Consider the following 72089-nt stretch of genomic DNA (forward strand, 5'->3'; position numbering starts at 1 on the left):
TCCTCAGAGTTTTACTGAGAGTTTGATTTCACTAAAATTCATGGAGTTGGGCCACAGAAGCATATTTTCTCCTGCATGGGAAGTTGGCCAGCAATTAGAGGTAATAAAATAACTACTTCAAGTGTGCAAGCACTAAAAAATTAAAAAACCACTAGACCTGTGGTTTATTTAATTGCATCGGAATATTGTCTGCAGCAAACAACTTCATTCTTTGGTTGAGGTGTATCACTGAAACACATAATCAGAATTTTGTTACAGCATGTTCACATGTTTTCTGGGAGAAAAGAAGGGGAATATTGTATTTCATTGGAGAATTTTCCCTCCTTCCCACCTGCAACTGCGTTACTGAGCAGAACAAAAATAAACCAGAACAATGTGCTCATGAGCAATGGATGATGGAAAAACTCAGCACAGCAGGAATCTGGAATGAGATCACCAATGTAAAGTTCAGAGGAGCATGGATGGCAGCCTAGTACTTGCTGCTTCCCAAAGAATAAAAAACTCAACTCTTGGTTTCTTTTGACCTTTTCATCTCCTGTTCTATTTGTAGCAACTCAAGCTTTATCTAACAACCAATAACATTCTTGATGAACTAAACTTACTGTATTTGTTTGGGTTTTTTTCTATTTTTAATTTCCACCAACCTCCTGGTAGAAATTGTGCAGTGTTAAGTGGGGCTCACATGAAACAGAAGGCATGATTTCCACCAACTTCCATGTAGCCAGATTTTTACCAAATTGGAATAACTTTCTGTGATAGCTTAACATGAGCATTGAAATTTTACCCTTATCCCTCAAAAATGCAGGTTCCCTTCCCATTAACATAATTCAGTTTAATGGATGTGGTATCAAGACCTAAAGAATCCTACCAGCAAAAGCCTAGAGACTTTTCAGTGTGAACCTATTCCCCACATAGAGGGAATGGGCATTAAATGGAAACAACAAATAATAATTTACCTCCAGTAAATTCAAGGAATTTGGATCATGTGATGTGATTTTTCTTTTTTTTTTTGGCAAAAATACCTGTGCAGAGATGGAATGGAGAAAAGGAAAGCAACAGATTGCTAATACCCTTGCTAACAATGTAGGATTACTCATGACCCCAACAGCATTGCCAGATCATAACAACCTCAGAGCAGTTTCTGTAAGGTGTAGGTTGAAGAACTTTTTCTTTTTCTTTGAGAGGCTTAGTGCAAAAGGAAGAATATGGCTCAAGGAAGCAGATGGAAAAACATTTCTGACAGCTTAAGTACAGTTAATTATTTGTAGGCGAAGCATTCTGCTATCAGCACTGATTTGCTGTGCTTGAAACTGAAACAGTCAGAGCAGCAACAATTTTATTCAGCATCACTGCAATTACCTGACTATAAATAGGAGACCTTGCCTTTCATCCCTTCCAGGAACAGCTAAAGGCCAGCACACTGTGTAGATGCCTCTTTGGTAAGCAGCTCATCCAAGTCTCATCCTCTCCCATTTTTTCCACCTCTTACCTTTTTCTTTTAAGCAGATTCAATAGTTACTGGAAAAAGAAAAAAAAGAGAGTACAACATGTATGGGAAGAGTTCACAAGGTAAGTATCACCTCTTTCACTTCACAGATAGTGGAGCTGAGGAAAATGAAAACTCACTTAAGAACATGTTCATTTCACACTTGCTCCAGAAGGAGCAAAGGGTGATGATGTGTTTTCTTCTGTCTTCTGGGATTTATCATCAAATAAACCCCAGAAGATTCTTCTCTCTGTGAGAGAAGAGAACTCTGCTCCTAAATAATGACATCCAGCCTTCTGGGGAAAGAGACAGGAAGAAAGTAGGCTTGCAGAGGAAATCTCCAGCCTCCACTAACCAACAAGGAGGAACTGGAGACAAAAAGGATAGCACAGATTATTTCTCCCTCAAAAGTGTGACATGGGGAGGACACTTCCTTGTGACCAAAGATAACAGTATTATTTTCTATTCTTCCCTGGCTTTGGTTAAAGCAGAATTACAGAATCTCCTGAGCTGGAAGGGACCCACAAGGATCATCAAGTCCAACTCCTGGCTCTGCAGACTAAATTCAATGAAAGGGAACATAATATTAATCAGTTTTTCCATCAGCTTTAAGATTTATATCAAAGAGACACAAAATGCTATTGAGAGCTGTGTGATTACTTTTTTGAATAAGTATTATTGGAAAGAACTGAGACTGTTAGCTTTTATTGTCCACTCACAGCAAGGACTAATTAGAGTAAGACACTCTCCAGAATACTCTGAACAATTGTGATTATTCACTCTTAAGAAAGATTAATTTAACTGGAAAGACAGCAGAGAAACCCTTTAAAGAAGACATGGAGAATAGAGTTTTCTATGGGAGGACAGGAGACAGCTCACTTTTAACAGAATGGAGGGTGAAAAGGACTTCTTTCTCTATATATTGAAATCTTAAGCAGCATGAGAGAAAGTGTACTTAGGCTAATGTTGGCTCAAAAGCAAGTGGAATAAATTATCTAAGAATAAATTTATTCTGGAAATGAAAAAAAAAAAAAAAAAAAAAATTCAAGTACCAGAGCAGTGAAATCCTGGAAACACTCACTCAAAGCAGTAGAAGGATCAAATGAAGTGTTCTGCTTTCCAGTGGAGCTTGGTAAGTGTATTGATGAAGTTGCCTGTAATAGAGAAGCTCTTTCAAATGACCAAGCACATCCACTGCAGACCTTGAAGTCCCCTGAGGTTACATTCAGAAGACCCACATAAACAACTGCTCTTTGTGCAAAGTCAAGAATTACAGCCCAAGGCCAGTTACAAAAACTCACAGAGCTTCTACTCAGCCCTGCATGCAAATAGTTGACCTCCTACCAGTCCAGCTCATCCCTGAACCTCAGGATTTGAAAACTGTGTGTTTTTAGGCAAGAAGCAATCATACTTTCACTCACCCAACCTCACAAAATCCCAAGCCTTTCAATGAAACTGACTTGAAAACATGTATTTGGACTATAGGGAACCTGAAGTAATTTCTTTTCATCTCCTGTGAAATCCTAGAAGATGCATGGAACGATTCAGCCACCTGCTCAGAGCTCAGAGATGAAAGTTTTATGAGGTAGCAAGACATCTACAAGTTATTCACTGAGACTTGTTCCTGTGAATCTGGTTCCTATACTGCTGTAGAACTAGATGATTTAGTCCAGATGCAGAGATGAAATTCAGTTACAAACAACCATCAGCTTTTCATGGGTTGTGCATTAATTATTCCTCTGCAGCAGGGCTCCATCAGTTAGCTCTGTAATGATGCAGTGAAATTCCTTAGCTCAGGCCCACTCCAAGAGAACATTTCTGTATTGCCAGCAGGGTCAGTGTGATTGCAAGAGCAGCTCAGCCACCTCCGTGGTGGGTGCAATCCAAACCCATGAACCATCAGAATCCAAATCAGCTTCCCAACATCTGATTTGGCAGCCTGATGCTTCTAGAACTGGATATACTACATTGTATGAAGATAAAATGCATCCAATAAAAACAAACTACTGTAAATTAAAGCATGTCAGCCCTTGGGACAACTTCATATAAATATTGTTAGAATGATCCCAGTATAATGCTTGCACAGGCCAGCTAGCCCCATTCCAAGCAATGCCCAGGCAGGATTTGGGAGCTGGCATTGTCCAGGAGCAGAGTTATCACGCAGCCACTGTGCTTTGCTGGTTAACAGGATTTAATTTTGTTACTGCACAGACCAAACCAGGGTGAGTCCTGGCACTGCAGGCACACAGTAACTCCAGCTCCACAGGGAACATGCCAGACATGGGATGACTCAGCAGCCATGGTGAGACTGCATCTCTCCAGCTGAGCTGCTGTGCCCAGCCTAGAAACACCTCAGAGCTTGGTTCAGGATCAGTCTGCTGGCTCTCAGTAGCCAGACCAAAGGTGGTGACCAGGGAGCTCTTGCTAACAGGACCAGCTGTGAACAAGACAGATGGGCCTCTCCACACTGTTCTCTGCCAATCTCTGGTAGAAACCCACCTTATGCAAGAGCTAAGCAGTGTCTGTGAAGGCTCTGGTGTTAGTCTCGAGTTTACAGCCTTGCTACTACCCACAGCACCAGTGACTTTGAGGGAATGAGTCTGGGTTCACCTGGATCAGCACTGAAATATATTTAGCAGCAGTTCTGGACACTTGATGCCTTTGACCTGGCAAACACATGGACCTAAAATGTAAATAGATTGTGAGTACTTATGTAGATATGGATTTGTATATACATATATATGTATAAAGATATGCAGCCCATATAAATGAATTCAAATGAGAATTCTATGACAAAATTTTAAAACCTTTAAATTATAAAAAAACTGAACATCTTTCAATAGGAACCTCATACAAGACAAAGATATTTTGTGTATTTGTTCCAGCTTAAATTTTACAGCAGAAGTAAAACTTCAAAACAGAATTAAAGACCACAATTAGCTGGTCCAGTATTTGCTATCCAGCATTGTGATAAATATAATAGCTATGTTACAATCCTCTTTAAATATATGCAGCTTTTACCTGGTTTGGGTTTGTTTTTCAGTCAGAGGAACACTATTCTGATAAGTGCTTGGCCTGATTAGGTTAAACCCAATGTATTTCTACATCTCACTGTATGGTGTTGGTACATCACAAATGAAGTACAGAAATATACTGGATGTTCACCTGCAGGAATAGCATACAGTTAGAATACAGAACACTGAAACTGCAAATTCTTTTGGTATTGTTGTTTTGGTTGGGGAAAAAAAAAACCCAACAAACCAAAACCACTGAAGCAGTTCCATGAGACTTGACATTCCTGTTTGACCAGTGTCATGAGAACAGCCCTGCAGTTCAGTCACATATCCATCCAAAGTCCACTCACTGCTTGTTTTCAGAATGCTGTACAGCTCTTCTTTCCGTGTAAGATCATCTTGTCCTGTGCTTCCTCAGTCCAGAATAGTCCTTAAGAAAAGGAATGCTGCTTCCTGGAAGACAGCAGGGACTACAGGCATTATAGTTTTAATGAATCCACTAAACCAAGCAGCATTATCCCTGGAAAGGTGAATAGTTGTATAATTTGGTCCATGTTGTTGCAATTTTTTTTTGTTTGCTTGGGTTTTGAAAATCATTTGCTGCAATACATTGAGAAACAGGAGACAAACAGAATTAACTCAGCCATTCTCCCATGGTATTCTGCTTCTCTTTGCTGGATCTCTCTTTCATGTACTGTATTTACTGCTGGGGTTCAAAGTTTTCCTCTTTGCTGTTTTTAATCATGCATCCCTTGGTTCACTCGTCCTTGCACCTCCAGCCTTTGTTGTTTTCAGTCCTCAGTGATGATCTTTCAGTTAAGAGCTCACCAGAGTGTAGATCATGCTGAATGTAAAAGAAAGACACAATATGAAAGTATCCCTTTGAAGCATGCAGAGCACTTTGATTTTTATAACCCTTTGCTGTCTGTTCCTCAGGTCTGGCTGTAATGGCCTCTGCTTTCCCTTGCATTCTTTCTATCTCTCTAAAGCATCTTAATTATGGTGTGTTCAAGATGGGTATCAAAAGGCACTCAAGAAATAACAAATTCATTATCCACATCCTACTGCACCACAAGCTGTGTTTGAGCTTTTTAAAGCTCAGTCTGATGTCTGGATTTGAACAGCAAAGAAACAAAACCATTTTGCTTTAGTGTGTTTGATCTTTCAAACTTCAACCAGCAACTCTCAGCAGGGCAGGCAAGGTTTTCCATGAAATTGCATTGTTTTGATTCCTTTGGAAAAAAACCTCTGTGCACTAGAAGAAACATAAAATGCAGCCACCAGCTGGACTGAATCCATACATATTAAATGCAACTCCGAAAAGCAGAGAAAACAGTATATATTGCCACAGCTCCATTTTGCTGCAATTCTAATTCTGTCAATACCCAGGAAAGCATTGAAAAAATGTCTGTAATTTATACTATTTTATCTAGCACCAGGCAGTGGATTTTGGATGGTGGCCATGTTTCAGATTGAAGGGCTCAGAGGAAGCTGCACAGCAGTAAAGTCTCAGGAGAAATGATACACCATGCTGCTGAGCTGACTTTGATCCCAACACAAAAACGTGGAGTTAAAAAATGCTTTTCCCCCAAAAACCTCAATAACATTTAAAAGGAATATTGAGAAACAACAACGTGCAGCAGTGACTCCTGAAGGTGTGGTAACAGCAGAACAGGTCAGACACCAATAATCAGAGGAGATAAACATATTTTTCTTCCACCAGCACAAAAACCTGCCTTGCAGAGGGATGACATGCAAGACCGGCTTGAAGAGGCAACTCTAAGCAAATACATCATGGAGGAAGGAGTAGAAGAAAACTACAGCATCACCTCCATTTAAAGTTTGTTAGAGTTTGTTGCCCAGTAGTTTTTATGATGTGATTACACTGGGATCCTGGCAAGGCCTTATCTTAAATGATCCTGATGTATTTTTGCACTGAGCATTTGTGCCTGTGCACTGAGGACATGTGACAGCTGAAAGGGGCAGGGGGACAATGCCCAAGTGGTGTGCATATCTCCATGAATATACTTTATTTAGGGGTTTGGATCATGCACAGGCTTTGCCCTATCATAAAAGGGAACCTGTAGGAATGACTAGGGGCATGGTGCATCCCATGTTCCAACCCAACATCTACCTATCCATTTATTTACCATCTTGTGTATTGCTATACCAAAGGTATAGTATTTTTCTTACGATCCTCTGGAATCATATTATTTGATGTAGTGCCATTAGCTCTATTTTACCATCCCAAAAGATCATACAGAGCAGCAAAATTTATTTCCTTTGGTTGGTGCTTGGGCCTGGCTCAGGCCTTAGGTAAACACTAAATATTGTGTACTGAAGTGCCAGCACTAAGCAGGAGTGCTTCCCTCAATCAACAGCAGAACCAAACTTTTAGGAGACTAAGGACATTGTCCAATTGGTTCCTAAATGCAATTCCACAGGTGAAATGAAAAGCAGCTTAGTAAAATGGCCAGACTTACCAATAGAGATAGTAGAAGAAGGAAAGGAGGTAGAAGGCCAGCTTACACCAGGCCTCTTTCTGGCAGTAACTCAAGGTGTCTGCGTTCATGACTGCAGGTGGATCATAGGCCAGCTCTGAGCTGTCTGCTGGGCAACGAAAATACCTGAAAGAGCAGGAGAAGACACCTGGAATGACTCTCTAGTAATCTGTGTTAAGTATGTGCAGATACACACCTGGCTACCATCTTCCATGATATAGCAGGAATTCCCCTTTACTTCCCAAGTCTCTATTTCCAGACATTGCAAAAATCAGGATGCTGTCTAAGCAATCCTTTCTTACAGAACCAAGCAATTAATGAATGTGGATTTTCTGTGGTCTATTAATTCTTCAGATCAAAACATTTCCCCTTCCTACAGAGTTATTTCTGGCTTATCCACTCATAGCTCACACATTGTGAGTGACAATATATGGTGGTTTGTGATCACAGAGAAGAGGAAGGATTACGGGGCTTTTACTGCACCTACACAACTGATTTCAGACATGATGAAAGGTGACAGTCCCAGCCAACTGCTGGCTAAGCTCCTCCAACTCTGAAAAGGAAAAAATCCAATATGGAGCAATGTAAGAAGTAGCTGACCAATGTTTTCTACATGTGGCATTGCTCAAAAATTTTCATCCAAATAATTTTCTTCAGAAAATATTTTTCTTCTTACACAGGACAAATTTCTAATTATTCTCAACAATGACTGAGTGTTTGAGAAAATCGTGACAGAAGAACTTTTTTGGCAAAGGAGCTTTTGTCTCAGGTAGTTTGCAGTAAAAAGCAAAAGCAAAACAAACAAAAAAAGAAGTCCTCAACAAAGTTAATGAACTGCTCTAAGATCAGCACGAATCAGAGGAAATATTGTTATTTCTGCTGCTTTGACAAAGTAAGCAGAAGATTGCTGATTGCTTACACATGGATAGACAGACAGGAAGATCTAAAAACATCAAGCAAGTGATCAGCAGCAAACTTTGACAGGAGATGTTCTCAAAATAACTTTGCCTTTCTCCCTTGCAATGTCAGTCACATCCACTTACAACCGCTAATAAGATTGCTAGCTCTTTTATGAAGAACCACAGGTGGAATCTTGCTTAATTCTCTTCATTTGGATGAAGATATTACACAGTGTCTTCCTATGGTTCTGTGCAGAACTTTACACAATGAATCCAAACCTGCCTTAATTAAAGCAGGAGTAGCTATGGAGCATCTATAGCAAAGCATATGAAGAATCATAGGAAAAAAAAAAGAATTAAAAGTTTTCTCCAAAGGTTGATATCGTTACTTAAAATCAGACAATTTTCCCCTTGGAAAGAAAAAAAATTGTTTTTAGAAATTTTTTTAATGGGTCTCGTTGTCACACTAAGGGTTGTTAACCCTTAGCAAAAGAGCAGCATAAGATATTGTCATTTTTATTGCAGCAGAACAATAGAGAGAAAAGCACTTGTAGCTCATTTTATTTGCTTTCTGAGAACTATACTGGCACTCTAATTTCTGAATAATACACTTTATCATATGACTCTGCATTACCACCAAGCTTTTGCAGAAAAGAAAAGTAAAAAAAACTACTGTTTTTCAGTTCCTGGTTGAGATGATGATTTTGACTTCTTTACAGAATTATTCTTCTGCTACCATATGTACCTTTGTAACACAAAGAGACCCTGACAGACAAAAATCATCTGTGCTTTTACAAACATTGTGAAAATGCAGAACTAGGGAAGTCTCCAGACCGACTACCACAAAACCTGATATCTTTTGGTGATTTTCAGAAGCAACAGAAGGTTCCTCCACTAGAATGCAGAGGGAGATGCAGCAGCAGCAGCTGCAGCCCTGTCTGGAAAACAACAGCCGTCTTGTGTGATCAACTCTGGAAGCCCCTTGGTGAATATAAACACAATTTAGAGGTCCAGAGTGGGAACACTCCCCACTTCTTCATATGGGTAGTGTGAAGAAACAGCTCTTCATCTACTCCAATCCCTACTCCACAATTCTCTGAAAGAGGATTCCCTTGCAGAACAGAAATTCCCTACTGTACAGAAAGAAAAAACTTACTTTACACTGAAAAAAATATCTAAAAGCTGCCAAAGAAGATGAGACACAAAAATCTGTCAACCTTCCCAGTCTGTTTCACAACTACAATGGAAAGGTTTCCTTGCTAGGGCTGAATGAAGAGGTCCAAGCTCTTTCAGATATGAATTGTCTTGCAATTCCCCATCTGTGAAGTATTTAGAGCCTCACCAAGCTCCACATTCCAGCATATTTCACTTCCATGTTTTCACTTGTGATGAGTGCATCCTGACACCCTTCATCATATTCATCCAAGTAACTGAAAGCCACATTGTATTATCATATGTTCTCCTTAGCCATTCTAAATCATGAAAAAATTTCCTTTTTCTCTGGAAATGTAGGTTTCAGTGGCTTATAGGCAAGAGCCTCTAGGCAAGAGATGCTCATCTCCACTCCTATCACTGTCCTTCATTGTTCACACAACCTGCATGTGTGATGAGCTGACAAGCAAGGCTAACAAGCAGCCAGCATATAAAAGAAGGGCTTACCTCCAGAAGTGATAAAAAAGCAAAGGAACATTTAACCCCAGCGTGAGCCACTCCTGAGCACATAAAAACATGATGCAGAAAAGACTGTGGATGGAGTACTCCGGCAGCACCAGCTAAAAGGAAAGGAACAGAAAGAACAGAAGTCAGTAACACAAACATCTCTTTGATTTTAGCCACCTAGGTAGTTTTTCAGAGAACAAATCAACTCTGCAAGTCTTGGAAGTCTCCTGTGTGTCTGTCCCTAGACACACCTCAGCTGGCAGAGAGCATGGCTTTGAGCAAGGAGCACAGCACCCAGGGCCAGGTTTGCTAAGGCTCTGTGCAAATTTGTACTCCAAGACATGGGACAAATCACTTACTGTCTCATCTGGTGTTCCAGATCTCTCTCTACAAAACATACATTATATTAATGCCTCCCTCACAAAAGCATTTTGAGATGAAATGAATGCCAGTAAAAGAGTTTTCAAAGAATGAAGTGTTATTACTGAAGCATTCAGAGAGGAAACAAAGCTACTCCTGAAGTTTTGCTTCTACATTGGAGGAATGTCTCTGGAAAAACAAAGCACTGCTTCTACCATTTAGACATCTTATATACAACTTAAAGAGATCAAATCCATTACCAAGTCAGTCTTGCAAGCACAAACCCACTAAGACAGGAAATTCACTTCCTAAGAAAATCCAAGGCTCCCTACACTCGTTGTTTCAGAACCATGACGATTCTTTCTATTAAAAGAGAAAATGAGTGGGCAGCTGGCAGAAGCAGAAATGTATGTGATGTTGATTCAGAGTAGTTATTTCAAAAGGCACTTTGCTTTCTTCACTGCTTTCTCATTTCTTAGCTGTCTTTCTTCTCTTGTTTTCTTCCCATGTCTTTTCTCAGAAATCTCTGTTTCTTTTCTTCAAGTCACAGAAAAGACTAATTTCCAGCAGTGCATATTTCTCAAAACTAGACAAACTCATACGCAACTCATCTGCATGCACTGCTTCATCTTGGAGATACATCAACCAAAACTAAACCACAAGAGGCATTTGGGGGCTTTTTTTGATGACAATTCATTATCATCTGTCAAATAATTAAAGTGAGCCCTATTTTTTTTTTAACAAGGTAAAATTTACTACACAGTTTTTCCAAATAACTACTCCCATAGAGCTGTGCTGCAAGGAATTCCATCATCTTGGCTCTAGGAGTCTTTCCACCTCACATGGGACATACTGTTTAAATGCATTTCACTTCAGCACTTGAAGAACTTAACAGATTTGGGCATCTCCGTGACTGTGCCTTCAACTTAAACATTCTCAAGGGCTTATTTTATGGGGATGAGAAATCATAATACAATTATATTCTTCAGATTCCAGATGGTACTTATTTATCACTGCTGGATCTTTTTTTTTTTTTCAGTTTGAGAATGTGATTTACAACATGACTATAACCTTTCCCCAAAGAATGATTCATCTTCATAACAAATTGTAGACCAGAAAGGTCTTCATGATGTACATCTGCCCACTGAACATCACAACACTCAAAAGCATAATATTACATTCATTTTCACATATTTGATTGCTGGTTCCAACGCAATACACAAACTTAGCTAGACTGCAGCCCTGGTGCCTGATCAGTGGGCTGGCTGGTAATAACAGGGAAGGAAACCCATGGTGAATATTTATGCAGAGCTAGAAAAACAAACCAAGAATCTGCAGTGAAATTAGAAAGGAAGCAAAGGAAGCTGAGGACTCTCAGAAGTAGGCTCACTTTCCAGTCACAATTTCTGGTGTAAATTAAATCTATCTATACTTGTGGTAGAATAGCAAAAGGGTCATTGATGTCTCTTCAACCTTTTCTTGGAGTGGTATTTTCCTGTAGACATAAATAAGAAGGGATCATTGCTAATCACTGTTTCTGGAGAGAATTCCTGCAAAGAAGGAAACAAAGCTCAGCCTGCAAAGCCAGTTACATTCAGCTGATGTACTTCACAGACCAAATCTAAAAGGAGGTGTGAGACTTGGAAGCATAAAGTATAGAAAGGCACTAACTAACAGCAAAGCTTATGAGGTCAAGTAAATAACTAAAATAAAACACTGCCTCAGTTCTTGGCTCTAAGAATCATCCTGCAATTTGACACTATATCCTCTGAAAACAATGAAAACTTCAAATCAACTTTAGCAAACATGGGATTCAGCTCCTGGAGAGAAGAAAGCTGGCTGAGAAACAAGCAGCAGTCAATCCTTGTAGTTCCTGCTGAGGTACTCAACTGCAAAGCAACTTCAGTGGTACAGATAACTGCAACAGGAACTAAACCAACGTCTTTAATTCATTCCTGTGACAGCATAGGAAGCTGTCAGATGGTAAACATGTTAGGATATAAATAGTACACTTCTATTTTCAACCAGGAACATCCTGATTCAAATAACGACCTCTGCTTTCTGACACAGCTCAGGATAAAGCTTGTGGTGGTTATGAAAAATGGAGGAGAAGGAGAAACTGCCACAGCAGCGCAACCCTTAAGGGAGGCAGCTTGGTCACTGAGTCCCAAGCTCAAATGGCACCACAAATTTATCACCAGAAATTCAGATGGCTGATATTTCACTGTGGAAAACCACAGGAAAACCTGAAAAGGAAGTCAGCTTCTAGAGAAAAAAAACCAAAATGCTGCCAATCAGAAATGCCTTCTGCTACAACATAAGCAAAGGAAAAAGAAACCACTGTAATTTTGTTAGTGTTGTTCTGATATAACTGTACAGTTAAGTAAATGTCCACATCAGTAAACCCTTATTCACAATTTAACATTCACATTTAAATGTAAAACCTTAGGTGGGTATCATGGTCATTACCATCTCACCACAAGAATTCATTCTCATATGAAGTAGTACACATACACTGCACATGGAGATTGATCCTTCTGTAATTCCATAGAAAATAAAGCAGGCTTTGCTATGGACAGACACCTAGAACTAAATAGCAGGAAAACAAGCACTGAATTCAAGCACTTATCAGCAGCTTCTTTCTGTTTATAGGAATAAAAGGACCTCTTTAGAGAAGCTCAGTCCTGAATAAAGTTATTCTGTTTCCCATTTCCTAAATCTGTTCTGTTGTTCTTATACCAAAGATAAACATGTCTTTTTCTGTCTGTATCTTTCTTCCTTGTTCTATTTATTACAGATGGATACTTCGTTCTCAAATGTAATTTTGATTTTACAGGACACTGTATCATTTTTACATGGAATGACTCTTACAGTTTGTCTCACCAGTGAACAGGGCCCATTAAATACGTCAGAGAAAACAGAACTGGGAAGATATTAGGAAGATATTATAGCAGGAATAATAATATCCCTTCATCAGTGCTATTAAATTCTCACAAATCTCAAACAGTTTTCCCACTCTTAAGCCACTGAAATGTCAAGATGCTTCTTTCCAGCACTTTGCTTAGACCTATGCTCCTGAGTGCTACACACTAATAATAATAATTCTCACAGAATTGCTGTTCCTTCCCCAAAACACCCAAGAGTCTCCATCTGCGCCTGTCAACCTCCACACTGCAACCACAGATTTTACACTGTTCCCAGAAATTGCCAGCCATTACACTCTCTACCCTACCAGAGCTTCTGAGAGTCTTCATTACACTGTTAGAGGCTGAAGCAACTTCCTCTCTTAATGCCTGCCTTCTCCTCCTACAGATGGCAGGAAAATCCTGCAGAGAAGTGGGGGTTGAATCTCCTTCTGGTGATTACCCCAGTGCAATCATGTTGTTCACCTTAAAATCACACCAGCCTCTTTCCATCCACCTGAAAGCAACAGAAAACCTCATCATGCATGTGTGGAATCACTGCCAGGCCCCAGATGAGGTCTGATCCAAGTGCACTCTGCTTTATTGCAGTGGTTATTGCTACTGCATCTGCCTGCACTAGAGGAGGGCTGCAGCTTGTCACTATGGGGCTCATTTGCTGCTTTTTCCACCACATCCCTCAGAAAAAGCTGACAGAATCAGTCCTCATCAATAGCAGGGGAAAGAGGGGGTGGAGGTGTACCCAAGGTTTTCAGGACACAGGAGTTATTTCAATAGCACTTTAAAGCCCATCCCTGCAGAGCCTGCCAGAGCTAACCTGGGTTACTGGGGAGTGTCAGCTGAGTTAAAGACACTCTGAGATCAAAGCGAGATTATTTAATGACTCCAAAATTCCCCTAACTGAACAGCACAGACTGGAAAAATCAGAAATGCAAGAAAGTAGAAAAAAGAAAGCAAAACCACACAAAAAATAGTAGCAGCATGTGCCTTAGCCCAGACTGTGTATGTGGAATGTACATACTCTGAAACAAATCATCTGTTTCCTCCTGCTGCTGCACAAACCAAAGAAGAAGGGTCAACTATGTGTGATTTAAATACACAGACCATACATCTTAATAATTCCAACAGTTTTAAACATACTGTTTGCTCTGATCAAACAGACGAAACACTAAATTTTACTCTTGAAATACAAGAAGTCTTCCCACTTTTCCAGTGTATCCTTCTAATCTACTTGAAATGATTTAGGTTACTTGACTTCCAAAACCTCTTCTGAAAGGCTGCCCTAGAGCCCAATACAATGCTGTCACAGTAAATATACTAAGGTTTTCTGTCCAAATATTCAGGTCCAATTTATTTCAATTCTCCTGTTAAAATCCACACTTGCTTGTGTCTCTACAGACTGTTTGCTAGTTGCTAATTCAGTAACATCAAATTGTTATAACACAAACACATAACAAAACCATTTTAAGTAATTCAAAACCATGTTATACAAACCTCTAAGAGTATTTAGCAGTTTGGTAGGTAGATTTGTGCATGCAGTTCAGAGGAAAATGCTTGGGAAATGGATTCCAGATCATCAAAACAACAATGTGCAGCTGAACGTACTAAATTAATATATGCAGCTTTACATTTTATCTGGGGGAGAGCAGCAGCACACATATTCAAGACTTAATGTTACAAACAAAATGCAGAGCACAAATTAAAAAAACAAAAAGATATAACATCTGTGTTTTCACCCCTCCACTCACTGCTCGGGATCACAACGAAACAAAGCAGCAAAAAGCCAGTTCTTTTTGAAGGTAATTTAATTATTCTAAAGAGCTATTGCAATTTCTTTAAACATTTCTCTTAAGTGGATGTGAACATAAGTCACTCCACAGCACAAACACCAGACAATGAAATGAGTAACACAAAGAGCCTAATTACTATTCTCACTCCATATCCATCTGTGACACAGTACAAGATCTAATATTAAAAGACAGGATTTCTGGATGCTCTTTCCATCTCAGCTACTAAACACATTTATATTTAGGCCTATCATTTCACTTCTCATTGTCTCTCTCTCTCTTCTGCAACATGGGGATAATTATATTCAATTCTATATATTCCACTGGAGCTAGTTTCTGACTAGAATATTTAAGTTTTTTCTTAAGACCAGTAATAACTTCAACAGGAGTGAGAGAAGAGAATCAGGTCTTTACAGGACACTCATCAGGAGTATCCATAAATATTCTGGTATTGCAGAGCCTGTAGAAGGTCACAGCAGCCAACAGGTAAAAAGGTTATGAAACGGATTTAAAAAAAGACTGAAAGGTCTGCAGGGCACCAGCACAATCCAAGAAGTGCCCCATCCTTGGCAGGCACGGCATTAGGGCAGATGTGCTGTGATCTTACAAGTGCATCTCCTCTGCACACTGTTCTTTTCCACTCAGCAGGGATCAGGAGACATCTTTATGACCTTCCTTTTTCTAACGCTAATTCCGAACCAGCGACAGAAGCTGGGTTAGCAACCCCGGAGCGCCAACTCCTCTAATTCCCACAGTGCTGGCAGAAAACAGGGTAATAAACCTCTCCTTGCCCTACCTCACTTTGGTATTTCAGGCACAAGCAGCCAGGACACCCCGCAGCTGGGCTGCTCCAAGAGCTCCTGCCGCCTTTGTGCGCTCCCCCAAAACCGGGAGAACGGCAATTAGCGCGGCAGCTGCTCATTAGGAGCTACAAAACCAACCCTTGGTTCACAGGCACGGCTGTGAATGCACAAACCTCAGGGATGATCAAAATGAAGTTCAGCCATCTGCAGGGCTCAGGAAGGGCCCTCAGGCCTTCTCCTGGGGGTCTGCCTAAGATTGACACTTCCATAAATGCTGGAAACGAAGTGTTTGCTAAAGGGCTGCTTCCACATCGGGTGTGTGAAGAGTGGCAGTCTGAGGAAGCAGATTTGGTGCAGTGCAGACGTGGCAAAGACATTTCCCTCCCTGGCACTACAACAGCTTTATGGAAAACACCAGCAATGAGATGCAAGGCAGGACATTTAACTCTCAGCAGAGAAAATACCTGCATCCATAAACAGGTATGGGGTGAAATCATCGTGGCAAAGATATTTCCCTCCCTGGCACTACAACAGCTTTATAGAAAACATCAGAAACGAGATGCAAGGCAGGACATTTAACTCTCAGCAGAGAAAATACCTGCATCTATAAACAGGTATGGGGTGAAATCATCGTGGCAAAGATATTTCCCTCCCTGGCACTACAACAGCTTTATAGAAAACATCAGAAACGAGATGCAAGGCAGGACATTTAACTCTCAGCATAAAAAAACCTGCATCCATAAACAGGTATGGGGTGGAATCATTGTGCTCTACATTCAGGAATTATACTGCTTTTTGTAATTGCTCAGTAGCTTTATAGGGTGTGATCCCAACTTAAAGCCACACTGAACATTCTGCCAAACATAACAGTGACCTCTGGTTTAACTTCCTTCATTTTATTAAAATGCAAATACTTACTTTATTGCATACTGGATAAGAGTAAATATAGGCCATTAGCAAGTCAAATTCTGCCAATATTTCAACACAGCTCTGAGGAACAGATGCATAAATTGCATCACCCCAAGTGGCTGAGAAGTACACTGCTCTCAGGAGCACAGTACAGACAACATTACTCATCTACAATTTGCTGTATCTTTAGCTTATTCCACTGTTACTTGTGATGTTCTTCCACTGCAAGGACTTATGTTTACAAATCCTCCAGAAGAGGACTGGGAGAAGCTGAATCGTAGAGCAAGAGGTCATCAGTTACACAGTGACACTTTGTTTGGCACTTTGATTATTGACTAAACACTTAGAGATGAGATTAGCAGCAAAATATAGTCAGTGAAGCTGAAATACTTCCATACAGAAATATTTTCATGAGCAATAACACTGTGAATATCTCCCTTTAAAGGATATTTCAGTTTTCATCAGGCATCACTCTGGCAAATCCTACTTCCCCCCTGGAGCAGAAGAGGAATAAGGACCAAACTGTGGCTGAGTCACAAGTTTGAACTCTTCACTCTTGCAATAGTTTTCCTAACTTCTCCCATTACAAGCTCCCCCTGCTATGAGCACCTGGCAGACACAGCAGGATCTATCTTCTCATTATCCCTAGGTAAGCACACAGACATCCTTAGGCAATTATTGCTAAAAATAACAATTGTTATGTTCTAACTTTTCAAAAGTGCTGAATTCAGGAACTTGTAAAATTGACTAAAAATAGTGTTGGCACAATTCACTTAATCAATGAGTGTCAGTAGTGAATGAATTGCCTGCCAGAAGTACTACACTTCCTCTCAGTCCTTTAGTCCTATTTTAAGGGCTTTCTTTCCAGATATGATACTGTATCCAAAGAAAGGACAAAAGGGATTATATTCAGTATTTTTACTGCAATAGTAATATTTTTTTAGTAGATACGAATGCAATCTCTACAATAAAACAGAAAGTGTGAAGAAGAGATGCACTATCTCTAGTCAAGAAAAATTTATGGGATAATTTGTGTACAAAATATAAATACTGCCCATTCTTTGATCCCAATTCTATTATCAGTTCTGCAGAATAGCTTCTGTGCCAAGTTCCATTCTTTCTGATGAAATTCAAACTATGTGAGTGCCCAAAAGACTAACTGAATAGGGAATGCCCGATTTTATCCCATTCCACACTTCATAGATAACAAATAAGGCAGAAAAGAGTTAAGAGAGGGAAAGAGGGAAGCTTTTAGATTATCTGTGCTGAATTTTCTGTCAGAGTGCAGCATTGAAAAAGGCAGCTTGGTAACAAAGGCACTGAAGGCCTGGAAATCTATTACAAGATTCAGGGAAAATCATTATGTCCTTCATCCTTCTGGTGCAAACAAAACCTCTTCCAAGTGTGAATCACTGTGAATATATTAACTCCCTCCTCATTTAGGCAAGCTGCAGAAAACAATTAAACCAACACAGAGCTAGTGAAAGTGTGTCATACTTCAGCTACAAATATTTTACTTGCTTTTCTTGTATCTCCTCTTCTCCTGTGGAGATACTTCTTTCTTTCTTTCCCTTGCACAACCTAAGGACAGCCTCACTGTTCATGAACAGAAGATTCAGAATTTATCTCCTGCTTCTTTTGACTAGTGAGAGATGCTGTGTGAAAGTTGTCTAAAAAGAACTCCACCATAAGTCATGATTTTCATAAACTCAAAACCGTGTACTAATACATTTTTAGCTAACTTCACTTTTTACCCTTGAAGTGTAAAAAATATTCTCTCCTAATGTAAAAATATCTTTTCAGAGCCACTCTGAAGGCCAGAATAAAGTTGGCTTTATCATGCAATAGAAGTTTAGCAGTACCTTTCAAGTAAGAATGGAGTACTGAAATACAGACCAGTTTTGGGCTTCTCATACATGTTTAGAGTGTAACGCACTTTAAAAAGTTTTGGGGCACTTCAAACAATGGAGAACTTCAATGAATTTAGTTTTATGAAGCATGATGCAATCACAGTCCAAATCCTAATGGAGAGAATATGCAGAGCGGGGCAAATTTACACATACAAAATCTGCAGGTACAATTAATGCCTCTAAACAACAATATCCTTTATTCCAGTGGCTACATGCAAACTCTGGAATATCTTCTGAGGCAGTTTGGAAGCTAATTTTGTGTGTGCATGTATAGCAGAGGGCTGTAGCTCATCCTCAGTGTGACATTGACAGAGATCTAGCTCATCTTATTGCCCCTCTTCATTAGTATTTCTGCAGAGCAAACATCCCAAGCATCTAAGCATACAACATCAGATAATTTCATTCCCAGCAATCTGACATCAATGTGACCACAGCAGTTTGGGTTTGACTCCAAACTGGGCTGGATTTGAACAGCTGCTGTAGAGATCCAAAACTCCATGCAATTATTGAACCCACAAATCATCAGATCCCTCAAAAATAGCAAGAAAATTTTTACCGTTGGTTAAAAATAAAAGATTCAAGCTCTGCCTGCAAGCAAGAAAACCAAGTAGATCTGCAAAAATAAGATTTCTATCATCAGAACAACTGTGCAACCCTTCCTTTCCTGTTGTGTACATGCCTGGTGAGTGTAAACAAATGTTCTTCATATTTATTACCATGTGGTTTTGGTAGCATCTGGCACAACCAGGCTTTACTCTTTACCTGAGAGCAAAAGCACTGCTGTAACACAAACATTATAGAAAAGGAGAGCCAAATCTTGCTGAAAATCATCTCTCAACACAACCTTTAAAAGATCAAAGTATCCAACTAAGATAACAGAATGCAAAATTCAAAAAGTGGCAAAACGTAAGACAACAGAACATCCACCTAAAAACACACAACAAAAGCAGAGTTGTATTATATTTTCTTCCAGAAAGGCAAATGTGTAACAGCCTAAAACTACCCTTTTGACTTAAGACAGTTTTAAAATGTGAAGTTTTCATCTGATAATGTTAACTTATAATATCACTGTAGTCCCAATAACAGATCATACGTTTAAACCTGTAAAAAAAGGATTAATGAACATCTGTTTCAGATTCACATTGCCTGTTAATAGCAAGTTCAGATCCTGACAAAACTATCTAATGGGATCCAATCAAAAGCATTCAACTCTGTTCTGAACCATTGAAATTGCAGTGCAAAGATTGAGGAGGAAAAAAAAAAAGGCTTTTGAGATTATAAAAACAATCTTAAAAATACATAGTATTTACTTAAATAGTTTTATACACTGCCTGGGTATAACCTTCTGTGTTGCCCTGAGTCACAGGGAGACACTGAATAACAACCTGGGTATCTGCAGTATTTTTTCTACCCACAGAATTTTATATTCACTCTTCTGAAGATATCCACATTGTCCCTTGATTGGGGTTTATGTTCCCAGTCACTCTGTGGAAAGGGTCTCCTGACAGTTTTCCTGCTGCCCAGAAGATTACTCAAAACTCAGCAGTTTCCTCACATTGATGAGGTGTGAAAAGAGGGAGCATTAGATACATCAAGAAACATGACATGTACAGAGAAGCCAGCAGCAATAATGAACTCTGTGGTCTCTAATGAGAGTGGACAAAGTTCATGTGCTCCATCATTGTAACAATCGCTGCTAACAGGAAAAATGTCACACGCTGCCATTTTTTGTTGCCTTTTGTGATCTTTGTTTGAGCAGCAGTTTATCAGAACTCTGGAAACATCATCCTCTTTCTCCTGTAAGGCAGAATATCGCTGCCATTTCCACAGCCCAAAAATGCCTAATGATTAGACTGAAAATTCTGTTTTCCTCTTAGATAACACAAGCACCTAAGCTTCAAACACAAGTCCACTACCAGGTAAGAGGAAACCTGGGATATATTAACCCTGCAGACTCATCCCTCTAAGTGTGGCTATGCTGCAACATTTTCTTTTTCTGTTAAGTCCAACTTAATGAGGAATTAAAACATATTTATTGAGGTTGTAAAAAATGGACAGCACCACCAAGGTAAAACCATTGCTGCTATTCCCAGTTTCACAACAAACTAATTGTCTTGCTGCTGGAGTTTCCACTCAGAGGAGATTTCTCAGCCCCAGGGAGAAAGTGTGACTCTTTCTTGCAGTATGGATGATTATACGCCATTTTCAAAATTCCTTGTGATTATGCATCACATTTGCTAAATTTGCTTATATAAGCTCACATTAAGCATTTTAATGAGCCATGCTACAGGCTTACAGAAGGGCTCTGCTAATGACCATCAGCCTGCAGACTGGGTAAAAGAATGCTACACACCCATAAATCCCTAAATGCATGATGAAGCAATCAACAGACAGACCCATACCCACACTCTTAAAATCCATCACATTATCTCAGGCTTCCCAGTGACCATGAGGCAGAACAACAGAGAGAGTGATCCTGGCAATAACTAGCAAATTTATCAAGAAGAAAAGAATGTGATCAGTAATTGAAATGAGCTACTGGGACACCTGACACTCCCCAAAGGAGAGTGGCCACTGGAGCTGCTGCAAGCAGGGAATGCTAGGAGCCACTGCAAGGTGAAGGTCTGGAGCCTATCAAGGTCCAAGTAAAAAAAAATTATTTTATATGGCAACTACTCCACTGCATATTGGTCAGTCTCCTCCAGCCAAAATATGGGACAAATAAAAAAGGCAGCTGGATAAGGGTAAAAAGGGAAAGATAGAGCTTTTTAACAAGGTTGATTTCACATAATATTTAGAGACCTATAAAGGAAAAGAACCTCTGTACTCAAATAATCCTCTTCTGCTATTAAGGAAAAGCCTAAAAGCTAACTTTCCCTATTAGCTGATCCAAGGAGCTCAGTAATGTTTCACTGAACATATTGTGGGGTTTTGTCCAAACTTTGGGAGTCTGCCTTCACTGCTGACAAACAGGCATGACACAGACACAGGACCAAGCCTTATCTCCATCCTCAGAATGCTCTGTCCACAGCTGAACCTGTGGTGTTAACCCAAAACCCTTCAAGCTCCTATTTGCTCTGGATGTCTCTGGATTGCTGTTACTTGCACACATGTGAGTAATGTTAACCTTTTATACAGAATATATAAATGTTGAAATGTACTGAAACAAAACTGTACAGACAGTGTGTGTCTGGAATTCTGTATTACACTCACTAGGTTTTACATTTTATTTACACTGTCTCAGTGTGAATAGAATGGCTATTACACAATAACTCTTTGAGGTCCTGTGGGTTTTGGTTATTTACCAAAGCCTGTAAATACAGTAAAACATAACTACCGCAGGTATTAGGACATATAAAATGAAATATAAATTTAAAATAGACATTTATTTTACTTTTGCAAAGTGGTAAAAACCAGAATTGAACCTTGTAAACACCAGAAATACTGAATACAGAATGAATTTCCACCATTACCACAGCAGATCCAGCTCCACTGGAAACCACAGTGACAGAGGCACAAGACCAGACCAAGCACTGGCACTGCCCAACCACCTAGCTAAAACATTTAAACTTGTTTCAAAAATGTTAGGGGAGTAGGTTTTTAGGTTTGTTTTGTTTTAAACACCCTGATTTAAACTCCTGATTCACTATCTACTATACTACTGCTGGTACTGGAGTGCTGAACTGGCTGAGTGGGTTTGAATAAACCTCAGTCCCTGCAGGGGTTTTTGTCTCTGTGTTTGTATTCTTCAAGACAGTTCAAGTTCATCTGGAACATCTTTGAGATTAATGTCACCTTGCCTGTGGTTAGAATTCTTGCTGAATTTACTCTCTTCCCGTCATCCCTTGAGGATTTGTAAAAGCCAAAAAACCAAATAAAATCAAGAAAAAGGACTGAGCTCTGTTACAGTATTTTCTTACTCAGAAAAATGAGTAAAAGTCTGATCAACCTCAACTCCCTCCCCACTAAGTTCCAGTTCTGATGTTCAAAAATCATTCTTACTTTAGCTTAATGGGCTTTAAAAACAAATACATGCTGATAATTGGAGAAAAGTTACTTAAATTGTTGAGCAGTGTCTGGCATAAGCAAACTGAAATCTGAAATGTGTTCACTGAGCAAGAAGTTCAATCAACTCTCCTCCTTAGTGAGGATTTATTGAATTAATTCCAAAATTATGATGCATAACCTAATCAAAATTTAATTTAAATTTCCTCCAAGGTAAAGTAATAATATTACAGTGCTTGATTAATGAATTTGACTGTATTTTAATCTAGGAAATTCCTAATTGTCCTTAATGTTAACGTAAGTATCAATTAGGAATTAAAAAATGAGGAATCAATCTGTTGGCTAGATTTCTTGAAATACAACTGCAATTACAATTAAATAATATTGCTGTCATCAGTAACTGAACATATTTTAACAGCCCCACCAAAATATCTTCAGTAACCATAAAATTTAGGTTTATTCCATCCTACAGCACTGTAGAAACAAGGAGCCATGTGTTCCTGCATGTCTACATGCCAGCACCATACATACCTGCTTCACACAAACCCTGCTTGTTTTAATCATAGAGAAACATTTTCCCCAAACCAAACATCAGAAAATGCCTGGCTGCAGAACAGTTGCATCCTCCATTCTATTTTGGAAAATGTAAATAAGTTACATAAGTATATATAATACCTGGTGAAATATCACACACCTGGTCACAGTTTCCCAATAAACTTCTCCAAGTGTTTTGGATATAAACCCAAAAACCATCCTTAAAAAAGTCTTTGCTCACTGGAATCAGAATTCTATGACATATTTAACAATTTAACAATTCCCAAGGACACCTTCTAAAACCAGTGAATAATGAAATTGAACATACTTTTATAGCCCACCTCTAACCTCTTTAAAACAACAAATTTACATCAGCTCTTAAGCATTAAGTTCTAATGTCAAAAATAGCAAGATGCCACTGTTTCCAATGCCCTATAAAAGAATTTCCTGACTTCAAAACAGGTATGCTGTTGTTTCATAAAAATAGAAACAGACCCTAAAGCCACACAATATTGAAGGATATATTTAGTACTTGCTGGAAGAATCCTAACAGCTATTTTCCTGTATCAATATAGCTGGCACTCAGTTCTTTACTGTTTTTCCTCAATTTTCCTCTCTGCTACATAAAACACAGCTATTTTTAGCGGTTGTCAGATTTGAGGGCTACAAATCTCTGTAGTTATTGCACCCTCCTCTTCTTGCATATAATCTCTCAATTAAAACAAATGTCTCCCCAAAGAACTTTGAAGAAGAGGCTGAATTAACAAACCATTTAAGTGAAACAGAAGCAAGCCAATCCCTTATGAATACAGAGTCTGCAATTAGCCAAAACGCTCCATTTTGCCGTTCACAACAAGGCCAATGTGCAATAAAAATTAAACATTGATGCAGGCAGGGCATTCCCATGGGGCTCACATATATTAAACCATTACCACTCAACAGTTGCTTTATGTCCAAGAAACTGGGGCACAGCTTGAGACTGGCTGCCTGCCTGTTTGATAAAGGGGAAAGCTATTGGTAATAAGTATTTTCCCTTATTTTTGTATCCCAAGTGGCATAACCAGGCTCAGGAAATATTCAGATGTGGCTCCCAGCAACCACATGCTCACAGGGGTGTCAGACTGACAGGATTCAGGTTCTGATTGAGCAGAGGAAGGCAGTCCATAGGTTCTGCATGGAGTCACAGTTGTGCCTTTGGATCAGCCCACAGTGATAATCCCCAGCACTGGCTTTCCCAAAACCTCTGAGGATGATATTTGTTAAAACCCTATCTGAATTTAGGTCTTAGCTTGATTAGGTTGTGTTCAGCAGTCCCCACTGCAGTGATGACCTTTTTAAGGAAAAATGTAGGATTTAGGTGGCCTTGTTATAACTCTGCAGAACAAAATGTATAGAAACTTGAACACAGAATAAAATAGTTTGGAACCGTAATTATTTTTACTTCAATGGGACACAGTCAGGAGAAACAAAGATTGCTTATTAAAATCATATTTGAAACCACAAATAAGTAATCCACAATCTATCAGCTCCTTCAAATGTCTCAGAAGCTGAGGCACTCAGCATCTTACCTGTGTCAAGCTGAAATACATACTGTTACCAACTTTTCCATCAACCAGAAACCTTGAACATTAGAGAGGTAACTAATAAAAATGTTCAGCATGTCGAATACTAAGCCAGTGCTCAAAAAGAAAGGGTATTTTTAAAGCCTGTACTACAACTGTAACAGCAGTTTAATAGGACTATAAAAGAACCTTCAACTGCAACTGTAAAAGGACTTGCCATCTTGGAAAAGCTCACTCCAAAATAAATGGGCTGATGTTCTGAAGTTCAGTTTTTATCCAGACACCCTCTATTATTTCAACCTTTTACAATTTGTCTTGCTCTGTCCTTACAAGGTCATCCTGACATTCACTTCTCAGTTGAATCCAGCTTTCCATCAACAGAGTGTGAGGATCAAAGAGAAAATAAATGCACATTGCCACAGGATGGCTTTAATTCTCATAAACTCCACAAATCCTTGGCTGGTTCATGCTCACCTTTCGCAGGAGGAAGCAAATCCGCTCAATGTTCCTCAGCCTCTCCCTCTGTCAAGAGAAGGAGATTAGCTGGTGTCACAAATGAAGACAATATATCACAATTACAAGGGGTCAATGTTTTAATTAATGGCTGCAGTGAAGCAGCACATGTTATTAATCTGGATTGACAGCACTCACTTCTTACCCACTCTTTGCAAACCCAATGATTTTCCCATTTCTAAGTCCCAGTAAGTTATTTCTCATTTGTTACTGTGTGTGACAATATCAGCTGAGGATTCAAGCCTGTGTTAGCCTTCAGCAACTCTTCTAAGTCATCATTTGTGACTCTATCCAATTGTGCCAGTTGATACCACAGAGACTTGGTCTTGCATTTTCAGGCACCCAACCTCTGGCTTCAAGATAAACCTGAGTGGGAAAAACAATGAAGTTTGCATGGCAGCTCTTGCTCTATCACTAAGATGGTGCCTGAACATGTGATACTAGAATTTAACACATTTGTTACTGCCATATTTTCTGCAAAATCCCTTCACCTGGGATTTTCCTCCTGGGAAGCTGAGAAGCTTCAGAGTAAAAGGAAAACAATTTTATCTGATTTGCTTCTCTTGTGTTTTGCTCCTTTGGAATGTGTTTGGAGATTGTTTACCCACAGGTGGTTTTTTCGTTGGTTTCATGTGAATTGTTTTGACTCAATGGCCAACCAGTGTCAAGCTGTGTCAGGACTCTGGAAGGAGTCACAAGTTTTCATTATTATCACTTTAGCATTCTGTAAGTATCCTTTCTGTATTCTTTAGTATAGTTTAGTATTCTTTAATATAACAGAGTATCATAAAATAATTAATTAGCCTTCTGAGCACATGGAGTTAGATTCATCATTCCTTCCTTCATTGGGGCACCTCACTCACAGTACAATACACATTAGTGAAAAATATTAAAATGGCCTAGAAATGCCACTTTAAACAACAGATGCATTCAGAAATACTGAGAATCACTGTAATTAAGCATTGTGATTCAAAAGATGTTCTAAAAACTCAACTCAGAGAAAGAAGACAAATCAAAGCCAGGCTTTCTTTTCAATGGCTCATAATGAGAAGCTCACCAGCAAAACCAAATTTCACTGCATAGCCCCTTGACTGGAGTTACTGTGAAAGATTCTACTTAATGTTAGTTACTCTGCAAAAGGCAGAGTGGGTTTGCTGTCCTCAGAAGACTACCTGGTATTTTCATTTAGATATGGCAAAATATTCCAAACAATGAATGTTTTTAAACAAGTAATGTATTATAACAATGTGAGAAGCCAACTCTCCTTAAGCTTTTTGCTTTTCAAATGTTTTATATCTCAAGGTTGTGGCAAATTTAATTCTAATCTCCAAATAAATAGATTTTTTCCTTTTCTGTCCCCAGGTTTAAGCCATTGAGAGCCATAGAGGCAGTGGCAACTTGATAGGCCCCAGAAAAATAATGTGCCCCTTTTTGGAGTCTTGTTAATTTTTTTTATCGTGGAGACCAATTCCATTACCATTTTAAAATAAAATGAGATTATCTCCATAGAGCATCTCAACTTTTAGGAAGTGAACAATTTACTAGAATTTGGTACATATAAATTCAGTGTGTAGTTCTCAGATAGGAAGTAAAAACAGATAAAGTGTATTGAAAATCAGATTACAAAACCAAATTATATCCACTGATGTCCTCTATAGGATTTCTTCATATAATTTCTTTCTTTTCTTCTCATTCTTTGCTTATATGTTCGTGAACAGTAAAAAAAATATTCTAGGATTATAAAGTTTATGCTTAAAATCATCAGTGGTTTAAGCAATTCATGTCCTGAGCTGAATTATGAAACAAGGTTAAATGGCAAAGTAGTGGCTACTGCATCTGGTTATCAGTTGTAGGCAATTCAACAACCTGATACTCTGTAGAGATCAAATTCAGCACCTGACAGAATCATTGTCATTCCCAGTGAGCTGATGGGGAGCCAAGCTCTGCTCTCAGCTCTGGTGGTACAAACTGGCACATGCAGCTGTAGTCAGCCACATCACCCTAGATTACAGCTTTAATTAGCAGAGGAATTTGGATATGCTTAAATCTAGGCTGCCTTTCTGGTTCATTAGTTAAAACTGAGTTTACAATCCAAGGCACTTAATGCTCTCCTATAGGAGATGCAGCAGAAAATGACATTTACTCCTAAAGCACAGGAGAGTCCAGAGGCCTGCCATGGGACAGAGAGGTCCAGGCACTCAGCTCTTAACAAATTCTTTCAAGTTTTTGGCTCATTGATACAGGCAGTAGGGGAGAAAGTGGCCATCCCATGCTCGAACACAGAGAAAGCAAAGTGTTTCAAAAAGGAAAACTTGTGCCACAAAATGAAAAGGTGAAAAACAAAGCATTAGCATCACATGACATTCTTCAGCTTTTGAATTTCCAAATTACTTTCCTGCCTCCTTCAGCAAAGAGGAAAGCCATTAACATAAAATTTGCCACCTGGCTTCCTCAGACTGGCCCAATAAATCAATTTTCCAAACCACAGCTGACTTCACAAGAGACTCCCAGTTCATTCCCACCCTCATCCTTCACCAAGAGCTCGGTGCCCCCTGTTTCTGGAGCAGCCCCAGCCCCTGGCTGTACTCACTGCATGGGCTGGGTTGCACTGGTCGATGGGGCTCTTGAAGTCTGTCCGAAGCTCATCGAAGGCAATTATCTGAAAAACAATTTTTTCAAGTCCTGTAATGAATGCTCCTTCAAACACTTGTTTTCCTTAAGGGACTAATCAGATGCATTGCCTGCCTTCCTCACTTTCCAGGGAAAATATGGGAAAATAGTTTCCGTGACACACTCCCTTTAGAAGTAAGTAGTTAAAACAAAACGGGGGATACTCCTACGTATGACACCTAGAACTAATTAATCTGTCACTCTGCAAAATCATATCTATAGCCTTTTCAGTGCTGCTACTTTCCATATTTCTTCCTTCAAATCAGCAAGATTTCTTTTTTCAGATTTCCACATGACAGAAAACTACTTCACAAACGAATACATCTCCATATTTGATGGAAAAAAGCCATTAGCTGCCTAAAACACAGAGATGCATCTGATATAATGTTCCAGGTTTAGTACATAAACAGCCTGTTTTATTAGTTGATAAATCTACCTCAGATATTAATTCTGAATTAGTATCAGCTTCACAATTAAGCTGCTATTCATTAACAAGCACACTCCTCAAAAGGCAAAGCACTCTAGAGCAAACATGCCCTTCCTAAATTCTGGCAGGTTTTAGAACTTTACTTCAGACCTCATTAATGGAGAGATGCCTTTTGCTCAGGTCCTTTGGTTTCCTCCATTAACAGATGGATTGAGACATCCTAGTAATCACTGGTGCTTTTAAAAGCAGACAATTTGTCTATAAAAATAATAGTGTTTGATAGTATTTTCTTGGAAGATCTTGAGTTAGACCTATTGAAGAGCTAGCATTTTCTTGGAAGAGTCTTTTCTTGGAAAGAAAACAGCTGTAATAATCCTCAGCACACTTCATTCAAAGATCTCAAAGCACATTCTTAACTTGGTGTTTGCATTCTAGTAATACCTTTTCTGCTGCTTTTATCTTGCTTCACCCAAGGAAGGAAAGCTCCCTGACAGGCACCACATAAACAGATGTTAAAAGAGTGACTCCTTTTCAGACACTTTACAGCCTAAAATGTCTGTTCTTAATAAAAGATGATGGAAGTACAAGGCAGCAGGTCTGGTAATTAGCAGATGAGTGCAACAGCCATTCCTTGATGTGTAACAGCGTGCCTGCAGCCTGGCTGCTCAGAAAGGAACAAACTGGGTGTCAGCACAGACCTGCTGCACAGCCAAAACACATTCATTTAACAGAGATGCAAGGCAGGAGAAGAAAACCTGAAAATGGCCTGTTCTTGAAGCACAATAATATGGTGAGAGGTTCGAGAATAAAACCCACAGCTACAATCCATGAATTTCAGCACCACTCCACATCCTGCCCTAATGCTGCATTCATCCCACTGAAACACATTTAAAAATCCAAAGTGTGGCATTTTACAAGAGCACTCCACAGAATCCAATTTATTCAACTATGACAAGTCAAAGTGGCAGAATAAACCACAGAGGGAACTATAAAATGTGATTACAAGTGAAGCATTTCTCCCTATGGATGCAGCATCTTTCCAAGTTAGGAATTATATCTGCAATGGTAAAGAACAACTGAGAGAAGCTGTGAGGGGTTTTGCAGTACATTTGTGAAGAATAAGGCTCATGACACCTCTGTATTTAATATTTCTTGGACAGGTCTTCATGTCCTCCAGCTGAAGCAACTGCTGAGAGGGTTACACATGAACAGGTGAGTCAGACACAATAGAACTGGGTGTCTCTGCAGCTGGATATCAGCACCAGCACTGACAGAAAGGAGGAAGGATGGAAAAGAGGTTAGCCTCAAATATACTGCACATTTATGTTTACTTATATTTTTCTTTATTTTCCTCATTTTTTTTTAACTTCCCCAACTGTCACAGACATGCTTTATGAAAAATCCTTTCCTTAGGATTTTTCCTCCTGAGAAGCTGAGAGGCCTCAAGAACAAAATGCAAACAATGATTATCTGCCACTGTGGAATGCAACAGGTAGATCTTTGTTTAGCCCATGTTAGTTGTTTTTAATTAATGCCCAGTCACAGTCAGCTGTCTAGGACTCTCTGTCCAAGACACAAGCTTTTGTTATCGTTCCTTATTATTTTATTCTTAGCTGGCCTTCTGATGAAATCCTTTCTTCTATTATTTTAGTAGAGTTTTAATGTAATATATATCATAAAATAATAAATCAAGCCTTCTAAAACATAAAGTCAAATCCTCATCTCTTCCCTCAACATGAGACCCCTGTGGACACAGTCACAACCAACATTCCCAGCTCTGTAGCCAAACCCTCACTCTTTATTTGCTGGCACATAATTTATGTTCTGCTTGCATTATATGTAAGTACACATAAAACACATCTGACAGGTATTTTAGCACATGGTTTTCACAGAACCAGTAAGTGTAAATGCAATAGTCTCACAGACAAACCTTTGGAGATGAGCCTGCAAGTTATGACAATGTGAAGAGACATTCCTGCTAAACCTGAAAGAGACTGAGGTCTGGTTTCAAGCACACATGACTGGAGGAAAGTTTCTTCAATGAAAGTTTCAGTGTCTCTCTGGAAGGAGGTTGACAAAAATAAATCCTCCTCAATTTATTTTTTTAAAAATGTTCCATAATATTTTTATATTTTGTTAAATCTCCAGAAATAGAAGTCTAGTGATGACATGAAAATACCTATTTTAATTTATGAAAAACCACATTCCTGTTTCCTATTTCTCAGTTACAGTGAAAAATGATAAAGCATAGGCAGGTTCAGAATTAGAGGAATATAAAGAAACTCCCAAAGCATTTTGGGAGCATGTTTTTCTTCTGTTTTGTTGTTGGGAGTGGGGTGTGTTGGGGATTTTTCATTGCTTTTAGATCTAACAATGTGGTTTGTCCTAAATCTAAAACCACAACTGAGTATAACTGGAGTTTCTTAAGATTAGCAGTTGCTCACAACACACTGAGTAATTGTGCAACAAATTATATTATATTACTGAAAATACAGCTGGGCTGTGCTGCAGCAGGTTTTGCATAATTAATTAGGAAACATCTTCCTCTTTCAATTATAACTCTCATTCTGTGGCAGTTTAATGGCCTGGGGCATTGAGTGGCTGGAGCTGCCATTTTCCCATGCAAACCCCAAATAACCAAGAACTTATCTCCATGAAGTATTCACAGTGCTCCCAGGGGAGCTGCAGTGCTCTGACCACAGCCAGAGGAACAACCTTGTGCCTGCTCCCTTCTGAGCTGCATGCAGCTCATCCTGTGTCACTGTCACATTCTCTGAAAAATCCCTTTGCCCAGGATTTTGCTCCTGGGAAGCTGAGAAGCCTCAGAGAAAAGGAAAACAGTAATTATCTGATTTGTTTCTCCTGTGTTTTGCTGCTTTGGAATGTGTTTGGAGATTCTTTACCAACAGGTGATTGTTTCATTGGTTTTCTGTGAGTTGTTTTGACTCTTTGGCCAATCAGGGCCAAGCTGTGTCAGGACTCTGGAAAGAGTCATGAGTTTTCATTATTATCTTTCAGCATTCAGTAAGTATCCTTTCTGTATTCTTTAGTATTCTTTAATATAATAGAGTATCATAAAATAATAAATTAGCCTTCTGAGAACATGGAGTCCGATTCATCATCCCCCCTTGCCACGGGGCACCCCACAAATCCAATAATCCTGATTCCCACCCATCCCCTGAGCAGAGCTGCTGAGTGCTCTGGGACAGCACCTGGACACTCTCAGGGGCTGTTTCACCTCAGGACCTGCCACACTCACAGCATCCTCTGCTGAGCAGCTCATCTCATCTCATCTTGAGATAATGAAATAGATCCCAGGCAGGGCACTCCATAAGAAATGACATCGTTTCACCCCTGTCAATGAATGTATTTTATAAAGCATCCATTATCTTTCAGCTATCCAATCTAATTTGATGGAGGGTGGCAATCAAGACTACAAATCATGCACCTGCATGGACATCAGCAACCCAATCTCTGCAAAGGCCACACAATAAACACACAGCTCCAAAGAAAAATGACCAGCCCCTGGTCACAAAGCTGAACAGAACTTGGAAACATGTTTCCAAATGGAAACATGAAAACTAGAGACTGGTTCTCACAAAATGGAGAGATTTATTTCCATTAGTAAACATGAATGTTGTACACAGTTTCATAAACAGAGAATAAGGACCATCTGACATTTATTTAGGAACTTGAAGGAAAAAAAACCCAAACCACCAAGTTATCTGTTGACTTGCAAAGCCCTGTGAGGAAAAGAAAAAGTGCATCATGTTTAGCAATATTTTTTATAACTACTGCAGAAACAGGCCAAGGATTGAATGGACAATGGATATTGCATTACCTTCTGTCTTGGGGAATTTTCCCTGTGAATCCACATTACAAATCACTGCAGGAAGTTTGTTCTGCCTCTGCCCTAGCCATGTTTTTCCTGGTGAGAGAAGTGTACTTGTGTGTGTTTTCCACCTAATAAAACTGAAGTTCTATAAAAATACTGCTTGCAGTCTCTGGTGATTCACACCATCTGCAAATCTCAAAACTCCCAGTACAAGCCAGCAAGGAGTTTGCCCCACTTTATACACATAATGCATCAATGAGATTGTGATGACAATACAGGTTTCAATTGCAAGTATATTTATAAATTTTGTTTTAATTGCCTGCACTCTCTCTGCTTATCAGAGAGACCATACTAGTTTTGAATAAGGAAGTATTCACAAAAGACCAAACATGAATTTTGCTTTCTTTTTATGCTTATGTACCCACCAAAATGAAAATTTCACTTGATGTTAGAAATTAGCTATGACATCTCATTTTTAGGGAAGATACTTTAATTTTTTTAATCACCGAGCTCTTACAGAAACATATTTTAATTGAGAATGTGGTGATTTAGGGTGGCAGTGAAGTTGGTGTAGGTGTGAATGCAGTGACAGCAAAGAAGTTGGATATTATTGCCTACTGGTATCTCAGGAAAGTTAAGATAAAACAGAACTTGATGACAAGCACACCAACCACAGAACAGAACAGTAACACCTAACATATGCTTCCTTGCCACCACTCTGTCAATGCACCACCATCCCATATTGAAGGAACTGTCTTTAATGGTTCTTCCAGACAATTTGTCTCCCCTGCACTCTCCCAGGCAGCTTTCACAGCACCCAGGCTGACTGCAGGTCAGCACTTGGACAGAAGGGAGGCAGGATTAGGAGCTCCTCAACTTCATGGCTGCCCAGCAATGGATGCACAGAGATTTCAACTGTGTTGGCAAAATGTGTTTGAATCACGAGGAAATTGGCTGAGGTACTTGGCTGGATTTTGTTGGGCATTAGCAGCATCTGAAAGAATGTCAGTCAGGTAAGAGTCAGTGAGGGAGGAATGAAAAAGGACCTGGAAGGGAAGGGAAGTCACTGCCTGGATGGGAGGGAGCCCATAAAGAGCTACAGAGAACAGGGACAACAGCAAAGTGACAGATTGAGAGAATGGTTTTTTTTCTACCCAATTCTTACCATGATATGAAATGAACCTGAACAAGAAATTTATCTATGAGGTGTTATTCGTCCCTCTTTGCTCTCTGGTTGAATTGATCTGCTTAATGTTACCAAGCATGAAAGATATTTCAAAATTGTATGAATGGAGGGGTGTCGCAGACAGATTTTATCAAAAATCCTTTCCTTAGGACTTTTCCTCATGAGTAGCTGAGAGGCCTCAGGAACAAAATGTAAACATTGATTATCTGCTGCTGTGGAATGCAACAGGTGCATCTGTGATTGGCCCATGTTGGATATTTGTAATTAATGTCCAATCACAGCCCAGCTGGCTCGGACAGAGAGTCTGAAACAGAGCCTTTGTTATCATTCCTTCCTATTCTATCCTTAGCTGGCCTTCTGATGAAATCCTTTCTTCTATTCTTTTAGTATAGTTTTAATGTAATTTATATGATAAAATAAGAAATCAGCCTTCTGAAACATGGAGTCAAATCCTCATCTCTCACCTCAACCTGAGACCCCTGTGAACACCGTCACAGAGAGGCGACCTGCCCCAAATTCCAGTGAATTTTATGCTTTTTATCATGTTGTATTTCCTGTCTATATCCACTTGTTAAGCATCTCCTATTAAAAAGGGAAAGAAGTCTCCAGTCTTGGTTTTCATCATACCTCTCTGTGCCACACAGTAGCTTCCCAGACCAGCGGATCTGAATGCTGGTGTTGATGAGAACCTTAGCAATAGAGCCAAATCAGGGGCAAAGAAAAAAGTGAGATGGAAAGTATTCTTTTCTTCTCTTCTCTTTCATTTTCTGAGTAATTAATTCACCACATATTAATAAAAGTAAACAATAATAATTAACAATGTTTTGCAGTTATAGATCTGCCTCCAAGGCAATGAAGGTCTTAACAAAGGAAAATATAATTTCCATTTTTTATACAAGGGAAAAAATAAAGCTCAAAGAAATTAAATTATTTACAGAATCAGTGGCAGAAGAACCAAAGCCTCTGGATTTTGCACCATATAAAGTTTAGGGAAAGAGAGAAAACTGTCAGTACACTAATAACATGAGAAGTGAAACCATGCCCTTCTGCCTGATTATTGTGCTGTTGTTCATCTCTAGAGCAGAACACTGCTTTAAGCACAGCCTTTTTGGATTAAGATTGCAAATGGTTTTAAGTCATTCAAGGGTAGAAAATTGTTCTATTTGTCAGATTTCACACTAACAACTGTATGGCATTTCTTTGCTCTAGTTAGCTTGAACTTCACATGCTGCCACCATCAAACAACCCTCCACACAGAAATCCAAAATGTGGCTCTATTCAGGGCTGTACAAACACCTGAGCACCCAGTCTATATCCCTTTCCTCAAGTTCTTTTTCTGTAAAAGATGCTGCATTTAGGACAACATGATTTAAACTTTTTAGGGTCTAACTGGAAGCTTAAGCTGATTAAAGTAATGAAAATCTTAGTGTAATTTCTCCAGTATTTAAGCCAGATCATAAGGCTTTTCCAATAGAAAGTCCAGTATTCAAATTTAAAAATGCATAATCTTCAGTCTGTAAACATGACTCAAAATTATTTCCTACCTACCAGTGGAAATACAGAGGTATAATTGTAAATACTGATGAAAATGCACAGAGGAGGACTCTTTTGCTGAGAGCATGTGTGCACAAACATGCCAGCCAGCACTGCTATATTTACACCTCTGTTTTTCCCTGCATAGATAAAAACTGTGCAGGTGAAAAAGTAGCAAAATAAAAAACAACCCAACTCTATACAGATGGACAAAAGCAATATTACTGCATCAGCTACACAAAATCAGATCTCCAAACCTGCAGTGAGGTGCAGGGGAAACCACTAAGAATTAAGAATAACTGTTTGGCAGTCACTCAAAGCAGTCCAAACCTATTGGCACAAGCATGAAAAACTCCATCCACATTGGGAAAAAATACAGACATTTATTTTCAGGAATACAACCACACTGTACCAAGTTGTGAGTGCCTTGATTGGAAAGTTACTGCGTCCATGGTACCAGTTGTTATTGCAACACTACAGATCACAGTTTGGAAAAGCAACCTGATTCCTGAACGTAAAGAATTCATGTTAATAATTTTGGCAAAACCACTAAAAACCCTCAGCAACTGCAAAATTCTGTTGTGCACACAATGTTTCCAGAAGGATGATTTGACAAGCATCTATTGACAGATTTCTACAACTCGTATAAAATGAGCTTTTAAAAATAATTTCATTTAACTGCAAGGTGAAACAGTTTTTACTGGCTAACAACAGGACTCTGGTCACAGATTTCACTCACTCACCACAGATACTGAAATATCTTCCCCAGTCATCCTGAAAGTGAGATGTCAACCCCCTCTTGCAGCAGAGACAAATGTCCCACTGATTCACCACAGACAGAGATGACCTGGGCTTTTATCACAGCTTTATACCCACTCGCTGTCTTCCAGTCTACAGCAGCTGAAATGCAGCCAGACAAAATTCAGCTGTGCACATATAAAGTGCATTTTGTTCAGAGAAGGAAGACAAGCAGCAAGCTGTGCAGGAGGGATGATGCTAATATAGCTGTACAGAGCCTGCTTCTAAATAGGTTAATAGTTTTGCTCCCTGCAGCTAGAACACATTTCCAAACAGACCTCAAGCAGAGGAGGAATTTTTAAGGTGTGTCCAGACTGCCATCCTTCTTTCCCTCTCAAAGGATTTCATCATTTTGTTGTCATGATTCTTCTTTTTTTCCCTTTTTTTTTTTTTTTTCACCTTACTTTACTGCATTCACCACAGGGAACCCGTTCAGAAAGCAGCAGTGTTCTGTGAATCAAACACACTCCACAACTCACCCCTCAGTGGGACACCAATAAGAAGGAAAAAAACCCCACATTTTCAATTAGCACCTAAACTGGTGAATACACCACGTTGTTCTGAACATAAGGGAAGCTTTCTTGGACATAGAGATGCAATGCTTCCATTTAATTACATTCAGAGTGGTAGAAACTATTCTTCTACCTCAGCTGGCTGAAGACTCCATGGGTCAGTGGTGAGTTAATGTCAGGGTCTGAACCAAAGGCAGCAGGTATGGTTGGCATTCCCAAGCTCTTGTATGTGTGCTCTTCTCTTTTTTCCAATAAAATCTTTCAGAGCATTTGACAGTGTTTCCCACCAGCCCCAAAGGCACAATATCTGTGCATCATTGTAGGCTAGGGGAAATACAGGTGGAATCTCTGCAGCAATAGGGAACAGAGTCTTCCACACTCCTTTTGCTTTTGACACAAGCATGCTGCCAATATTCTCTTCATGCATATGGTCTCCTCCTCCTACATGCACTGGGGTACTTAATGTGGATTCCTTATAAAACAAACAGGTTTTTCAATTTAGATAACAAGATCAAAACCTTTTAAACATTTCAGTCTCTAACTGCTTCTGATCTCTTCAGTTCAGCACCAAAACCCCAAGATCAGTTTTTCACAGAGCACCAGTGACATCAAACTGACATGTCATTACTGGGAATGCTGTCACTTCTTAGTTAGGTATTAACTTGATGTGATGGTCAGGACTTGAAAAGCAAACAACCTGCTACAACAAGGATTCCCAGCCACAGCCACACATTCAGCAAACCAAGAAAAGGTGTCACAGCATCACAGAATGGGTCAGGTTGGAAGGGACCACAGTGAGTCCAACCTCTCTGCTCAAGCAGGGTCATCCCAGAGCACACAGCACAGGATTGTGTCCATGGCTCTGGAATATCTCCAGTGAGGGACACTCCACACCTCCTCTGGCCATTCTGTTCCAGTGCTTGGTCACTGCACAGGAGAGTTCTTCCTCACAGTCTGGCTGAACCTCCTGTGCATCAGCTTCTGCCCATTGCCACTTGTCCTGTTGACTGGCACCACTGAGCACAGCCAGGCTCTGTCCTCTTGGCACCCTCCCTCAGACACTGACAGACATTTGATGAGGTCCCCAGTGTGTTGTCCCTTCTTGAGACTGAACAGGCCCAGCTCCCTCAGCCTTCCCTCAGAAGGAGATGCTCCAGTGCCTTGATCAAAGCAAAAGTCATCGTAACAAAGTCCTACAGATTCTTGCACCAGCTTTTTCTTCTGTCCTGGAAAGGATGTAAACAAGGACCACAGCTGCAGATACACTGAACAAGCATATGTATAAATTTAAACCAAGACTTCACCCCTAGTCTTGATGTCTTCAATGGGCCAAGAGGAAATGATGGGAGTTTGGATCCAAGCTTCACAGCTGAGGTGTCAAACTCAGATCTGTGATTCAGGGAACATCTAGTGTAGATGAATTGGTTTGTAGATCCCCCAAACAAGCAGAGGGAGATGAAAGCAATATGATTTTCTGTCCATGTCCAGGAGAGGCTGCAGAACTCTGCTTTCAGCACACGAGACAGCACTGCTTTGCCTTTGCTTCTCTCTATACTAAACTCCTTATCAACTAAGAAAACACAGTTAGAAATCAAACAACTCCGATGTCTTTCTCACAGCCCCTATATCACAGATGCATCACTACAGATTTGTACATCTGCTACTTGCATAGGCCAAATTCTTCACTATCCACTTTTTTCCACATGAGATGACTTGGTGAAACACCTGTACAAGAGGCTGGCCAGGTGCACAAGGGAGCAGGAAAGGTGGCCTGGTTACAGTGGACCAATAGCTGGTTTATTCTGTATGGAAGCAAGATAACTGCCTGCCTATGGAGGTGAGAGAGTTTATTCTTCTGCCCTTGGTTTTCCTCAAAATTACAAATAATCTCTAATCTATCTCACCTTAAATTCAGTGTGCTCCCATGCAATGTTTCTACTTGTCTTTTATTCTCACCAGAATTATAGTATATGCAAGGAGAAACACACAGACGCACTACAGCCACAAAGCTCCATCTTCATAAATTATTCTCAAAGTGAACCAAAGCACTTTTTCTATTACTTAACAGCTTGAATCTGATAATCCAAAGCTAGGAATAAACAGACTGTTTCTGCAGAATAAATTCAGGGACAGGGTAGTAAACAGATGGGAAAATGTACCAAGATAGGTACAACTAGAAAAAATATTTGCCCCAAAGGAGACGGTAAGAGAAGAGAAGATTCTTTCCAGTATCAGTAGATAAAAGTCAGGGGTGAGAGACTGGCCAGCTGGCTGGTGCTGTCTCTAAGCAAGTATCCAGTCTTATCACCACAACACAATTTGTTCTTTTCTTGAGCTTCCAAAGACTCCTACACATTGCTACAAGTTATTATTTTGATATTTTAAAGTTCTGTTATGCTGATACATGCTTGGGAGAAGCATTACCTTCCTTTTCCCCACACACTCCTTAGTTTTCCTCTCATTGCTGCTGATACTTTTCCCCCCTCTCCCCTGTTCTCCATTCCTGAGAGAAGCAATTTATGCACATTCACCAAAACCCAGGAGTCACATATAGGAATCTGGGTTCTGTCACTAAAAAATCTGTTCAAGCATGTCACACATTACACCATACCCACACAGAAGACTCATAACATGGGCTTTCCAAAAACATCCACCACCTGAATTAACCACACCTTCTGGCTTCAGGCAGCCTCTTCTGCCCAAATAATTGCCTCCCAAATGAGAATGAGAACACAGAAATCTTCCCTCTTGTTAGTCCCCTTGCTCATACATGGATTTTCTTCCTCTTATTTCCTCTTTCCTTCACATCTTTCTCCCTGAAGTCCTCCCTCCCACAGTTCCATTTTCCCCCTTCCCACGTCATTTTATTCCCTGTTACCCACTCAGCAGTGGGGTTCTACTAAAGCTGTCTCAGAAAGAAGCCCGTGGGAGGCAGGAATTCTGCTGGATCTGTGCTTCCCGACTTTCAGGGGCACAGCAGGAGCCCAGCTGGACCAGCAAGAGGCAGGACAATGGAACAGGGGCTCTTCTAAATGCAGGCAGCACCAGGCAGGGATGAACACCTTAAAGACCTTCCCAAGTTTTCTTTCTTGGCCAAAAAGAGGCCAGGCAGAACTTGGAGGAAATAACTCCAAGGCCAAGACACACACACAGACATGTGTGAAATGGCCTTCAGCCACACAGCTGGGTTTGCAGGGCTGGAGCAAGGAGAGGCAATAAAGCAGCACTGGAGCTGTGGTTGCAGAAAAGAGGCAAGGGGAAGGGACACAACAACGTGTAAAAGTGATCAAAAACTGAGATTAAAAGAACAACACCCAAAAACATCCTCATCTGTTCAGCCATGTTCTCATAAAACTCCTTAGTTTAATTACAGCAGCATGATTAAGGATAAAGATACATTTCAGCATAGCTCCAAACAGGCCTGTCACTTGGATGATCTGCAAATCAATTTCCTAAAGGATCTGCTAATAGTGTTTCTATAATACTGAGGGAAGAACAACTCTGAAGCACATGCAATCAAATTGATTTCAGTGGAGCCTTCATTATGTTTGCTTATAAATGCCCATTCTTTGAATGTATAAAGAAGTTTCCAGTTAGATGCTGATACAATGTGAACTATTTAGCCCAAACTCATAGCGTGATAAAATAATAATGCAACAGAAGATTGACTAAACAATTACACACTTGAAACCGTGACTCACACACAGCGTGAAGATGGTTGGCATTTAAATGCATTTAAAAAATCAAATGTCATTCTATTAAAAAAATGGTGCTTGTATCAACAATGCCTGGCGCTTGCACACTATCTGGTATGAGATAATTGCAAGGGCTATAAGTTGCTAATTACTACCATTTTACTGTCAATTTCCTTAATTCTTTAAGCTTTGGTTTCTCCAGCAATGTGCTTAGACTTCTGGATGTATTTTAAAAAACCCAACCTATATTTGACAACTAGAATATGACATGACCTGCAAAAGCATAGAAATACAAAAAGACCCAAGACCAGCTCAGATTTTTCATGACCTGTTACATTGGTGAGCCATGTACAATGGGAGAACTCAGTGATGGCACTACCTCTTCATCTCCCCTGTGTTCTGCTTCATGTGCTCACATATCAAAACTGGAGCCACAAGTTCAGCACTCCTGCAGTATCTTGCTGAGAAAACCTACTTCCATTGTCAATGTTTTGTGATTTTAATGTAACTTTCCACAATGACAATCCTAAAATAAATCCTTGCTTTATAGCAATACCTTTTTAATGGGAAGCTAAGAAAAACGTAAGGGCTTTTGTCCTCCCTTCACAAAGTGCACTGACAGCTCTCTGAATTTAAACCTACCCTCTGTTCAAAGCCATTCCCTCTTGTTCTGTTCCTTGTAAAAAGTCCCTCTCCAGCTCTCTTGTAGGCCCCATTCCAGTACTGGAAGGTGCTGCAAGGTCTCCCTGGAGCCTTCTCTTCTCCAGGCTGAACAATTCCAATTCTTTCGGCCTTCTCAGGGTGCTCCAAACCTCTGAGCATCTTTGTGGAACTACTCTGGACACACTCCAACAGTTCTTCTTATTCTAGGAATTCCAGAGCTGGGCACAGCACTCCAAGTGGGATGTCAGGAGAGCAGAGTGGAGGAGGAGAATCCCCTCCCTTGACCTGCTGGTCACAGCTCCTTTGATGCAGCCCAGGACACGTCTGGCTTTCTGGGCTGTGAGCACACATTGTCAGGTCATGCTGAGCTTCTCACCAACCAACAGCCCCCAGTCCTGCTCAGGGCTGCTCTCCATCCATTCTCCACCCGGGCTCTGCTTGTGCTTGGGTTGCACCTGACCCAGGAGCAGGATCTGGTCCTTGGCCTTGTTGAATGTCACGAGGCTCACACAGGTCCACCTCTGTCGCCCTGTTCTTCTAAAGTTCTTCTAAGCCTTCTGATGTTTACATTTTTGTAATGGAGTTTCTCATGCAATTTTCATGTAAATAATGATTGTTTTGCATTCCCTTCTGGAGGAGGAGAGAATTGATGAACTGTTAGTTTGACCAGTGGCGTTGGAGAAGTGGCAATTTCATCCTCCAATCCATGGTCACTTTTAGGATTCTATAAATATAGAGGTCCAGAAATGGCCTTTTTTTGCCTTGGACATCTGTGTGTGAGTGTCGTTCATTTTGTGTTTTATTGTGACACACTTCTCCAGCTGTCAAGGTCCCTCTGGATGGCATCCCTTCCCTCCTATGTGTTGACCACACCCCATGGCCTGGCGTCATTAAACCCACCAAGGGTGACCTTGGTCCCACTTTCTATGTCACCAGAGAGGTTTGACAATTCTGGTGGTTCAAATTCCCACCCCCAAGGAACACCACTTATCACTGGTCTCAACAATCGAGCTGCTGACCACAACTCTGAGAGTGCAACTGTCCAGCTGATTCCTATTCCACTGAGTTATCCATCTGTCCAATCCACGTCTCTCCAGTTTAGAGGCAAGGATGTCACTCAGGACAGGGTCAAATGCTTTGCACAAGTCCAGGCAGATGACTCCTCCTCCCTCATCCATCAACACAGTAACCCTGTTGTAAAAGGTCACCAAATTTCTCAGTGTGATTTGCCCTTAGTGAGGATGTGTTGGCTGTCACCAACCATTTCTTTCTTCTCCTTAGCATGGCATCTAGGAGGATTTGCTCCGTGATCTTGCATTCAGTTTCCTGGGGTGGGTTCCACAGAAGTTAGCACAAAATTTTTTTCAGGGGAATGCACCATGAGGACAACGTAAAAGTCAGAAGCTGCACCACAGAAATTCCAGCCACGTGTAAGAAAACAATGTTCACAGTGCGATGAATAAGGTACTGGAGCAAGTTCTCAAACTTGCAGAATCACAGAGTGGGTCAGTTTGGAAGGGACCACAGTGGGTTTCCTGGTCCAACCTCCTGCTCAAGCAAGGTCATCCCAGAGCACATGGCACAGGATTGTGTCCACATGGTTCTGGAATATCTCCAGTGAGGGACACTCCACAGCTTCTCTGGGCAATCTGTCCCAGTGCTCAGCTGCAAGTACAGAATTTCTCCTTCAACTTCCTGTGCATCAGCTTCTGCCCATTCCTTCTTGCCCTGTTGCTTGGCACCACTCTAGAAGAGCCTGCCCTCTTCACACCCTTCCTTCAGATACCGACATTGGTGAGGTTCCCTCTCAAGGCAGAACAGGCCCAGCTCCCTCAGCCTTTTCTCGGAAGGGAGAAGCTCCAGTTCCTTGATCACCTTTGCAGCCTCCCCTGGACCTGCTCCAGCAGCTCCACATCTCTCTTGTACTGAGGAGCCCAGAAGTGGGCACAGCTCCCCAGATGTGCCTCACCAGGGCTGAGCAGAGGGGCAGGATCATGGACCTTGACCTGCTGGCAACAGTTTTCCTAATGCATCCCTGGATACCATTCATCCTCTCGGCCACAAGGACAAACTGCTGGCTCAGGGACAGCTTGCTGCCCAACCAGACTCCCAGCTCCATCTCCACAGAGCTGCTCTCCAGCAGGTTGGCCCCCAGCCTGCACAGGTGCCTGGAGTTATTCCAGCTCAGGTGCAGGACCCTGAATTTGCTCTTGCTGAACTCCAGGCTGTTCTTCTCTGCCCATCTCTCCATCCTGCCAAGGTCCTTCTGAAGGCTGCAGAGCCCTCTGGGGTATCAGCCTCTCCTCCCAGCCTGGTGTCACCAGTGACCTTGCTGAGGACGCATCTGCCCTTCATCCAAATCATGGATGGGTAACTAAACAACACTGGGCTCAGTACCAACCCTTAGGGGACACCACTCTCCTGTGCCACGGGTAACAGCCCTCTGAGCTCTGCCATTCAGCCAGCTCCACATCCACCCCACTGTCCACTTACCCACTCCACACTTCCTGAGTTTGCCAACAAGGATGTTGTGAGAGACAGTGAGGAAAGCCTTGCTGAAGTCAAAGTGCACAATATCCACAGCTCTCTCCTCATCCATCTAGGCACTGTTTCATCTCTCCACCCATGGAGAGTTCACCAGTGATCTGGACAGGTCCTTCAGCAGCCTGGCCTAACCTTGAAATTAAGCCTGCCTTGAAGAAGAGATTTGACTGGATGATTTCCTAGATTTCTTTCAATCAAAATTATTCTATGAACCTTTTACCATTTCTTTCAATAGGAACAAGACATTTCTGAAGTTGCAATTACTATCAAGGAATACAGGAACCATTCTGTTAATAAAATTGCTTCTTGCTCTCTGCACACCATCGTGGTCACAAGTTGAATTTTTAACAGAGAACTTCCAACTGTGAAACCCTGGAAGGTGACCTAGTAAATCAAACAGTATTTGACATTCTTCTGCCTTTACCCCATCAGCTGACTCTGCCCTGTGACTTTAAGTGACTCTTTTCAGAGTGGAAAAAACAACAATTCTTACTTGTTTCATGTGGGAGAGACACTTTTTTTCCACAGAAATTGGAAGTGTTTTCCAAACTATCATCACCAGAAGAGTAAGCCTCCCAGTGTCCCCAGTTTACAGCTTAAATGAGACCAAGTTCCATTGCCTGGCAGAGTCACCTCCAGCTGTCAGCAGCCACACTGGTTATAAATGAGGGGCATGTCTGACAAAGAGGAATGGGTCAAAGAGGTGTCTGTTATCTGTATGGAAAACATTCTCTGCTGAGCTTCCTCCTCCTTCTGAAAAATACTTTGCTAAAAGGATATTTATGTTGGGGTGAGGGTAATCCACTAAGCCAGAGGTCTGAAGGCTGAATTCAATGTTTTAAATTTGATTTAATGCAGTATGTGGTCGCTGAATAAACAAGCACATGTAATGAGCTATAAACTCATGCCTCCAACTCAGTCTAAGAGTTTTACTCATGGTCTAATAAAATATGACAGCTATATTGCCTTGCTTATTAACAAGCATAGCAGTTACTTAAAAGCACTAGAAATACATTCTTTACCAATTTAGATATAAATCCCTTTAGTAAGTAGATTTTACAACTAATCCTAAGACCAAAAACCCCTTGGATATGTGACAACCAAATAAGATTTAAATAGCTCTCTGCACATATTGTGGGAGGCACGAGACTCCACAGAATAATTTATTGTACACAGATAATGGAGTCACTGTGACTTGTGAGGCATCCAGAATTACAGCCAGTGGCAAACACACACAATTTAAAATCTTTCTCTAAATAAATCTCATCATGACAGTTCAAGCATACAGAGAGATGCTGCTTAAGCCTGTGCTGGAGCCCATAGACTGACTTCTGTGATATTTTTAATTATTATTTAAGCATGGCAAGGTTACTAAACTGAGATATACCTCTTTCCCAATAGAAAAGATACAGTTTGCTCCACAGCCTGTGCTTCCTGGCCTAATATCTGTCTGTCAGCATTAATGTGACAAACTTCTGAAAGAAAAGTTGTAAGGGAACTGTCAAGCTATGTTATAGCCAGGGCAATCTGGCTGTGCTGTCTTTAAAAAGAGTGGAAATATCAGACTCATTCCTTAAACTGTCCTGACTATAAAACCTTGAGGGACAATGTGCTTAGCTGCTTGGGCAAGAAAAGACATTTTCAAGAAATATGTATAACACACAGCAATAGCATTTGTGCTCCCCTTCATCAAGCCTCAATCTGATTTTATTTTTAAGCACATAATTATCCAACATTTTCAGAGAAATGCATTAATGACTCATTAGAGAGTCATTAATGAGAACAGTACTGAACCTCAATGTCTGAACAGAATTCAGGCTTGACCAGGAGTCTGTAAGGAAATGACAGACTTTCTTTTCTAGACAGGCTCTAAAGCATTGCAGAGAGGTTAAATTGAGATGGCTGACAGCCTTCACCAGAGAGAAGCACAGGTTCAAGTCAGATCACAGATCTCTTTGCAGCTTTCAGGTAGGGCAGAGCTCTCCTCCAAACCTCAGTTGCAGAAACAATAAGACACAGATAACACAGAGAACATTGATAGATCAGCACTCAGTTTGTGACCAAAGTGTTTTACTCAACTGAATTTGCTGTCAAGCCAAGCTTATGTGCTTTTTATGTATCTTCAAAATTAAGGCTGTACAATCTATCAAAAATTAAACTAGGAATTCTATGAAGAAGCCTAAGTAAGTCAGAAACCAAATACTCATCAAATTCTGCAACCACAACTCTTTGAGAGCTTTTGAATTTTTTGTCTGAGCTATTGAAACTTGAGTGCTAGTAATTACAGTCCACATCACCAGGATACTACAGTGACAAAAACCAGAAGTGGCAACTTCTTACATGTGTATAGCACCTTCTGTCAGAAAGCAAAGACATTTTAAGAATAGTCTTAAATAAAGTGACAGGCAGTACTTGCAGTTTAGGTTCCATTACTCACACTTAGCAAATGAGAAAACAAGGCATAGATAACTCAAGGTATCTGATAAACATAACACTCAAAGCCATTAGCAGAAACAACACCGAATACAGATTGCAAGGGCTTAATTCCGTGGTGTTTGCAAAAAAAAAAAAAAAAAAAAAAAAGGATGCTTTGATTAAAACTACAAGTCAATCTTAGCCTATATCACTCTGTTCAGTCACAGCCTGCCATTGTTTTTAATTATACTTGTGAACTTGTAACTGTTAAGTGAAGCCAAAGTTATATTAAGTAGTTTATCAAGATTAATACTATCCAAAAGAAAAATAAGGTGATGGGGGGGGCATAAACCAAAAAAGCTCCATCCTCTGCTGCTTTATTCTCCTTAAGCTTGGCTCAAGTAGCTGCCATCACTTTCAACACACGCCACTCCTGTTGTGCCAAAGGATTCTTCTGTGTTCTCAACTATATCAAAATATTCCAAAAAGCATCCAGTGTGGCACAGCTTCTCACACTGGCATTGCCAATTTTTTCACTGGCATGATAGCCCTGAAACTTTCTGGCAATCCTTAGGTTATGAAGCAGTCACATGCAAAGATTTGCTTGTACGACTTGAAAAAGGGATGGCCCACCACGGAAATTCTTTTCTTTTTAACAGTAATGTTCTTGGTACTTAGGAATTGCTTTGCCATGGACCACTTTGAAAAGCTCTTTTCTTAAAGCTTTCCTTTAAATAACAAATCTCAAAGCAAGTCTTTTCATCTTAAAATATCACCAGAAGGGAAGGACTCAGATAACTCAAAACCAATATGCTTTAAGAGAACACAGTGCTGCAGGATTCAACACAAGCACATCCCTTTTTAACTGAGGAGAAATAAGGCACAACTTGGTCAACTTCAGTTAACTTCACTTGAGACAATTCAGTGGAGCTACACTAGAAATGAATGTGCTGTGTCAAGTCTTGTTGGGAGTTCAAACAGATTTGATACAGCTCAGTTCAATGTTAGCAAGAAGCTAAAATCCTAGCTCAATATCATTTAGGAATGGAATGAAACTGATCAGTAAAAAGTTGTATATAAAGAAGAAAAAGAGCTGAGGACAGCAAAACAAAGTGCCTGTGATAGTTAGTAGGAGGACTAACACTGTTCTGGAGCTTCCAACAAGATCAGATGAGAATATCAAATTATGTAGTTAGTAGAGCAAATTCTGCTGTTAGTTGTATCACACTCTTCTATAGGGTGTTCCTAATACTGTGACATTACACCCAGAGGTAATGTGGTCACTGAACAACCAAAATGCTGTAAAAATTCCTGCACCACAGAGTGCCACATTGGTTTAATGCAGTACATGAAGATTTTCAAGCCTTTTTCTTCCACTTAATATATATGAGTGGAATTCCAGCAATAATACATTAAGCTCTGCACAGGAATTATTGTGAACAAATGTTTCTTGATAATTTCTAATTTGGTTTTGTTGGGAGGATTTTTTATGACAGACACCTCTGGCTACCTATACAAGAAAATCAGCCAGAGGCAGGAAAAATATTACAATATATTCCAGGTATCTGGAGGACTGTGCGCATTTTCAATTCCTTTGAAATGCTCTGAGCAGCTTCATTCTGTCTGCTTCCAAAGAGTAAGGAGCACAGGAATGTACAGACAGTCTAACTTCTTAGAAGAAAGGCACCAGAAAAGCACAGTGTCCAAAAATAAAAATCCTCACCTTACTCTCTTGTTTTGATTGTACAGTTTATATTATACTTATTAGATCAATATGAATGAAACTTATAATTCATCTGACTTTCCAGCAAGGAGAAAATGAAGTTTTGTTTGATCCACTGTTAAATCATTCCAGATACATGCCCAAACCTCATTCAGCTTCAGGTTAGAACAATATCAAGTCCAAATGCTACAGCTTTTTCTTATCCTTTAAAATAATTTGCAAAATATAAATTCTTATTCTCAGAAATCTTCCAGAGTGATAGGACACTCAACTTATTCTTAGCAGCAGAATGTCTTAAAAAATAAACAGGACAATGTAATTATGGGAACACTCCTCTGCCATTATTAGAGCCCATGTGCAATATATTTCCTGTCCCTTACCAGTGTATTATAGTGGAAGAAAAATCAGGTCACAGGGAAGGAGTAGGAGTTTTGTTTCTTGGGAAGATTTTCACTACTGAGATGTTTAAGGTGAAAGAAACTCCTATGACTCAATACATAACTTAGAGAAGAAACCAGGCGGCACCAGTTCACAGAGAAAGGATAACAAAAATGCTTGTGTTCTGTGTTTGTGGACACCTAAAAGTTTATTTGGGCAGGGTGTTAAATCTGTTATTCCAAGACTTTCCTTCACAAACCATGTATTTTATTAGAAATTTTCTATTTACTAGAAAAGATAGTGCCAATTCCTTCACTCTTACAACACAAGAGCATTTCCAGCCATTTTCCATTTCAATCCCTCGACAATTTTTCAACAGATGTAAGAAACATGCAGCATAAACATAAGTGTATCAAGCAAAGGTTTTCTTTCCTAGTTGCCTTTACAGAGCTCTTGTACTCAGGGATTGCTCTTCATGAGTTTATAGAATGAAAGTTAAAAAAAATGTTTCAATAAGAGTAAATTTGCAGTAACTGCAGTCATTTATGGAAGAATTATTTGCCAGATTTGCTACAAATCCTTTATGAATTCACAGGACATCAACTCCAGACTCAAAAAAAGAGGACACAGTGACAAACTGCAAACACATAAAACAACCATTAAAATTGCTGCAGTTTAATTTGTAGCTAGAGATTCAAAGGAGAACACACTTCTAACTCTAAGCCCCTTGAGGAAGCTGTGGAATTCTCACTTTTGGAGACCTAAAGGTTTTCAGAAGAGGAGGAGAGAAAACATGAGTAATAATCTAAATTTTACTACTCCTTTTTTCAGAGTAGTGCAGTAGCTGCCTGCTAGAGATCCTTTACAGCCTTGCAGTACTTTGACATCACAACAGCACTTGGCAATACCATCACAGCTTTGTGGTTTCCTTAATAAAAAAACAATAAAAAAAGAACTTGTAACAGTCCCACGAAGAGTACAAAATAATTAAATTTCAAAGCATTCTTGCAACAGAAGGATTTCTTTCAGAGTGCAAACACAACTAAGCTAGCAGCTTTACTTCCATTTCAATAAAACCAAACTCTGCAGCTCCCTTGCTTGTCAGTCAAAGAGGGTTTTTCTTTTAATCATACTCCATCAGGTAGCTGTGGAAGCATCCATGAGACTCACTCAATATTCCAACTTACCCTGCTCCATCCTGAATACTTACAGCACGGAGTTATCGTGTGGCACACACGAAGTGTAATTAATTCTAAAATATGTAACAGTTCAAAAGAATCGCAAGTTATGCATTAGAATGATTTCACATCTTCTGAGTTACACGTTTACGCCTACCACAGACACCCAGAACAGCACGGAACGAGCAGCAGCCCCGCGCAGTGAAATTAACAAAGGTGGACCACAATGTGCGGGTCGTGTATCAGAAGGACGAGCGAGTTTCTCATCCAACTTTTTAGGAAGTTATTAAGGGAAAAAACCGTATCTGATTCACCAGACACGGGGCTGTTTCCCCGTCACAGCGCTCTGTTCGCAGGCGAGAGAAGCGGATGGTGTTACCTGGAGAGCGCCGAGCTCCGCCAGCACCGCGGGGCCGGGACAGCGCTCCGGGCAGCGGGGACAGAGCTGCCACAGACCCCGGGCTGGCACAGACAGACAGACAGACCCCGGGCTTCCACAGACAGACAGACAGACAGATCCCGGGCTGCCACAGACAGACCCTGAGCTGCCACAGACAGACTGACCCCGGTCTGCCACAGACCCCCAGGTGCCACAGACAGACCCTGGGCTGCCACAGACGGACCCCGGGCTGCCAAACCCCCGTGGCCGCGGCTCCGTGCGCTCCCAGCAGTGAAATTGACACGGTCCCCCACGCAGAGGTCTCAGGCAAGCTCCGTCCGCCCCGGCCCCACCGCGGGACGCCGCTCCCCGGCCGCCCGGGCCAGGGGCTGCTCGCCCCCGCCTCAGCCCGCCCCGCTCCCTCACGGCTCCCTCACGGCACCGGGACCCTCCGCGGACCGCGGCTGGAGCCGCCCCCCAGCGCGGGGGCTGCGGGGCTGGGGTACTCACATGCCAGATGGCGAAGAAGATGAGGGCGGCGCACAGCACCAGCGACAGCATGTAGCAGAAGGCGGCGAAGGTGAAGGCCATGGCGGGGAGAGCCCTCCGCGCCCCTCTCCGCCGGGCGGGAGCGGCAGGGCGAGCGGCACAGGAGCCCCCGGCCGGCGGAGCGGGCAGCGCCTCACGCAGCCGGGGCCGGGCGGCCACCGCCCCCCGCAGCCGCGCCCGGGCCCGCCCCGAGCCCCGCAACGCCCCCGGCCCGGCCCGGCCCGGCCCCTCGGCCGCGATCCGCGCCCCCGGAGGCTCCACCCGGGGCGGGTTCTCCCGGCGGGATGAGCTGGGGGTCCGGGCTCGGCGGAGCGCGGCCGGCCGGGGGCTCCGCTGCCGCTCGAACGCGTCTGCAGGCAGAGAGAGCCGCGTGCTCCTGACTGAAATCCTGTCACGACAGCGTGAGAGGAAGGAGCGTAGGCTGGGATCAGTTCGGGCCAAATCTTGAGAAGATAATTATGTGCCTAAACTTGAAGTGCTTTGATGGGGGTTTTTGAAGTTTTTTGGTTTTTTTTTTCCTTTCAGGGACAGCTAAAGAGGGTGAAGCATTCCCCAGGCTCAGACCAGCGGTGGAGTGTCCATCCTTTGAGGCAGAGGGGACAGGAGCCCAGCCCAAGAGCTCATGAACCAAAGCAGAGCAGCTGAGCAAAGCAGGATCAGTTTGGCCTTTCCCATCAGCTGAAAAAGACATTTACTTTCGGAGTAAATAAATAAAGCCTTTCTTAACTGCCACTACTTTCAGGTATATGCAATATTCAAGTTGCTGAAGTACAGATAAAATTAAATACATTAAAATAACAAAGGAAGAGCAAGCTCCTGCCTTGTCTTATTTTTAATGGATAGATCCATTAGTACCTTGTCTTTAACAGCATCCACAGTGTCTCCAGACACAACTTAGCTGTTTCTGCAGATCTGGTTTTGATTTACCGTCAAAAGTTCTTCCACTTCTTTGGAGGTGGCACAATAGAGTAGGTTTGCAAGCAGAAAGTTTTCATGAGAAAATATCAGAGAGCCATCAGAAATTCCCTTTAAAAATATCTTGAAAACCATGGATGAAAGTTATGTATTTGAAAGCTTATGTATTTGAAGTTATGTATTTGTATCCTTACAAAACTGAAATAGAATTTCAGCTCACAGCATTTTTTTCCATCCATATTATGGATTAAAGGGATTCAGTAACAACACTGTTTAGAAATTTGCCAGTGGTCACCTGTGAAAGTCAGACTTCATTTCACAAGAGAACATAATTCTATCAAAGCCAAGTCCAGTGGAAGCTTTCTTTGTAAATATTTCCAATATATTTTTGGTTTAAAAGTACAGTATATTATTTGTAACATATAATTTGTAGCATAATAACCACTTTTATCCCGAGGAAAGTGTGTTGATTTGAATCATGAGTCAAGTCCAGTAATTAATAAACCAATCAGGAATAAACTGATGGATCTGACCTTTCATAACTGAGCTGCTCCAGACTGTATGTGAGGTTTGACGCTTTAATTAAGAAGGACAGGACATGGCAAATAGAAATGAGATTTATGTTATACAGTAAACCTATTTATTGTAATTGTCTGACCTTTTAATTTTTTTGTACCTGAAATCCTGTAGAGCATGTACTTGTGGATGTAAATGGTTTGTTCATAACATTTTTAAAAGAACACTGAATGAGGTACAGGAGTCATCTTTGGAAATATTTATTTAATTATTTTGCCATGGTTACTTTAATATCTGGATATATATTACCCATGCTAAGATTCAACACAGAAAACACCTGATTCTTCTAAGGAAATGAAAATAAAATATTTCTTTCTGGAGCATTTATATGTATACACCTCCACAAATATATATGCATACATATGAAAAATATAAATTTACTATAGCTGTCATAAAAGGCTGAAACAGAAGCAACCCTTAAATCTCAGTTTAGCACCACACTCCAAGGTGAATATTCCCCTGTTTTTCACCCTCATCTTCATTAATATTCCAGGTATTTATTTGGAGCTCTTCAAGGAGCACACAGGCAAAACATTTGTTTCTGTTTTTGCAAGGAGACAGTTCCAGAGCCAAAGACTTCCCAGATCACAGAGGCTTCCCTGATACTGACTTTGAGACACCCATTGCCCCCAGCCATATTGCCAGCCATTAATCACGGCTAGTGGCTGTCAAATTACAAAAGATTCTGACATACACGGAAGGCAAAAAATCCATAAAGATGCATTTAGAACATTTTTGTCTTACTGAGTTCTTCTTACAAAATACCATGAGAATACCTTAACTATCCTCAGATGTTTAAGCCATGAGAGTGATGGAAAGACATGCCCCTCTGATTTGCACTCAGAGATTTGTCTGAGTAATCACAAAAAAACCTTCCTTATCTCCATCTCCTTACAAACTCATTACAGCTCTCTGTGGTATGAGAACCTCACAGCAGGGAGCTGTTTCTTTGTCATTTATGAATGAGACTGCTGCAAATCGTGAAGCAAAAGGTGAAAATAATATGGATGTGCCTGACTATTTTCTCCCTGGTTTAAGCCCCCGTGAGCACAGCAGGAACATTGGTCTGTCTATTAGCTCCTCGTGCACCTCCATGGTCTTGGTCCTAACCTTCAAATAAACTAATGGACTTGATCTGAGCTGCATGAGAAATTACAGTCCAGCACCCAGCTGTGCTCCTTTGAAATGATGTACAGCACAGCAGCCAGGGTGGAGGCTGTGGGAGCTGAGACTGCAGCATTATCTGCTCAGGGGACCTGGAATGGGCAGAACAGATAAACACAGAGCATAAGATACCTATTTTATACATGTAAAATATATTTTTGCCTTGATGGAAAACTGTTGCTCTCAAAACCTGTCATTTTAACACTTCCTGAGACCCATGTGGGTTTCTACTACTGGAAATAAAAGGCTCAGAGGTTCTGCAGCACTCCCAGGAAATGCAGTAATTCCTGCTCTCCGATGTTCAGCAGCTCATTTTAGCAGCCACAGTCTCAGATTTAGCACTTCATCTTTCACTCTTCTGTCCTCAAAATCTCACAAAATGCTCCTGCTTCCTCCATGGTATTCCCAAGCCATTTCCAGCAGGGATTGCTGCTCTCTCTCTCTCTCTGTGGCTCACACCTGTAACTCAGGAATGCAACAGAAAATATAGTCAGAAAGCTCAACCATGAGATGAATTGCAGACCAAGTAGAGAGGTGAGAAATGGAAAGTAAATTCTCTTCAGACTGATTAAAAAAGGGTTTAATCTTTAACCAGAGGCTCTTTTTTTTAAAATATATTTCATAATGGGTACACAAGGCATTTCAAGCTTGACAACAGTTTCTAGAACAAGTTTTTACACGAGCTGGCTTTGTCCCACAGTACCCACAAAGAGATCGTGACAGTGCATATGTAAACCCTGTGGAGAAAAGGGTTTTACAAAAGATTGTGAGGGCTCTTGCTTTCCTTGAGCAGATTCAGTTTTGGAATGCTGGTTATCCCTCTTTGGATCTGCTGCTTGTTAGCAGAAAGAATTTCTCTTTATTTTGCATATTTGTTGAAAAATATGACTGCAGTACAATCTGATCCCAATTTCACACAGAGTCATCACAAGCAGATAGATGGTGGTACTGCATTTGTACAAACAGTACTGAGATGCTGATTTTCAAAGCTATCACTCTGCAAATATCACCATGGCTCAAAGCACAAACAGGATAGGGGACTTTTTTACTTAAAGATGGTTTTTTACTTTGTGAGGACCTCTATGAAGTAGCCATAAAAATTCAATCACTAGGTAAATAATAACAGAGAACATCTGGTGAGCAGTAGACAGCCCTCAAAAACAAACATCCAATTGTGAAAACAGATTGTGATAACAGATTTAATAGATTCACGAGTTCAGCATGTCCTTCCGTTAGCAGGTCTCAGAGCACTTGATTTTATGTGAAATGACCTTTTGTGCTAGATAATGAAAGAATTCGAAGGTACTTAAAGAAATTTCCAGTGGCTAATTTACAGAACAGCACTGGAAATGAGAAGGGACTGCTAATGAGTCCTTTCAACTCCCAAATAATTACCACAACTGGATAAACTTAAAGGACAAGTCTTTATAAGGCTTGCAGTCCCTGAAGTGGGAGGCTAAAATCACTGTAAATCCATCCACAAGGTGATACACCCTCAGCCAAAGTAGTTCATAATTTTAAGATTTATATATTATTGCTACATTCTTGTTGTTTAAATGCAACATGTTAGTGAATGCCTGTTAAAGCCATTATATTAATTATAGTAGAGAACCCTCATTCACAGATTATTTTTTAATAATACATGTGACTCTCTCTTTTGTGAACCTTAAGTAATACTAAATTATTAACAATGCTTATATACAAATTGCCATCATTGGGTTTTACCACTAATATCCCACAGAGATTAATAGAAACATTTCATACCCTTGTGCATTATTATTTCAGATTATGTGCAGATTCTAGATGAAACTACTCTGTTATTTCATGGTCAGTTCATTTTCAAAAGGTTACCTTTGTAATAATAGAGGCAAGTGACATTTTGTTAATGAAGTCTCATTTTCAGATTTCCAAGAATAAGATAGTTCACAAACCCACTGACAATAATCTCATTTTACTGCCAGCTGTTTTCACCTTTTTTTGTAGGACCTGGATGAATAAATTTTAAGTACATTATCATAAGATCACAGGAAAGTTTATGTCAGAAGGGACTTCAGACTTTCTCTTGTCCAACCTCCTGTGCAAAGCATGACAAGGCAAGGTCAGGCTTATTGCTCAAGGTTTCATCTGGACCACTCTGGAAAGCCTCCATGGACAGAGACAGTCCAGCTTCTGTGGGCAACCTGTTCCACTGCCTGTCTCAGGTTATCTCCTGCAGAATTGTCAGGTCCCAGCCTGTCTCATTGCCAGGGCTTATTCCCTGCTTAGTGCACAACTTTACATTTGTCCCTGGTGAAGTTTGTAAGGTTCCTGTTAGGCTACAAACTCCATATTGTAGAAATCCACTTTTAAAAGCATGGATTAATTACTATGTGGTACAGAAATGTTCCTAAAGAGCAAAATAAGACTGTTCAGAGCATGACACTTTAGTTGCTTTGCTTCTACTGCTCACTTTCCAACCTGTATCAGAATTACACAGAATCCCACTCATATCCATAATGGCCCCTGGCAAAACTGGGGCTTCAGGTCTGCAGCTCAGATTCCCCAGCTGAAAACAGAGTGATCTCAGTTCTGTTCTGTGCCATGCTCTGATAACCAGCACCACTGGCAGGACACTCATGCTGGTTCTTCATGACACCAGTGATCTGCTAGCAATTAGAAGAGTGTTTGTCATCAGGGAATCTGTGACTTTTCCCATTACCTGCAGGATTAGAGGAGCAACTTTGTGAGCATAGATGTCATTCCACCTCTTAATTCTTAAGATATTCTTTTCTTCTCATTGCTCCAGCCTCTTCTGTCCCTCGACTGCACAGTTCTTTCCCATTAGTCTGTTTTCCCCTTATCTTCTTGTTTGCTCATAGTCTCAGCCTGGTCCATCTACTGCCTCTCACTTCCATACCTCCTCTAAATCCAGCTTTTACCTCCTGGGAGCTCATCAAAACTGCTTCCTCACCAGTGGTGAAGTATCTGACAGGATATTAACCCCCCAGAAGAACAGGATCTCTGCCCTTGGTTCCAGGACTGAGGAGAAAAAGCAAGTGGAAAAAGCAATTGTAGGGGAGGTCCTGCTTTAAACTGAAATGGATTGGGGAAAGGCTTTGCTTAATTACAGCGCATCTCTAATGTCTATGTGTGGAATTTTCAGAAGGATTAGAATTGGACAAAACCATAATTATTCATAGCAACAGTAGAAGTCATCTTCATTGGGCAAAAGTTACCTCCTTCCAGGTGTGAAATCCTTCCAATACATGGAAGGCAAGAACCTTCCATAAATTAGCAATGAGATTTTCAGCATTGGCAAAATAGCATCTGTGTGTTTTTCCCAAGGAGATTTTTCTGAGCTGACCTTTAGTCTGGAAGGGAAGCCAAACATAAAAATGGGAGCCCATGAAGGGAATAGAAAGATCTTAACATGGAATATCTGAAACAGTCTTAATTGCCTTTTACATTACCTATTTTGCTTCAAATCAATACATGGAAAGCCTACAGAAGTAATTTTTGCTAACACTGCTTAATCCTGCCAAGAAGGAATTTAATTTGTGTCTGTGCTGGGGAGAGAGTGGGTTACAACTTCATCAATTCTGAATAACTGAATTCCATCAAAGAAATGAAAAAGGAATGACAAATTTTCTGAATAAGCTTTCTCATAAGAAATCCATCATTAGTCACTGAAGACCCTGCAGACCTCTAATAAGACAATTTGCATAAGATATGCATTTGTCCAAACACTGAAATAACATTCTGGGCCAGATTGCTCTGATTTTGACAATATTTCATTTTTTCCCCACCCTGTAAAACTCTGCTAATCTCCAAGACCTGCTGGTGCTCCCACCCACTGCAGGCTGTATCAGATCACACCCCATGGCTCCATCACTGTGAACAGAGATGCCAGAACAAAGTCAAATATGCAATGCCCTTCAAAAGTTCTCCTTCTCAGAGGATGATTAAATTATCTCCAATTAAACCAACTGCTCTTTGTCTTTCTGTACTGAGACTGATACTGAATGCTCATCCCTGCTGTGCCAAAAATAACAATCTGTTGCAGAAAACCTAGACCTGGTGTCTTTGCTATAATTTAGGAAAAAAAATCAGTATTTCACCAAACTGACATATGTGTTCTCAGTGAATTAATGGTCTTAGTCATTTTTAACTTGCAGGCATAAATGAATAGCTACAATATGGTCTGCATAACTAACAGTGTTGACTAATGAATATATAAACATTCAATTATGGCTTTATTAATTCAGAAAAGTTGTTTTTTATGCAGTTTTATGAGAGGTGGGCTCATCTGTGGTACAAAAGGAAGGAAAGGCCATGCAAGGTGTACAGCAGCATGTGCTGCAGTAACAGTAGGAATTATCTGGTTGCCATCAGTTCAGGACCCCTGTAGCCCTGTCTCTCTGTCCTCTAACTCATTAAATTAGTATCAGGTTTGACTGATCTCTATTTAAAAATAATAAATAAATCAGTTGCCAAAAAAACATGAGTTGTATTATTAGCACATCAGCAATGCAACTCTTTTAAAACACTGAATTTAAACCCTCTCCAAACTGATCCCCTAAGCTTTTGTAACTTTGGAACATATTCCTCATGTTAAACCAGAGAAAATAGAAAAGCCATAAATAGGGATATTTTTAACTGTAGGAGTAAAACTAATGATTATAGCACTCTGTATCACTTAGAATTTCTAGTCACTTCAGCTAAAATCCCTTATAAAAACTATCTTAGCATTTGACAACAAGTACTGAAGAATTCATATTGTAAATTGGAAAAATACCAGAAGAAAAGGTTGGAGGTGGCAATGGAGGAGTTGGGAACATGTTTAGCAAGAAATCTCATGAGAAGACTGTGCTGAAAGATGATTTTTATTCTAAATATAAATCTTTAATACATTTAATACATCCTGGCTTTAACATCCTAATGTATTTTTATTGCCAGTCTGAAGAAGAACAAGCAAGACAAGGTGATTCTCTGCAATTTACCTATCTCTTACAAAGAAGAGAAGGACTGAAATCCTGGTGAGACATTCCAATACATTTTGTATTTTTGTATTGCAAGTATTTCAGTTTCTATTCTACCTTCTGGTGCCAAGCAATAGGACAAGAGGCAAGAGGCAGAAGATGGAACACAGGAAAGCTCACCCTGAAAATTAGGAAGAACTTCCTTACTGTGCAAGTGACAGAGCACTGGAACAGGGCACCCAGAGAGGTTGTGGAGTCTCCTTCCCTGGAAATATTCAAAAACCATCTGGACACAATCCACCTGCTCTAGGATGACCCTAGGGAGGTTGGATCAGATGATCCACTGTGGTTCTTTCCAACCTGACCCACTCTGTGGTTCCTTTTCTTTCTGTAACTTTGAAATGTCTAAATAAACTTACCACAAGATAAGTTTGGGTCTAGATCTTTAATATATTCTGTATGTCCTCTAAAATACTCAGTTTAACTCCAGCAATAGTTAGGAGAAAAAGAGTTTCTGATGTCATAAATAAAAAACCTGCCCTTGTGCCTATTTTTATCTGTGTCATTCAAAGTCACCTTTTCCCCAATCCTGTATGTTTTGTACTTACATTAAACAATTAGTACAAGCTTTCTTTTGTTAACCCAATTGTCACTTTAATGTGACAAAAGGGGCTGAGCAGTGACAGGTTCCAGCTCTAGTCATCTGTGCTCTCCAAATGGAAGGATCTGTGTTATTTCCTAAAGCTCTCAGCTGTCGCTCAGAGCTCTGAAGCTGCTGTTCCCTGGAAGATCAATGAAACACAGGTCTCAGAGATTACTAGAGAAATGGAAGAGCTAAATGGGATCTTAACTAGTCATTACCTGGGAAGAGAACTATGACTCACATCAACTTCAGAAAGTTAAACAGCCTTTTGGAAAATATCATGACTCACAAGCACTGCACACACAGAGTCTTCTTCTCTGTTCAAGGTATTTAGTTCTTCTATAGAAAAACTCAGCTCTCATCTCCTTGAAGCTACAACAGCCTTATACCAATGCAATTACCTTGACATCAGCCAGCTCTCTGATTCAGAGAAGTAGATGCTATATGTGTGTTTCTTGCTGACTGGGCTACATATATTTTTGACCTATAAACTTCTGTGAAACAACACATAACAGAAATTAACTTTTTTTTCTTCTCTTACAAAGAGATTTTGTAAGAGTTTGCTTTGGATTGCAAGTAAAGCAACTCTCAAAATCAAATGAACTCCAGGTAGGTTTTCTTTGAGGACATAGTGTTCTAAAAGAAAAATCTTTTTCAACAATTATTCCAGTGAGGAGTTATTTTGGCTTCTGAAGCATTCATTTTAGTGGCAATAATTCTGTGTCCATTGAAGCAATTAACATAAGCAAAGCTATTGAGTTAAGCCAAGCTAGCCAAGCTGGGGGACTCAGGCTTGAAATGGGAGCAAACACGACATTTTAGCAGTACAGGTGTTTCCAATCCATCAGTCACTGCTGTAATTTATATGCATGCTGCCTTCTGAGAGGTACTTTGAACTTTCAGGGAACTGAAAATCAGAAAGCACTTTTGCTAATTTGAGCTGCAAAAGGGTTTTCCACTGAGATGCTCTCAGTATGACCCACATGCACTCAGTGGAGCTCACCCTGTAGGAAAAGGTAACACACTGGACAACCTTCTGAGTTTCTACACATATTTGTTCTGGCCTGGATGGAGAAGCTAATTTGTGGTAATTAGGGTGTAAATTTCCAAGCACTGCAGCTTAGCTGCCCTAGTTCCCACTAAGGCCACTTTGTCTTGCTGGGAGAAAGCAATCTGGCCTTGAAAGTACTGTAAGCTATTTTTCCTTTAACACTGAAGCGTCCTCAGCAAGAATAGTGTGAATTAGTGAAATGGAAATTCACACCCAATATGAGTTTCTATTAACTTCCTTCTGTTAAAATGCCCATAAATAGGGCAGGTGGCTGGAGCAGACTGACAGAGTAATAGATTCCCAGAATGAAAAAAAATTATATCACAAAAGTAGCACAAGTCACTAGGAAAAGGAATTAAGATGAGCTGTGTCCACAAATGGACTTACTGAACTCCTCTCACCTTGAAGAGGAAGAAGTGCATCCCAAGGAAGGAAGGCAGAATTACTGCAAATGACCTTAAGCAGCTGAGCAAAGAGTTTGATGTGCTGCTCACTAAATGCTCAGCTGAGGAGCCAAGAGAGCTGAGCGTGGCAAGGTGTGCCCGACACAGGCTGGGAGAAGCTGTCCTCTGATGGTTGTTTATCACACTGCCTGAAATGAGCAAATTCAATTCTTATCAGAAAAGTGTCTGCCTTGCAAAACTCAGCAGCATGAGATTCCCCTGCTAATCATCTTGGTGCAAGCGAAGAGGAACAAAAAACTTAATTATCCTTCTGCTCCAACAAATGGAAACTCCACACTAAAATCCAGACACTGCACCAGGGACTGTCTCTGCCTTTGCCCATTCCAGAATTATCCTACATGGATTATTTCATCCTGCAGGGTTGCCAGGCCTGAATTGAACCCAAACACTTTGGACTGTTTGCTGTCCTTTGATTGTATTTATCAGTATTCTTTGGTGTCAGCTGTAGGATTTTATTTTAAATCAATAAGAATATGCTCTTAACTACAAAAGCACATGGAAACGGCATTAAATCTTCCATTGTCCCCCCCTACACAGCCAGGGTCTTCTTTAAAAAGATAACTTTGAGTTTAGAAATCCCAGTTGTAGAACACTAATTTAACATTGCTGCAAGGCAAAGATACATTCAGCTTGTTTGAATTCCTAGGCAAGGTGTGAAACCAAGCTGGGGGGAACCTCCAGATACCAAAGAGCAAAAAAACACAGTCAGGGAATTGCTCTTCATTTGGTATCTCCAGATAAACCAAGAGCAATTCCCTCACTGTATTTCAGTCCAAAGCTGCACAGATCATAGTTGTATAAACTCATTTTATGCATTTTATGTCTCTTTTGTTAACTTTAGTGTCTTCTGTCTCTGAACATCACATGTGCCTTCCAAACCCTGCAAATCTGAGGTATCTGAATTTACTGTCATATTATGTTGTGAAAGTGTATTGCCACACAACTTTATATCTGAATATTTCTCAAATTCACAAGTGCAGCAGATATTCCCCCTTCTGTCCATACAACTTCTTCAATGAGATTCTGCTTCAATATGCAAGTTTTATGGCATCTCTATATACTGTGGAAATGTGTTTCTCCACAAAAAATAATATTTTACTATCACTGACAGCTATAAAAATGTTTCTTACATACTATAGAATACAGTGAGGCAGTCTGAGATATGCATGAAACGTCCCCCCAGGAAAGTGAGTTTATTTAAGGAGACTGGCACACATTTCCAGTCTGGTTTATATTTCAGAACTTGCTGTAATCTCAGACTGACTGCATATTTGAGAAATCCTGCAAGACAGATGAGGTTCCAGAAAACTGGAAAGGAAAACTATCTTAAGAAAATGTAATAGCTGTGTAACAGTCAATATTTCGGCATGTTTAATTGTTTATTCCATTATTTTTCTCTTGATTTAAATTAAACAAGCATCCAGAAGAGAGCAGTAAAAAAATGGCAAGGACCAATGATTAATCAAAGGAAAATTGTATTAAACTAAACAAAATTCTTTCTATAACAAAGTAATAGATCTTGGGAAAAAGAATGAGCAATTAAAGCCATATATACTAGCCCTGAAATGTTTCACAGTTCTGTCTGATTGTTTCCACTCTTATTATTGTATATTTAATTATTCCTACCTAAATGAAGTAGCTCTCATTTTAATTTGTTGAGTTGTGTATATTTTCACCCTGATTTCTTGAACTCTTATGATGATTCTCAATTTCCATCCTCCCCTTTCACAGCCAGCTAAGGGATCCTCTGCAGCTCATGGCTGGATGCTATTTAATAATCCTCTCTACCATCTTATCCAAAATATTAATAGAAGTCCTGACTAGTGCTGGACCTAAGGTAGGGTCCTGCAAACCCCAGTGCAGAATCCTTTCATTTTGATGATGAATCATGGTTACTAAAACCAGCTGCATTTTTCCAACATGCTGCAGCAGTACTCAGAAAAAATAGCTGCATGTTTTATCACAAATGGAACAAACAGAATGACATCAATCCAGAATGAAAACAGAAAACACTGTACTGGGATGCATAAGCCAAAAAGTAGCACTGAAGATGTGAAGAAGTGACATTTTGGGACATTACACTTTTGAAAGCTGCATGCACATATTTGAGATAATTCAGGAGATATTAGAGCTATTGGAGATAAACCAGAAAGAACTGAGCTCATTACACCAAAAGAAAACTCTGCAGACACACATGAAAACATAAATGTAAAGTGGAAGTAAGTGTGGAAATACAATATTCTGTATCCACCACAGACAGGGTAAAATGTAATAATCTGAAACTACAAAAAGTGATTTAAATTAGGAGTTAAAAAATTACAAAGACACGAAAGTGAGAACACACCACTAAACTTGCATGCTCCCTACATGACATTAATGGTAATGTAAAAATGCCAACCAAACCATGCTTCCATAAGCCACCTTCAGAACTGTCATGCACACGGATCCAGGGATATCTTCTGCTTCATCAGGTTGTTCAAAGGCCCATCCAGCCTGACCTTAGATGCTTCCAGAGATGTTCCAGCTGACAAAGTTTAAGAACTATGGAGACACAAAACCCACAGCAATCCTACAGATGATTAAGGAACCATCCAAACCTATTATTTATAGTCTTACACAGTTTTTGGCAGGTGACTGTAAAGTATGAGTTTGAAATCATTATTTTAACCTGCTATTTTGAGAAGCCAAAAGTTCAGGGATGTAAATTTTCTCCAAAGAAATCAATGGTAATGTGGAGTCTACCTACACAAGATATTTATGCAATCCCCACTATGGCAGTATTAGTACTCTTCCCAATATTTAATGTACTTCTCTTCACAATAATGCTGTAAGATCAGCAAATCTGTGAGACCATACAATCCAAAATATAAGATTTGTGAACCAAAAGAGAAAATGCTCATTAAACCAATCATGAAGAGTAATTCCAGTTGTATTTTGGAGGAAATCACACTTCTAGCTCCCGCTTTTAACATTTCAGATCTGCTCAAATCACTGAATTCCAAAAAACTGGGTGGACTGTACATGCATAGATCAGTGGAGCATGTGCCATCATTCAGCACAGAGCAGGACAGGTGATGTTAGACATTTACCAAGCTGTTAATATGCACATTATTTGCTCTCACCTGAGCCTTGGTCATCTGACAAGATGATTTTTTTTCCCGCTGACTGAAACAATAGCAACTGCCTGTAAGAACATGCTGTTCTGGAAAGCTTAGCAAGTCTGTTGTTTGCCTGTTCTACCCAATGAGTGATTACATTTAAAGTAGATAAATAAGCTTGGAAATGCTACTCATTTAGGCATGCAGCTAACCAGCTGAACTTAGAATTCAAATAACCAAATTATTTTATGAATCTGACACTAAAGGAACTACAGGATGAGCAGACATATCTCAGACCTATGTTCTCTTCTTAGTTGCATGACTCTTTCTCTCTTTTTATGGTCTGATTTTTCAAAAAAGGATTTTAAATTTAGGAGAATAGAAATCCAAGACTGGGCATGCAGGGCAGAAAAAAAAAATAATGTGATGACCATCTCAGCAAGGCTTGAGTGCATTACAGAAATACACTACCAGTAGCTCACAATTTACAGATTAATCAATTAATAGATTTCTAAAAGTGTCTGTCAAACTGTAATGTTACTTTTCTTTGTATGTTACCAAATGAGGATCCAACCCTGAAGCATTTCCAAAGTACAAATAATACTTGTGTGTTACATACACAAATAATAGTGTTTACTTTGAGTGTACCCACAACTGTCCCATGAGCATGAACTACTCAATTTAGGAAGGCTTTTGAATCAGATCCATGCTCACAGATTACTTTTAAATCAATACTCAGAGAACTATTAGAGAATATATTTTGTGTTTTCTCTTTATTTTGCAGAGGATTTTTTCTTAAAAAACCAGTAAGACAGTTGAGTTCCAGCTTCTCCAAAAGAACAGAGGCAGCTACATTGGTTATTCTGGGCTTAAAAACATTTTGCATGGCCATTGAGAGGTCCTTTAGATAGTTCAACACTAATTTCAGCACAAAATCTTTTCACAATGCAAATATCAGGATACTTTGGCACTGAAAAGCAGAGCTTCAGTTAATCCAATTCTGCAAATACAAACAGCTTCCTGAATTAAGTATTAGAGAGAGTATCTCCCTGGGCATGAACTCTGGAGCCTACAGCACCAAGTAGGGAAGGAAATGGGATGACAACAGGCAGAAGAAAATCTGCTACTGGCCCAAATGTTTATTTTTGTGGAAATTCAACCCCAATTTTCAGCACTGCAACTCTTGAGAAGCAAGGAGGTATCTTAGAAAATATTGGTACTGGAATGAAATTACAGATGTTAAATTGAAGGTATGCATAATAACTGTTAAACTGAAAGTATGCCTAATAACTTAAATTTTATGAGCATGGACCTAGATGTTGCAATTTTAACAGAATTATGCAGATTTGGTGCCCCCTGCTGTCTTTTACTACCAGAGTGACCCATGAAAAATATGAATAAGTGATTAAACACATGTGAACTGCACAAAACACCCCCAAAGGGCAAACTAAGAATGCTGCTCAAAAAGGCACATTTAGAGTGTGAGTTCACAAACTGCTTTGGTGAAGCAGCCAGGAGCTGAGAAGAGCAGAGCTCCCTGTTGGGAATGACCACACAGAGGAAAAACATTGAGTGAAAGCATTGAGTGAAAACATTGAGTGCACCATGGCCAACAGGAGCCACACAGAGAGCTGAGCTTCAGCCTTGGCACACCTCCACTGCTTCAAACCAGAACCACAGAAAATATTCAGTTTCTTGTGGGGATAAAACCAGACTAATCCCTGTGGTCTCTCTTTTCTTGCTCAACACCAGCTCTGCTACATTCCTGCCTCTCACCCCCAAACAGGAGAGTTCAAACAGACTCTAAATACCTCCATATGATGGGAGCATCTCAACATCTCAACAAATATGAGTACCAGTGGTGTCCCCAGGTACACACTGGGTGCATCCACACAAGTTTGTGTGGAAGAGACACTCCAGGAGCTCACCCAGCACAGCAGGCTCCCACAGGGACAAGCCCAGAGCTAACCTGAGGCACAGCCTCTCCAAAACACTCAGCACAACCTGCTTCTCTCTCCAGAGCAAACTTTCTTGGTTTGCCATTGCATGCTAAAGGGACTTCAAATGACCCTCACCTGCTGAATCCCACTGCCTCAGAGGTGGTGGTCTCACCTCTCCATCCCCCAGATCCTTGTTGCCAGTCCACCCATTCCATAAGCCCCAGTAACCTTCTGGCTTCCTGCTTAACTTAATCTCTCCCTCTTTGCCCCCACCCCAGGCTGGTTTTTTGATGGATCAGTTTATTGTATGAGCATGTGGGTGCCTGGTCTGATGTAAGAGGGGAGGAATGTCCCTTTGGCAGCAGTAGTCTCAGATGGGCTTAAACTAATAGTGAAATTTCTGTCCTAAATCAAATAAGGCCATGAGGTGCCAATGGGTGCAATTGCTTGTCCAAACTAACAACACATTTCCAGCACAGCTGGGTTAAATCCTGCTATAATCAATGGCCACGGTATTATATCACTAACTTCTGAAAATTCCTCTGTTGGTGTCTTGCCTGTTCTTTGCACTCCTACAGGAATACTACACATTGTAAGTGATGATGAGGCAAAGCGCAGTGCTCCATCTGAACTTCTGCAAAGCAGCAGAATCTAAACAAAAAACTCCACAGAAAAGGGACAGTCCTGTCTTGCCACAGTGACTTGAGACTGGTGCCTGTGTTCCTGAAATCAAGGGTGCTAAAACAGCATTATGCTGTACTTCAAGCAGATGTGCAGCAGAGGATGCTTCATCATTTCATATTCTCCTCAGGTTGGAAGGCTTTTAGGACTGACATTGAATCTGTGAGTCACTGACTGCTCTGGAAAGGCTTACTGGTGAGTAAGATGAAATTTCTGTCATTTATAGTGTCTGAGAAGGTTTTTCAACTTCAAGAGAAAAGAATTTATTCAGTTTCTCTGACACTTATTTATACACACAAGTTTTAAATGGCCATTTTCAACTCTTGAACTCCTGTGACTTAGTGAGATGTTATGATCTGTATTACATCTGCTGTAGCAGTATTTAAACAAACATCCTTAATAAAATCTTCCTCACTCCCACCATCTAGGAATCCTATTTTGTACTTCACACATTTTATTTTCATACCTCAGAATTCAAAACACCAGAAGGCAGGAGTTTGGTCTGGTAACTATTAAATTAGTTGCACTCTGATACAAAACCAACTTGCTTACTACATCCTTTATTCTTGTCAGTTTATTCAGTGAACTGGCTGTAAGGACTGCCTAAAAATCCACTTTATCTCCTCTAAATGTTGTTTAAGTCAGCAGTCTGTCCTCTGTTCACCTCTTTTCAGTGTGAAACACAGTCATGTCAAGGGTTGTGCAAGAAGAAGATTATGAGGGTGGATCCACTTGTTTTGATCTCCTGGCAGAGCACTGTGGCTCTCCCTGCTACCACCAGGCTGTGGGGCTGATCCTGAGCCACCTTCTTGCTCCTTTTCCACTCCTAAGCTCTCTCCTTTCTCCTCTGTTCTTGTTTTCTCCCTGAAATTGATAAATTAATGTGCAAGTCTAGCAGGCACCACTTGCAAAGAGCCAGACCTCGATGTTCTTGAGGGTGAGGAGCCAAATTTTAGCTACTGAAATGAACTTGAGTGCTGGAAGAGCTGTGCTGACACAGAAGGGAGGCGTGCAGAGGGATGAGTGTGGAGGTTGAAGTCACATCTTATTATCACAAGACCTCAGGGCACTGGCTAATCAGCAGGGGTGTAGCTTTATTGGGAAAAGTGTGTTTTATGATATTCATGTCTGTATCTGAAACATTCCATTTCAGTGAGACACCAGAGGCACTTCATGAGCCACTGGAGAGATGCAGCACAGCCATAAATAACAATTACTGGAAGACTCTTCCAGGGCATGCCAATCCCCAGTGTGTGGGAAGGGATAAAGCACATCACTCCTCATGTCTTTCAAGTATGCTCTTCCCAACTTCCCAAGAGAAACTAAGGTGAATATCTACATACATGGCAGAATTCTTTCTTCCCTCAGCATACTCCTTTTCCTGTAACCCAAGTATTGGGACACATTTCTTCCACCTACTACATATTTTTACCTAAAAATGCAGATTTGTGCACTGTGAGTTGTAGTTTTCTCCTCATAGAATAAGAAATCACTTTTGGGTTAAAGAACCCAGAACAGGGAAGCAAAAAACTCCAAACTCAGTTCACAGTGCAAACAGAAGATTTTGCACTTACTCCACTTGTTGGACATCCTGTCTAAAATAGGATGGCAAATTGCCCTAGGCTTTGTTTATGCTGGCTAGCAAAATATGCCATAAACAAAGCAGAAAACAAACTGGTTTTTAACATGACTTGTCCAGTCTTTGAGGAATAAAACCAAACTTTTTAACACTAAAACCCAACACAATCAACCAGACAAACTAGTGGAAGGATTGAAATGAGCTACATATAATTCAAAAAACCAAACCAAGGGTAGGCATCAATGACCCAGAATTCAAGAATTCAAGTCATTTGAGTATAGAATAAACAGTGGAGGTACACGAAGCAAAACCAAATTTCTGCATATCTATATTTCAGGATTAGGTTAAAGAGCAAAAGGTCTGTTCACCATCTCCTTCTGGAGACTAAACCAGGATATATGCTAGTATATCAGTAAGCACCAGGGCATATTCTTCTGTTAGAGCAGCATCTTATCACATACATTTGTTCTTATCAGAAGCTGGAAGACAAAAGAACTCTTCATCCTGCACTTAACAATAAAAGGTGACAATCTGTTAGCAGCAGAGTAAACACTGCACTTTATCAAGCATTACTTCATTTTCACTCTTCTGTTTCCATCTCTTTGTGTCCTTGTAAAGACTGGGCAGCAGGTGTGAAACAAGGACTACTAAATGTTACAGAATTCCAAGTAATACATCCAAACCCTGCTTTATTCATGATAAACAAGTTTAGCTCCAACATGTGCAGTTGTTTTAAGGTATTTTTATCCTGAATTGAGCATTTAAGGATGTTATGACAATTCGAAATTTCACGTGAGGCTTTCATATTAAATATGAAACAATATGAAATAATGAATTAATATGGTTTCATATTAAATATGAAACACTTATGATCATAAAAAAAATAGTGTGAAATAGATATTATTGATGTTCTTGCAAAGAGATGCTGCAGCACAGCCATTCAGCTTGTGTTTGTGTGTGTGTGTGTCTTGCTTCTCTCCTCACCCTGATATGGCTGGACTTGCCAGAATGTCTCGTTTCTCCCCTTCTGGCTGCAGCTTCCCTGCATGAAAACTGGATAGGGTAGTGTCGCAGACATCTTTTATGGAAAATCCTTTCCTTAGGATTTTTCCTCCTGAGAAGCTGTGAAGCCTCAGGAACAAAATGTAAACATTGATTATCTGCTGCTGTGGAATACAACAGGTGCATCTGTGATTGGCCCATGTTGGATGTTTCTAATTAATGGCCAATCACAGTGAGCTGGCTCGGACAGAGAGCTGAGCCACAAACCTTTGTTATCATTCTTTGCTATTCTATTCTTAGCTGGCCTTCTGATGAAATCCTTTCTTCTATTCTTTTAGTATAGTTTTAATGTAATATATATCATAAAATAATAAATCAGCCTTCTGAAACATGGAGTCAGATCCTCGTCTCTTCGCACATCCTGAGACCCCTGTGAACACGGTCACAGGGTAGAGATGAGTAAAGGGTGGGAATCCAGATGTCACCCCAGTTCTGGATGAAGACAAGGCACACACACACACTCAGGGAGCTGAAGAGCACTGCTGAGGCATGCAGTATAACCACAGATAATGCAGCCAGGACAGGGCCTTAGGCAGCAACTGCCTTTGCAGCTCTGTCTGATCTCCAGGATTATAAGGAGATGCCTTCTGACATTGCCCCTTTTGCTGTGCAACTCTTCTTGCCTGTAAGAAAAAGCTTCAGCAGCTCCCTGAGACATTCCCAAACAATAGATACAGTAATCTGTTTATAATGGGCACCTGCTGCTTGGTCCGCTGCACTGATATTCTGAATTTTAACAGCATTCCTTTATTTTAAACATGCCACCAAGAGTAAATATTTAATGGGCAGTGATCCCTAAACAATAGGGTTTAATTTCTCATTTACCAGGAATATGGGAGTAAATCTGTATTCAGTGCCCTGTAATAAAACACAGCTCATAAAGTAATATTATGCTTTGGAATATAAATATGAGGCATTATACACAGCATGTAACTTAATCATTCTTGACTCTGGCATAAATGGTTGGAGGTGAATGCCACCTAGATTAATACTAATTACACCTTGCACCTTTATGAACAGACTGAAGCACTTATCAGCCATGCACACAAGCAATTTGTTCTAAGCCACACAATGAGTCAGTGGCAAACAAAGGAGAGGAAACAAGGTTCCTTTATCTGCCAGACTTCTTCTGAGGCAGCTTCTCCCCAGCAAGAATTAAAAGCCATTTCGTCCCTCATAGCTACTTTTTGTCAGTGTTTCAGCAGAGTTATAAACTCAGCCTCACAGTGTATTAAAAAGCTTTGTATAAGTAAATACATAAATATATTTGTATGTTTGTGTATGTTTGTGTGTATTTTTAAATATGACAAAACATAAACCTAATGGATTAAAGCCTCACAACTCCTAAAGTAGCTTAAATTTATTATCTGAACACATTACCAAAGAAAAGAGTACTACTCTAAAAGCACACATTTATTGTATAAACCTCAGTACTTTGTGCAGCCTTTAGGATTATGGTACTACATTTTTATACTTCTTTAAATAACCACTGGGTGTCACAGTTATCAACAGAAAATGCTTGGGGGACTTTCCCAGGTTCATTTCAATTGGGATTCAGATCATCAGAGGTAAAACCAATTCCTATACCTGTAATGCTAATACCCCCTCCCATTCCGAGAGGAGAAAATAAATAAATTTTTTTCCTCAATTTAAAAAAAAAAACTCAGAGTAAATACAAACTGTGTTCTTTTTAAAAATGTAGCAAAATGGAGATTTTTCTTTCAAATGTAGCCTACAGGTAAGATTTTGTCATACTGCACATTTGTGAAGTTCACTGCTGGTTTGGAATAAGGCAATTCTAGATTTCATGGACTCGAGGAAAAATTTCCATAGGCTTTCTCCTTCAAAAATTAAGTGACATGAGAAACAATTATGTCTTCTCCACTTCATAAGAATCCCATTCATTCTAAATATTTTGGCATTATAAATAGCACTATAACCTTATGCTTCAGGTCCTAGCTCTCAGAATCACACAACCAGCAGGAGAACATGAGTTTTCTTAATTTAAAAGTAAACCACAGAAAAGAAAATATGACTCCAGTGACTATTCAGATTTGCAAATAACAGCTTTATATCATGCTAACTGCTCTGTGTCCCCATTCAGCTGTCAGCCCCAAAGGAACAAAGGGCTGTTCACCTCCCAAAATCCCCATGAGATGAGGATTCCACCCACCCACGTGTGTGTCTCACACCTGCAGAGCTGGAGAGCTGATCCGTGCACCCAAAGCATGGGCAGCACCAAGTAACCAAGCACCAAGTGAACTTGCAATTTCAGAGACTTTCATCATATAGGTGATGCAAATGATCCATGAGGAAAGGCTGGCATGGCTGGGACACTTGGGAGAAGACAGAGTGGACAGCCAAAGGATTGGTGCCCCCAAGAGCCTTGGAATGTCTGCAGGATACTTGGGAAGCCTCTGTCCTACCTGTGCTAAGGGATGCTGGTCTGGAGCAGATGCTAAGAGCACTCAGGGATTCATATTTGGGATAAATCTGGACAGCAGAGTCTTGAGGATCTTTTCCAGGACCTGTAAGATGTGAAGAAAGAAGGAGGAAGGTGTTTCATGGATATCTCCTGTATCTTGGAGTGACATTTGAGGGCTGAATTAAGGAGTGTGGGTCAGTTACCAGCTGCCACATTGCTCATTCTCTACTTTTTCTTACCCATCTTCAAAAATGGCGGCAGAGAACTGACCTGATCCCTGAAAATCAGGCTCCACAGAAGCACCTACAGTTCCTGGCCACAGTTCAGGTGAGAGATGCAGGCTGAGACATGGGCAGGTGAGACAGAAATGCCAAACAGGCACTGTCCTGAGAGAGGTGCAACACATGGCAGGCACCAGCCTCTCTCTCTCTCTCTCTCTCTTTCTCTCTCTCTAGCAAATCACCCTGCCCTGCCCAGCATTTTCTAACTCCTCCATTTCAGCCACTTGCTGCCTGAGCAGCTAAAATGACTGTCTCAGCCAGAAATGTGATTTTTTTTCTTTTCTTTTCTCCCCTTTTAATCTATATTCATCCAAGTCCAGCTGCACAGAAAAAGGCACATGCAGGAGAATGCAAGCATTATCTAATACATAAAAGATGGATGCAGAGAGGAAGAGAATTAAGCTGTTCTTCATGCCCAGCATGGCATGATAAGAAGCAATGGGTGTGAACTGCAGGTGGGAGTTTTAGAATAGACATTAGAAATGGCTTCTTTTACCAGTAGGCATAATAAGGACTTGAATAGATTGCTTGAGGAGGCTGCAAAAGACTTCAAAAACAGGTTAGATAAACATTTATCAGGAATCATATTGGTATGATTCATGTTTGCAGACTGGAGCAAAGAATGGATTGTTTAAAGTTCTGTTGTCCTGTGATTTTTTGATCAAAAGATGCCTAATGACCTATTTTTTTTTTTTTTTTTTTTTTTTTGCTAGGGATTGGTCTTAAACAAATCTCACAATCTTAAAAACCTGCTAGCAAAATAATAAGAAGGGCTTCTTAAAAAATAAACATTATTCCAATGCCTTCTCTTAGTCAAAAAGCCCTCCCACTCCGCCACACATTCAACTAGAAAGCTGAATAGAGTCAGTAAAATACTGAAAGCATTAGCAGCACTGCTAACACTGTGGCAATAATACAGCAAGTGATCTGAAATCCCCATTTCTTTTGACCAACTTCTTGCCACTTGCACCTTTCTGTCCTTCTTGGCACCCCAACACAATACACAATTTTCTAAATTACTTGAGCTTTTCTGCACACTTTCATTACCATAGCAGGTGCAGTTATTTAGACCATTAATGTCCTAGCAGTAGTGGAAGCTGGGAGTGACCCCACTGCAAATTAACAGTTCAGACACAAGAGGTGAATGGTGCTTTAAAATACAGCTGGAAATTTTCCACTGTACCCAAACAGGACTCGGTCCAAGGTCCTTGTCCCAAAGCTGCCCTCTTAACACAAGTCACTTGAGTTGGAGGAGAAAAGCATTACAGATTAATTCTGGTTTGTGCAGAAAAGAGGCTCTTTTCTTCCAGCTGAAGTTAAAAGCTGCCAGCAAACATCAGCGACCTATTTGGAAATTTTGGACTGACTCCTCATGTGATTTGACCGTGGACTTTTTCTCCACTTTCTATGGTATTATTTCTATGAAGTCAGTCACCAAAAGCTTCTCTGAGTCAAATTCATTCTTTCTGCTCTTTCTCTTCGCACTGCTGTGCCACTATTTGTCTTTCCTTTCCCATTCCCATCCCTTCTCAGCAATAATTTCCCTTCCAATAATTTGAAAGACTGATGCCAACATTAAGAATAAATGTACAGGGGGAGGGAGGGAAATCCCCCCTATTCAACCTGTTCTGTCCATGTTACCTTTCCACTTTGTCTCCTCTTTCTGAACTGTAAGCTTGGAGGGGTATGGACAGACTTAAATTCAAACTAAATATCTACAAAAGTCTAAATATCTACTAAATATCTACTTTGCCTGGGTCTGCTGGGATTACTGGTACATGGACATTAAAACATTGCATTAATGTACTGTAAATAATGCAATGTAGTGTAATGTCAGACTGTGGCTGCTATTGCATACCTCAGGAAACAGAGGGAATAATGAGGCATTCTTCTTGAAATATTAC

At 40.3% G+C, this 72089-nt stretch overlaps 1 protein-coding gene across 1 annotated transcript; it reads right to left on the reverse strand.

The window, feature by feature from the left end:
• Positions 1-4521: 4521 nt before the first annotated feature.
• Positions 4522-49432, reverse strand: CNIH3 (cornichon family AMPA receptor auxiliary protein 3). Its single transcript, XM_054290425.1, has 6 exons — positions 49310-49432; positions 27454-27522; positions 24825-24872; positions 9560-9672; positions 6984-7127; positions 4522-5344 (listed from the first exon to the last, which is right to left on the reverse strand). Exons 1-6 carry the CDS (start codon positions 49388-49390, stop codon positions 5317-5319), a joined length of 483 nt encoding a protein of 160 aa, XP_054146400.1. The 5' UTR covers positions 49391-49432; the 3' UTR covers positions 4522-5316.
• Between the last annotated feature and the right edge of the window lie 22657 nt (positions 49433-72089).

Source organism: Melozone crissalis, unplaced genomic scaffold (assembly GCF_028551555.1).
Source record: "Melozone crissalis strain CALT ecotype California unplaced genomic scaffold, PUWL_Pcris_2 ptg000081l_1, whole genome shotgun sequence".
In the NCBI taxonomy this organism is placed as follows: Eukaryota; Metazoa; Chordata; class Aves; order Passeriformes; family Passerellidae; genus Melozone; species Melozone crissalis.

Bases quoted from the DNA above. Each gene is read 5' to 3' on its own strand.
- CNIH3 (XM_054290425.1), bottom strand. From the start codon at position 49,390: ATGGCCTTCACCTTCGCCGCCTTCTGCTACATGCTGTCGCTGGTGCTG. The intron at 9,673-24,824 runs GTGAGCATGAAC...CTTTCCTTTTAG, and splicing joins TTTGCTTCCTCCTGCGAAAG to CTGGTGCTGCCGGAGTACTC. The intron at 5,345-6,983 runs GTAAGTCTGGCC...TTTTACATTCAG, and splicing joins TTCTTCTACTATCTCTATTG to CATGATCTACACTCTGGTGA.